The sequence below is a fragment of the Miscanthus floridulus genome, chromosome 4, assembly GCF_019320115.1.
Source record: "Miscanthus floridulus cultivar M001 chromosome 4, ASM1932011v1, whole genome shotgun sequence".
NCBI lineage: Eukaryota > Viridiplantae > Streptophyta > Magnoliopsida > Poales > Poaceae > Miscanthus > Miscanthus floridulus.
This window is the reverse complement of record NC_089583.1, coordinates 10,880,769-10,952,857: the sequence shown is the minus strand read 5'-3', so window position 1 is coordinate 10,952,857 and position 72,089 is coordinate 10,880,769. Positions and strand designations below refer to the sequence as shown.

General features: G+C 44.7%; 2 protein-coding genes and 2 pseudogenes across 2 annotated transcripts; 3 read left to right on the top strand and 1 right to left on the bottom strand.

Moving 5' to 3' along the window:
• Positions 1-27,959: 27,959 nt before the first annotated feature.
• Positions 27,960-29,326, top strand: LOC136550928 (carboxylesterase 15-like). The gene has a single exon (XM_066542514.1). It carries the CDS (start codon positions 28,005-28,007, stop codon positions 29,037-29,039), a length of 1,035 nt encoding a protein of 344 aa, XP_066398611.1. The 5' UTR covers positions 27,960-28,004; the 3' UTR covers positions 29,040-29,326.
• A 3,256-nt stretch (positions 29,327-32,582) lies between these two features.
• On the top strand, positions 32,583-33,937 carry LOC136550927 (carboxylesterase 15-like; annotated as a pseudogene).
• A 9,735-nt stretch (positions 33,938-43,672) lies between these two features.
• Positions 43,673-44,619, bottom strand: LOC136550926 (uncharacterized; annotated as a pseudogene).
• A 3,695-nt stretch (positions 44,620-48,314) lies between these two features.
• LOC136548050 (uncharacterized) lies at positions 48,315-49,505 on the top strand. Its single transcript, XM_066539702.1, has 3 exons — positions 48,315-48,560; positions 48,658-48,870; positions 49,410-49,505. Exons 1-3 carry the CDS (start codon positions 48,315-48,317, stop codon positions 49,503-49,505), a joined length of 555 nt encoding a protein of 184 aa, XP_066395799.1.
• The last annotated feature ends 22,584 nt before the right edge of the window (positions 49,506-72,089 follow it).

Below are 72,089 nucleotides of genomic sequence, written 5' to 3'. Positions count from 1 at the left end.
TTTAAAGAAATTATAGGAATAAGAGTACCTATAAAAGTAAAATTAATGCCTAACATCTCCTATAAAATATTAGCATTAGTAGACACCGATTGTACAAAAAATATTATACATGATAAATATTTTGCAAAATGTCCAGAAATAGTTCATACAATAGATCAAGATAAAACAGAAATATCTACTGATATGTCTGGGATAAAAAAGGTTCATAATCAACTAGCTTATGATGTTGAAGTACAAATAAATAACATAAAATATATAATGGATGAAATTACAATAAGAGATCTATCTATGATACATGATGATATGATATTAGGATTAAGATTTTTACGATTCTCTTTACAAACAACAATCATACATGAGCAAGGAATAACATTTATTCCTTATCAAGACAACATTCCATATATAACAGAAGTACAAAAGACTATAAATTCTAATCTAGGAAAAAACAATTTAGAACTTCAAGGATCTAATGAAAATGTCCCTGATAATTATATAGATGAAGAGCTAGGTGAAAATATAGAAGAATTTCATATAGCAAACTCATGTACTGCAATCATTAGCATCAAATTGATGTAGAGATATAAAATCTAAAAAAGATATGGATAAAATTGTAGAAAGATTGAAAGATATTCAGATAATCGGAGAAATACCAATGAAGCATTGGGATAAAAATGGTATAGTATGTAAGATTAACATAATAAATCTTGACTATATAATCAAGACAAGCCCTATATAAGCAACACCTAAAGATATAGAATAATTTAAAATACATATCGAAGAATTACTAAAATTAGGAGCTATAAGAGAAAGTTAAAGTCCTCATAGATTAGCTTTATTTATAGTTAGAAGTCATGCTGAAATAGCTAGAGGAAAGTCAAGAATGGTTATAATTATAAAAGACTAAATGATAATACTATAGATGATGCTTATAATATCCCAAATAAGCAACAATGGATAAATAGAATACAAAGAAGTAAATATTTCGCAAAATTTGATTTAAAAGCTAGATTTTGGCAAGTAAAAATGACAGAAGAATAAACAGAATGGACTGCTTTCACATGTCCTCAAGGCCATTTTGAATGGCTAGTATTGCCCTTAGGATTAAAAAATACCCCTGCTTTATTTCAAAGAAAAATGCAAAATATTTTTAATGAAAATCAAGAATTCATATTAGTTTATATTGATGACTTATTAGTTTTCTCAAAATTCTATAAAGAGCATATAGCTCATTTGGAAATTTTCTTTAAAAAGGTAGAACAACACGGATTAATATTGTCTAAAAAGAAAATGGAGATATGTAAAGAAAAGATATTTTTTAGGTCATGAAATAGGAGAGGGAAAAAATTATTTACTAGATCATATTGCAAAGAAAATCTTATAATTTTCAGATGTTATGAACGATAAGAAAAACCTATAGCAATTCTTAGCAATAGTAAATTATGCTAGAAATTATATTAAAAATTTAGCTAAGCTAGCCGGTCCATTGTATGCAAAATTAAGAAAAAATGGACAAAAATATTTTAATTCTAAAGATATAAAGTTAGTAAGAACTATTAAAGAAAAAGTCAAGGATTTAAAACCCCTAGAGTTACCTTTATATGATAATTATTTTATTATAGAGACAGATGCATCCGAGTTAGGATGGGGTGTGATATTAAAGCAAAAACCACACAAGTACTCTCCAAAGTTAGAAGAAAAAATATTTAGGTATGTTTCAGGAAAATACAAGTTAAAAGCAATAAACAATACAAATAGGGAAATTTTAGTTGTTATTAATGCAATAAATGCTTTTAGATTATATCTTGGATTTAAAGAGTTCACGGTTAGGACAGACTGTGAAGCTATATGCAGACACTAAAATAAAGTCAATAGTAAGAAAAGTTCAACTAGGCGTTGGGTTCTATTTGAAGATATTATTACTAAAAATGTTTATAATATAATATTTGAGCATATAAAAGGTAAAGATAATACATTGCCTGATATATTTTTACGATCTTCTATTTTGCAGGAATGAAGAAAGGAACAAGCCCTATTGGGGGTGAATGTTTCAGTTTTGAAATTGATAATAAGTTAAGAATTTTTCCACCAAATACTTATAAATTCAAGCCTCGAGACCATATTATTCTAGATGACATACAAGAATGCATTTTAGACAATTTCTGGTTTAATATAACAATAAAAGAGAAGATAAAGGTTATATGCTAGCAATATTAAATAGTCTAGCTGAATATTTTCATATAATTAATGGGAAAATACGACCAAAAGAACCATCTGACAATATAGAGAAAAAACCCATATATGTTATATATAGGGGAAAAATACCAGGAATTTATATATCATTTGAAGAAGTTATAGCTCAGCAGATAGAAAAAGAAAAAGATGGAGGAGTGTCTTGGAAAAAATATTTAAATATTGATCAAGCTCTTTCATATGCAAGAAGTATTCTGGGAGTAAACTATTTCTTAGAGCCAGCAGCCAAAGACTATATCCAGAAATACAGGAAGGCCAATGAAATGAAACCAATATGGACAGCGCCAAATATAAGAGAAGACGGACCGTCTAGACCGCATACATATAAAGAAGCGGTAAAAAAAGAGAGATACATTGAATGAAGAATATGTTAATACTAAGATGAAAGAAAAATTAGAGTCAATAACTATTCAATGAAAGAAAGACATAAAGGAAGAAATCTTACAAGAAATAAGAGGTAAAATAGATAAAAAATTTGAAAATATAATGAAAGATTATGAAGAAAATATTAAGAAAGATTATGAGTCAAAAATGAATATACAAGATATCTGACGATGATGAAAATGATGATGAGATGTTGGATATCTGTGGTCATGGCCTAACGACCAGAATATTAGATTTTAATATTATGAAAATTAAAATATATATGTTCCATATAAGAAATATATTCCCTATGTTGATAAGGTGTTATCAATAATTTGGCTGGGGAAAGATAATACTACATGCGAGAATCCTTGATTTGATGTTTACAACATCAATCATTCGGGCGTGGAAGACCATACCAAAGAATATCCAGAAGGATAAGATCGAGTGCGATGGAGGACAATGCAAAAGGAATATACAGTCACTCTACTATAGCTAGAACAATTATTGAAACACGCAGCTCTGTCCAGCTGTCCAAGCAACAGTAAAGGAGAATAATTGAAGACACCAGAAGACTTAAGCACAAAGTAACTTCAGAAGCTAAGGATGAAGGACAATCCAGAAGGCTCCCTTCACGCTATAAAGCGAGACATCGGGCGCATTCATGCAGCATCAGACTGAAGACCACCAGCATCAGACACCGTAGACACCGCACTCTCATCCACTGAAGACTCCACTCCACACCACCACTCCACCATCTCTCCACTCACGCATACACCATGAAGACTACGATCTTAGGAGTTCTCTGAGTTTGTCCACATTTAGTACTAATACTCCACTTAGTAGTCACTCCACCGTTGTAAATTAGAGAATAAAGGAAGTCCCCATGATCTTCCTATACTTTTAAGGTAATCCCTAAAGTTTGTGCTAAGTGTTTGGAGTTTCTCGAAAGGAAAAGCCATATGTAAGCTTGCTCTATGGAAATGAACTAAGCATTCCTATTTTAATTCCTGCCTTCCTTTAAGCTCGTTCATATGGAGTGATGTCTCTATGCTAGGGACCCTAGAGGAGAAATCTCTGCGTGTGTTGTTCTCGTGTTAGTCCCTAGTAGCGGCATTTATAGAGAACCCTGTGGGACGTAGAGAAGTGTTCTCTTCGGGTAGAATTGCCTGGGGATACGATAGAGCCTGAGTCCTGTGTGTACGTGGCTGGGATAGCGAGGGAGATGACCAGGTTAGCCTGGTTCTGAAGCGAGTTAGTGATGCATACGGTGAGTACCGAGTAGGACTGACACAAGCATAGTCGCATGACTGGTTAAAACGTTGGTCTCGCCAGCCTGCAAAAGATCCTAAGAAATATTAATCCGTATACTCACTAATCACGCACATACTAATCACACACGCATCCTGCATCCACCATCCTCTATAAGTGCTTCGAATAGCGCCTAAATAGTAGCAAGAAAAGGCAAGTGCTCCAAATAGTTGTAAAAGAGTTTGGGTGCCTGAGCCACTCCCGGGTGAGTGCTCTTGCATCGTTTATATTTTGAATTTGAATAGTAGCGAGTATTTTGAATAGAGCCACGAATTCAAATAGTGAACGCTGATTTTGAATAGTGTTGTGAATAGTAACTCATGAATTTTAAATTTGAATTCTGAATCCGAGTTAGTTTCCCAGTGTTTGCTGTAATATATATCTCCCTTGCATAATAGTGGTATATATATATACCCTGTAGTTGGCTACAAAATAACTTATTCTGTAGCCACTTTGAGTTACGATAATTACTATGTTAATTTACGAGATTATAGTAACTCCTTGATAAGTGGTTTACTATAACATTATGGTAAATATCCTCATGTGTTATAGTAACCCAACTATCGTAAATATATATTAACATTATCATAAATTAGTATATAAAATTATCGTAAATGGAGGTGGCTACAGAATAACTTATATATATATATATATATATATATATATATATATATATATATATATATATATATATATATATATATATATATATATATGAACCAAAGCTCATGTGCTAAAAACTAGGGAGCAAGTAATATTGACAGTTGGATTGATCTTTGGATTTGTTTGATTGGATGATTGGCACTCGGACAAGTGGCGAAGCCAGATTGTCCACAGAGTGAACACCAATAAGCCCCCTCAGGTGCTAGCTCAACAAAGGTATAGGAAGTTGCATTCAACACCTCAATCAAGCATCACATGGGAAATTGGACAGGCACTAAAAAAGGATTTAGGTTAGCACACACCATCTCCTCATTTTTCCTTTTTTCCCCTTCCATTTTCGTTTCTTCCTTCTTCCCCTACCAACTCATGCTATAGTCGTGTACCCCATGGTCCACCTGCTTCCAGGCTGAATGGTGTCTTCACTGGCGTAGGCACCCGCCCACTACTATTGGCCATTTTCATTATCCATGGTCTATAGTGATCTTGCCGTCTCTTAACATGCCATCTTCACTGCCATTATATGTCCTCCACTGACCACTTGGATGCTTGACTCCTTTATTTACCAATCCATCCAACGACATCCTCGTTCGCCGCCCTTAACTTTTCCACCATCGTCAGGCAAACCGTCACCAACGACCATCCCCTAAGCCCACTGTCTCTTCTACGACTCCAGCACCAGCCCCACCCAAACCCCTAACCCCAATGGAGATTTTGGGAAGTAGGCGATGTTAACCACTGGTTTTTTGTGGTAACCAGTGTTTTCATCAGCACAACCATATGGGCAAGCATCCATCCTCTTTTACTTCCATTTTCGGAGTTAAAAAGTTAATGGGCGTGCAACATGCTAGTAGCTTGTTGTGTGCATGGTGGCCTTTGAGTCGGCATTGGCCAAATCCTGCCCATCTGAGAATCATGCGCTATATGTGTGCCACATCAGCTTAGCAAATAGCATGCCGTGCTTTAGTGTGATAGCGACCTTCAGTCGCAAAGAAGGAATAAGGGACTTTGAGAGAGGGAGGGAGAGTCGGTCGACGGCACAAATTGGTGTGCCACCATTGGCTACATTTGTGAGTGCGGCTCAGCATCGTACTTATATATATCATATTCAGGTGGCAGCCTTCTTTTCTAGACAACAGAATAAAAATTAACATCCCCACCACCTCTATATTAGTAATGCACACACAGGTTCGGTGCTCTTTTCTGGATGACAATAATAATGAAAGTACTCTCTACGTCTCAAAAAAATATAAATCTCATTTTTTGAGGAGTCAAAAAATCTAAAGATTTATATATAAAAAAGATATCAATATTTATATTTTAAATATATTATATATTTATTGTAAAAATATATTCCATCACTGCGCCACGAACTGCATTCACTGCCAGTTCTAAACCGGCCGGCTTGACTGCTAGATTAAAGTATGAAATCAGCAGTAATGTCCATTTTACAAATCAATTAAAACAAAAAAAAACACCAACACGCTCGCTGAAGACCTTCACCCGCCCCTGCACCGAGGAGCTCCATCCGCACTCCCGCTCCGGATCCATCCATGCATATAGGCAGTGGATTCATACAAGTAAGCAACGAATCGAGAAGCAGTAGATCCATACAAAAGCAACAAATGAATCAATACATATATACAAACACTTATCTATACAAGAAAGCATGAGTCCATCCTTACAAGCAAGCAACGAGTCCATCGGAAGCTGAGCGGTTGCCACCAGGGGCCGTCGCCGCCGCCAGGGCGCTGTCACCAGGAGTTGCACGAGCGAACAGGGGCAGAGACGGGGGCGAGAGAATCAGATAACAGAGCGATGCATGGGGAGGGAGAGAGAGAACATCAGAATTGAGAGTAGCCGGATTCAACCAGTTTGGAGGGCTAGATTTGAGGTTCGAGTTAACTCGATTGCATTTTATTTTCAGAAAGACAACATTGTTGTTAGTTTGGGTTAAACCTGCAAGTGGTACCTATTCTGTTGGTTTTTAATACCAGCCGATCGTAATAACTATCTATCACTGTCGGGTGATTTTATAATCAATCAGCGATACGGGCTGTTGTTACAAACCGGTAGTGATACCCTTGTCACGAATTACCTGACAGTAACAGATCGACAATAATTACTGTTTTGGTGTAGTGCCTGCTTAGTCTAATGGTACTTTATGCATAATTATATTATATATATTTGATCATACTTATTAATATTGTTTAACTCTTCAGAGACGAGAGTTATATGAGAGAGAGAGAGAGTAATCATTCCAAGGGTTTTAAAAAGTTTCGGGGCCTTTGCTGATGGATGAATACTAGCCTGCGATTAACTTGATTCCCTTTTCAATCTGTTACATCAGTCATCCGAGTTTATCTATGGAAGATAGAAGATCTGAATTCTCTAGAAGTCTGGGTTATCTTCTAGTGGTTGGTTGTTGGTTTGCTTTCACCGTCCTTCCTAATAAGATGAGGTGCATTATTCTCGCTTTCAGTCAGAGCGAGCGAGCACCCGTCGTTTTCGGTGGAAAGGTGGTGGTGGGCGTGGTGGCCTTTTCCCACTGGACTGCTGGAGATAAGTCATCAGTCATCAGTCATCAGTCAGCCGACATGTTTCACACCGGAGATAAAGTGGCACACGTGATTCAGCTTGCATTCGCCCATCTAGTGACTAGTATCTATCTGCACAGAATCGAACGAACGACTAACATCCTCTCTGGCAGGGCTCTCTTGGGCTTCGGCTTCATGCTAGGAGCCATAAAACGTGGCTTCTTTAGGCTCCTAGTTCATTTCGCGAGAAGAGAAAAAAACGACTCATTGCTTACAGTAGCTGGTTCAGAGGAGCCGGAGCCCCCAGAAGCCTTGCCAAACATACTCTAAAATGCAGATCAAAACGCATGCATAATGGTCGTCGAGGCCTATCCAGATATCCTTCGTCCGTCCAATGAAAGATCAGAGGCCAGAGTATTCTCGGATAGGCGGCACCTCTCTCGTCTTTCCCGCAACAGCAACAGGGTCTGAATTCTCTGAAATCCTGCAAGCATATCTCATATCTGGATGGATAGATGACGGCTGAATGCGACCAGTAAACGAGGGTCATTTTTAGCTTTGGCTTTTTGTACGAAATGGACACTTTCATCTCCATAATTTACCTCGATCGAGGTAGACCGCAATAAAAAGAAAGGTCTCGACAAATTAATCTGACTGAATGAAGAGGAGGGAAAGAAGAAGATGCCAAATTGCCAACCTTAACAGAGAAGGAAGAAAAGGCTTATCCAAACTTCCAATGGAGTTATGCAGTTGTGGAGGCCTAGGTTGAAGAGGGCGATGGATGGCGGGTTGATCGCACGATCAGATTGAAGAGAAAGTGGGGGAAAGCAGATGGATTGGATTGTTTGGATGGATGGGTTCAGTCAGAGCTTGGACGTTGGAGTGACAAGAAATAAAGACAAACTGTTAGTAGCTTGGTACCACCAGTGTCTGCAGTGTGCACATCCAAACATGGCCCACTTGGTATCAGTGACGAGTCAGCAATCTCCAATTTGGACAGACCATCCTCTTGAAAGCAAACGATTGAAAAGACCAATGCTCTATCTTATTTGGAATCATATGAAAATATAAAAGATGTATTTTAAAAGAAGTTTCATCAGGCAGTTTTGAAAAAGAAACTACTTCGTAGTTTTTGTGGCATACCATATCATATAGACATCACTAATAAACTATAACTCGCAGTGCGCAATGTCTAGTTGTGGCTACAAAATAAATTTCTTCAATCGTTTTTATTTGTCATCTCTCTCCCTATCATCTTCCTCACCACTCTCTTATATTAAATGATATGGGAATTATCCTAACCATATATAGCATTGGGAGTGTCCTTAAGCACACTCATAATCTATTACTCCCTCTATTCCAAATTATATGACGATTTAGCTTTTCTAGATATATTGCTTTTATTATGTATCTATACATAGTGTATATCTAAAGGGTACCCATATCTAAATACGTAGTAAAAGTAATGAATCTAGAAAAAACCAAAACGTCTTATAATTTGGAACGGATTGAGTAGCTACTTATTTTAGAAAAATAATAAGCTAGAACGGAGTTTTCACGGCTGGTGTTTAATGCTCACTCGATCCCAAAATGGATCCAAGTCTAGTAATTCTATGAAAGATATAAGTGCTGAGGTAAAATGACACGCGTGACCCTAATCAATTTGTTCTTATCATAACGGTTTATTATTAGTCAAGGTAGTAAATATCGCACGCGGCATCTAAAGGAAAAAACTCCACTGTATCATGACCTTGATTGCATTCTTTTCGAAGAAAATTTGGAAGCTAGAATTGCATTTCACTTGGGAAAGAGTGCTTGAGAGCATTATTGATGTTATAATAACAATAATGACACGCTACGAGCGTCTGTTCCATAACTCCTGTCCGGACGCGCTCTAAAAAACTCCCTGCGGCGCAGCACCTCCATGTCTATGGCACCTCCATCCCGCGCCATCCCTCGCGGCGCCTCCACCGGCTAGCGCCCGCCTCCGGCCCCTTCTTCCCGCCCCCCGCCGGCCGGATCTCCCTATCGGCGCCTTCTTCCCTGCCCCCGCACGGCCAGAGCTCGTCAGCAGTCAGCCTGCACCTGCGGTCGGCAGCTTACACCCGTTGTTGGCCTATCCCCGCCTCCCTCACCAACTGCCTGCGACGGTGGCAGCCCACAGCGCGGCCAAGCTCACAGTCCACCTGTCCCTGGCGCCCCCTCTGCTCGCCTCCAGAAGGGGACGCGACGACTGCTACCCTCCGCCTGCCCATCCCCGCTTTGTGTTGCGTCGTATGGAAGAAGAAGGGTGAAGAACTGTATGTTGCAAGTGTTCAAGTGCTTCAGAGGTATGTTGCAAGTGTTTCATGTAGATGTAGCAAAAGTAGATCATGATGTTGCAATGGTTGTACATGTATGTTGCAAGCGTCTGTTCTCAATGTTTTATCTGTTTTTCTAACGTATGTTATATTTATTTGGATGTTGCATATGTTTCACACATATATTATAAGTATTTTATCTAGATGTTGCGTATGTTTTATAATAGTTTTCAAGTAGTTTTAGGTGTTTTTGTAACTGTTCGAGATGCATGTTTTATCTAGGATGTTTCAAAAGTAAATCGGGTGCTGCATCTCTCTCCTCGCTTTTTTGCTGCCTCACCTCAAGTGTCTCCTCCTCCTTCTAGGGCCGGCTGGGCATCCACCGCCCTCTCCACCACTTCTTGATGTTAGTGACGTCCGGACACTAGCAAGCCGTTATAATATTTTTTAGGAGAATAACTTTACTGTAGCCTCTCTGATTTTTAGAGTCGCCACGTGGGCTTCGATAGGATCTAGGGATTTTTGGGTCAGAAAGGCTAAGCGCTCGTCACCAAATGTTGGCCCGGTCCAGTATGCATGGAAATTGAGCCCAATGATCTGTAGCCCACGATTTCATATAGAGAGGCAATATATGAAGCGCGATCCAAGTCGTACCTTATCCGTCGCGCGTTGATGAAGCCTCACCGGATGTCCTTGCTGCCGGTGGAACGACCGACAGTGATTTGGCTTGATTTGTAGGACGAGAACGACGGATGAGTCAATATAATGGCGATCGAGGTGCCGAGATTTTTTGTACCACGAAACCCTTACGTGTGGTGTGGAGGCTTTTCATGTCGTGTCCACATCGGGGCTAGCTGTAGTTGAGAGGAACATTTTGACCAAACAGTGACCACTGCACGGTATGCCATAATATATAAAACTACTCCGTACGCATGCATGCGTTATTATTAATTATTAACTGGGCCTCTCCCTCTCTCCCGACGTGGTGGCGTGCCAGCCAGCCCCAGCGACGCCGGATGGCCGCACGGTGCGCTGCCGGGACGACGGCTCCCCGGCCTGCGACGCAGCACCGCGCATGGGCCCCGATGGTGGCCGTCGCCACGGAGTGCCGCGACCCCGCCACGCCGGTGGCCATCCGCGAGGCTTCCCCCAACGCTGCCTTCTCCCACCGGTAAGAAACCCTAGCTGCCTCTTCGGTGGCGGCGGTGAAGCTCGCCACAGCGAACGGCAGTAGCCACGCGGTAAGAAACCCTAGCTGACGGGGGCTCCACTGGTCACCGATTCTCAAACCCTAATTTTTAGGACACTGCTGTTATTGTTTTGTTTCCCTTTATCAAGATTTTCCGTATATATTCATGTCCAGCAAAATTTTGGTCGTGCAGTATGGAAGGATAAGAGATGTTTAGTGTTGTAGTTGGGATTTCGAAAAGCAAACCTATTTTTCAGTGAGCTTGATACTTGATTCAGTCCATTTTTCAATTTGTCCTGCCTAGGAAGGTACAACTTTTAGGTTCAATTTGACAGTTCTCTAATGACAAAGAAAGGCGAGCACAACAACATATATGAACATGGATGATAAGAGATGATTAGTGTTGTAGTTGGGATTTCGAAAAGCAAACCTATTTTTCAGTGAGCTTGATAGTTGATAGCTTGGTACTGAGGTTTTACCATTTCAAAGTTACTTCTGTATTGAGTAGAGTTACTAATGTCAGACCAGTTTCCTGTAAAAATTTGAAGCAGGTAGTACCTTCCATAGCAGGGAACATGAAGTGCCAGTTATTTTATGGGTTTCCAACTCATATGTTACTGAATCAGGATATCTATCTATAGTATGAATCCAAATGCACGGGTGTTTAACTCTACAATAGCACGACCATGATTTGATTTAGACTACCAAACATTGGTACTGCATGTTAGCCAATTTGTGAAATTTGATGCTTTGGAATTGCTTTTGAGAAATACACCTATATGTTAAATTGAAACGAGATGAATTTCATGTTCATAAGTTCTATTATACTGCAGGCTCTAACTGTCTAAAGGAAACCTGAGTACTAAACAACAATTATTTTTTTTGGCATGCTAATTCATAGCTGTGATTTTTACCTGATCAAGAGTTATGTACTATATTATGTTTTTACAGTTCAGGAAAAAAATTGTATGGGTTTCTAAATCTTTTCTTTTAATCCAAGAAACCTATGTTGGTTAATCCAATACCCATTTGTTTTACTCTACCTCCATTATGTTTGCTTCTGACTTACAGTATGTAGCTCCATCCATAATGTTTCATAGTGCTTGATGTATTGGTTTCCTTGCTTGGTTCTTCCAAGATTTACATAACCATGGAAAGTTCCTTTCCCCCATGTATTCAGCGACCTCGGCACCGTCTCTTAGGTACTCCCTGTTTCTATGTTGGTCCTATATAAGTTACTTTTCCCATCCTTACTTACCAGTTCCTAACGAAATTTAGTCACTGAATATCCATGTTGAGGATTGGTGGTACATATGCTGGTGTCTGCTGAGTTTTTGTGTCTGTATATTTTTCTCTCAAAAATTTAAACTAGATATATATGTGATGCACTACAACTCAATGTGTGGATCCTTATATTCTAGGATTGGTTTACTTGATAGTTCTGTTTTGGTGTCCATGGAAATGTTTTTTTTGTGCTAGGATTTTTTTGAAGGGGATTGTGTAGGATTTATCTAATTTCGTTTTTCTCATGGTCAGTGATTTTTATGGTACAAAGCCCAATTTGATTAAATTTGATTTCATGTGTTGCAGGTCTCCAGGTGGGACACTGATGCCAATGTGTTTGTTGTCACCATGTTATAATTTAAATATTACTGCATTCGTAATTCTTTTAGTCTACCTATTGCTACTTGTGCTGAATATACTTTCTTTTAAAGAAAATTGTGAACTACATTATCCCATTTCTTAATTTCTGATATCCAGGTTCTACTTTAATGTCATTACCATGCTTTACAAAATCTACTACTGTCCACTTGCTGCCTCTATGATTTATGTATCTCAGTGTCCTGCTTGTTAGTTTCACACCTGCTACAAACATAGATGCACAGATAATTATCTAGCCCATTAGTACCATTATTTCAGTTTCAGCAAATTAAGACATGAGATGGCCACACATATTTATCTGGCCTATTAGAGCCATCTTCATATTTATCTGGCCTCTAACATGGGGTTGCCTCATGACAATTTCGGCACTATAGTTTCTGCTTGCTCCCTTCGTCAATCTAGCGGTTGCTTAGTGTGATAGCTGTATTTTCCCCATTTACATGCGTGCACTTTTGCAGCAGAAAATGGGCTGTCGGTTCCATGTTTCCCTTGCACGATTTCATTGCTCTTCAAACTTGGGACAGCAAGAAGCTCATTGGAAAATCCAGAGGTCTTTCTTCAGATCAAGGTTGTCGGCTTTGGCATTGAACATTTAGCATATACTCCACATTGGCCTAAAACTTCGTCAAATGTTTTCACCTTTTTTTGCCATTTAAGTTACTAAAGATGGCATTCCTGCCTTTGTTTAGGACCTGAGTCCCTTTGCATTTGTGAAATGGCGAGTGTAGGTACTATGCTAATCCATGTCAATGGTTTATATAGCATGCTATAAATTGAACTGCAGTTACTGCATTTTACATTTTTATTGGAATGAGGATACCTGGTTTCAGGTGGCAAAGTTGTTATTTTTTAATCTTAGGTTCATTATTTTCCTGGGGCCCTTCTACCTTGGCACCTTCTTATCTAAGAACGTTTTCCATGTAAACATTCTATGGAAAGTACAGTGCCGGGACACTCATTTTAAGGAACCTGAGCTTGACCTAGACTGCTGGGGTTTCAATTGAGATGTCCTAAAATGGAGATGATCTTTTAGTAATCCAACTGAACCTTACATAGTTAAGTGCTCCACTGGCCTTACCATGTTTCTAATTTAGACCTCCAAGCAATTGTGCTGAATGTTTATCTGTTTGTGAAAAATTGAGGAATTGCAGACAATCACCTTTGAGAAATGCATCGCAGTGTTGTTAAACAAAAAATTGTCGGCGATTCTGCGGTAGGCTCTAATTTGCCATCTCGTGTCTTATCTAATATGCCATCGATCAAACATTCTATATCGACAAAAGCATGGAGCGCAACTTCAAGCTTAGATAACAATGACAATGTGGAGGTCATTCTGGAGGTATGTTTATCACATTCAATACTTATTACTACATTGCTATTGTCCCCATGTGAATAAGTTCATTGGTTATGTTAGAGTTTCCTCATTGCTTTTTCTACAATTTAGAAATATAACCAAAGCCAATCGGTTATCTACATTATGTATCTCTACACCTATGATGTTCAGCATGCTTTCGCTGCCAACCTTTATATAATCCTTTATGATCTTTACAATGTTATCAAGTCGGCCGACTAAGCGCGAGCGCGATTGGTCACGACTAATCCAGCTGCTCGGTGCCACAGCTATCAGCTATGCAATACTGATTAGTCACGATTAATCATGGCCAATCATGGTTAGTTGGGATGATCGGTACCATGATAACTAGGATCGATCCATGTTTTTGTGGCCAATTTGAAACCTTAAAGTTTAGCTGTCCTTGTATGCCAGGCTTGTAGTCAAATAATGTATAAGCTTGACAATATTGCCTTAGTCGATGACATTAATCTGAATATATCTTCCCGTTTGCTCCTGTCTGAGTTTTTGGCGCTTTCTTGCATATAGAATTAGTTCTGTTACACTGCACTTTTTTCCCCTCACACACACCCCCTTCTAATTAAATGGCACCGAACTAAAACATTGTCTGCTCAATAGTCAATACATATGCAAATTGGCCCTTTTTTTGTGTACATATCAACAACAAATTGCTGATTGAAGTTGCCTTCCTTTGGTATGCTGTCTCTCTGGTCCTTCTCGCCCTCTTGATTGGCTCATGTGCTGTTAACAAATTCATGTATTTGTAATGTTAGTCATAGAAAAATGCATGTGCAGTAGTTTGACACTGTGAGGATGTTAGTTGCTATTGTTAGAACTGCTTTTCATATTAAGTTACTTCACTCCATAAGTGCTTCAATCTGAAACTGAAATTGACATTGGTGTCTTTCCCTGGACCTACACCATTATTGCCTTCAGTTTAACACTTTAGTCTACAAAAATAAAAAACAACAAATACGTAATTATATGGTTGATGATATAATCTGAAATTCTCTTATTTATTTAATTTGATTGGACAGCTCAAATTTCTGAAATTGGAGATACCATGAAGTTTTTGCTGGTCAAAGTATGCTTATTTAACTATTGTGCAGTACAAGCTCCTTCCTGCTGCTCCACCACTATGCGGTATTGTCATTGATGAAGAGAGGGAAAATAGGTTCGTGGTTAAACTGATTCTTCCACCACTTATCTCAACATGTACGTTGTATAAATAATTGGATATCGATACCACTGTTATTGTCCATTACTTTGCAGCAAGTTTGCGTCAATGTAAACTATCCGGAATGGGGGCATGCTGTTGCCAAGGGAACTGCTATGCATCATTGTCTTATTTGTCCCTTGTGGTCCAACAAGTGTAAGGCCTTTTCCTTTTACCATTCGTTACCTCACAAGCATTCCAGTATATTATATTACATGGTAGCCGTTTGATGCAGGACAAAACCAATATCTATTTTGTTGGAGCAAGGATAGACCTGTCACGGTGGAGAATAGTCATGTTGAAGCACTCAGGACTGGAGGAGAGTTAGAAAAATATACAGACGCAACAAGCATTTAAAAGAAGTTGCTGGTTCTATGCTAAAATGTATGTTTCCGGATGCCGTATGGGTTAGTGCCATTTATCTGCACCGTCACAACCTTAGGTATGCACTTTTTCTTCATTGTATAAGTCTTCCAATGCCCTCTGGTCGGGATTCTTCTTTTTAATTAGCTTACTCATTTATGGAATTCTCGCTGCCTATTTCTCATGTAATCCCATTTTTTCTTTGTTACCTCATATTTTTGCCTTAATTTACACATGCTTGATATATATTGCACACATATGCTCGTATTTGCCGGCCCTAGTCAGGGTTCCGCCTTTCCTAAGTAATCCAAGGATTACTCAGGAACGTTGTAACCTTTGACATTCCACTTCTGCTTAATGAAACACGTGTCACAATGACATGCTCGCGAAAAAAAAAGATCGAAGATGGACAGAGGTCACTGCTGATATACAAATCGATACTCTTCTGAAGGCAGTTACATATGGCTTGAAGAGTGAAGTTCGTCAGGCTAAAGATGTTCCAAGACACACTATGGTCTTTGCAAAAACCATTGATGCTGCCAGTCCTGTCCCTGCTATATCGTGGCGAGTTGGTGTTCCATGTACCTTGTACCATCGTGCGAGTTCCTTGGAGGAGAGGCCTATCAATTTGCGATCTTTTCGTGAAAATGCTGCTCTGCTTGTATGCACTGCTGCTGCTGCTTGTGGGCTTCATGTCCCAAATGTCTCGTGTCATTCAGGTTTCATCTACCTTTGGTATCCGTGTAAATACTTAAACAGTACCACTGAAAATTTCAAATTGCTCTGCTCTCACGCGCGCGTGAGGGCACGCTTTCTACTAGAATATATAAAACTATGCATAAGCTCTGCATATATATAAAACTACACATGCATGTGCCGTCTTAGGTCGTGCCCTCTAGGCACGAGTCATGTCGGGCCGTGCCGTTTTATTCGAACCAAGCACGGCCTATGACACGCCGGCACGCCTTCAAAATATCTTTGCTAGTTTTCTTTTTTCGCTTGTGATATGAAAAATATATATCTTGTGTGTACTATTTTTATAAAAATTTTAATGATTTTCATAATCTATCCAAGAATTATATGAGATACAGTATAATAAATGCTAGGAAATTGTATTGTAGAGTTGTAGATGTGTATACGTGTCATATATTTTTGCGTCGTGTCAGGCCCAAGCACGGAACAAAAAGTGGGTCGGGCCATGTAGCCCGCCATGTCAAGATCCTGAGCACGTCACGACCCTCGTGTTCCTGCCAGTGCTGACACAGCCTAAAATATTTGGTGCCGTGCCGTCAGGTCGTGCTAAAAGACCGTGTAAAGACCTGCCGACATGGCTAAGTCCCAGCTCTAGTTACCGGCTACAAACACCAAGAACTTTTAAAATATTTAGTTTGAAGGATTTTCTAGAAACACCGAGAACTTTGAACCCTTATATACAACCAGGTGTTCTAGGCAGGTGAATCTCTACGTCTCCACGTCAGCGATCCCCACACGCAAACAAAACAAATGGAACTAACATGGCAATCAAGAAAGAATAGAACAGAAGAACCAGCCCAACTCAACTATCAAGCACATGCATACAAATTTTGGTTATGTCCACCTAGATAGTTTTTTTGTTGTGCAATTGTTTTTGACGACATGAACTCATGTGCCTATTCTTAGTAAAAAAAAAGACTTTGGTATTTCGGCACACATTAATAGTTAAAAAAAAGTTAGACCACTTATTGGTAGGCTAATAAGCCTCATCTCTACCCCTCTATGATATATACACTAAAATTTTCTTTACTAAATCCACCCTGCTCAACCACCCCCACAGTCATGCCTAATCTAAGCCCACCCAAATTTATGTACCAAAGTAATCCAGCTTTGTACAAATGAATGGCCCGGATCTCTCCTCAAGCCTTCTCTTGCTCATTGAAGATCCTAGGGTCAAAATACCGCATCATGCACAGCATTCAAGCTAGAAGAACCCCACCCCGCACCCCGAACGCTATAGTTGGCCAAACGGGCCGCCCAACACGACACTAGCACGAGCACGGCCAGGCACGACACTACGCAGCACGGTAGACTAGCCGTGCCGTGTCTGTTAGCGCCACCGTGCCGAGGTGCCGGCCCAGGCACTGGCGCTATCAGGTCTTAGTCGTGCCGTGCCGTGCCACTGGGCACAGAGGCCTACCAGTGCCCGTGCCGACACTGGCACTATAAGTGCTCAACACCTCAAACTGATGAGAATATCATGGACAATAACTTTATCATCTCAATCTTAAGTTACAAGTTCAGAGAACTTATCAAAGACTCAAAGTTACATGTTCACAGAGAATTGATATTAACTTGATCACAGAAACTCATAGATCACAGAATCACACAAACACACATGAAGAGATAACAAAATAATATTTTATTAGGAGCTTTAGTGCAATGGCTGTCTCATTATTAAAAACCTATTTAGATAAAAACTCACCCTCGTGAGAAACCCTAGACAGGGAAAAAGAGTATACCCCAGCTCCATAGAAGTTCATTGTCCTTACATCAAAGTTTACAAGTCCAGAATATTACAATCACATCACACAAATAATCACTAAGACACTAATCAAGATAAAGTTCTTCAAATGTTTCTTCAAGCTCCTTGTCCTCCACATTATGTTGTAGCCTTGCCTCTGCAGCCTCCCAATCTTTGATGCAGGTCAACATCTTCACCATCTCAGGCTTCAGCCTGCTCCACCGCTCCTCGATGATCCTGCAAGTGGTACTAAAAGTAGATTCTGAAGATATGGTAGACACAAGAATAGTTAAAATGTCTTTAGCCATGATACACAACACTGGATAAGTGAGTTTGTGCTGATGCCACTAGTTCAAGAGGTTAAAATCATCATCTAACTGGCTAACAGTGTCATGGTCCAAGTAGGAAACCAGTTCAGAAGCAGAAGAACTTGCAGCCTACAGCAGGACAGTTGTAGAGGTATCTCTAGACATATTAAGAGTAGCATCTAGAGGATGGATACCACTAGCAGAACCACCACCACCACCATCATCATAAATTTCATCCCAAGCAGACCTTTTCTTACCAGACAGGTTAGGAGGGACATACCTCCTCGACCTAACAGCTCTATATTTCTTCTCATACTTATTGTAAACATCAATAAGTCTAGCTCTAGTGCCAACCTGGTATGCAGTATAATCTGTATTGGTAAGATGACCCAACCTCCTCAGCACTCTAGTGAAACTTTTCATTTTAGCTCGAGGGTCCAAGATGAATGCAAAAGAATAAAGCAAAGGAATATCCCTCTAGTATTTATTATATTTGTCTATCATAGGTTGAACCATAGGTCTGAGGTGAGTGTCATTACCATAATTGTTTAGGTGTATAGCAATCTTAACTAGATAATGAATCATAAGTGGAGATGTAGGATAGTACACACTAGACAATGCAATTGTACGATCATAAAATAGTTCAAGAAATGTTAATACTTTTTCTGCCATAGCCCAATGTTCATCAGTTAAAAGCAATTGACCACCTTCAAGCCTAGGATAGTGAGCATGCACGAAAGTAGTGAAAGGGGTCTTATGAGGAAACAAATGCTTAAGCATTAGATATGACAGAGTACTGCTTATGGCAATGGATGCACTTAGTGGCATACCTGATCTTCTTACCTTTGGGCCCTTTTTTGAAGAGCTTCTTGAAATCGAGCCACACTGTCGAGGTAGAGGGATGTGAGCGTTTGGCGTTGTTCTCGTCCTCTTCTTCATCGCCCCTCCCCCGTCTTCTGGATCATCGCCACCGACATCGATGGGAGCCTCAACGCTACGACCGAACAGCTCCGCAGTGTCCTCACGCAGGTCGTCCTCATCGTCATCTCTGGCTAGCCCGCACATCCGCCTCTCATCGTTGGCACTGACCTCAACCGTCTCGTCAGAGGAGTAGGCCATCATCACTTGTCGGCGCCGGGTTCCTCAACGGCTATAGAAAACACAGTATTAGTACAGATCTAGGGGTTAGGGTTGGGTTAGGGTTAGGGTTCACTCTTACCTTCACAGTTGGAGCACCGGAATTGTCGGTGTTGTCGACGAAGGACGGATCCGGCCCTCTGGTTCCTCAATGGATCCGGCGTCGAAGTAGATCTAGAACAAAACAGAGGCTGAGTTAGGCAGGGAGACAGAGAGAAAGAGAGAGATCGAGCGAGAGGGCAACTGATTCTTACCTTAAATCCGGAGCACCAAAGCTGCCGGCGTCCGACTAGGTCGACGACGGTGACGGAGATGATGAGGTGGACGACAAGGAGAGGACATGCCTACATCGACGGTGCGAGATCAAGAGGAGGGGTATACTTGGCCGTGCCGTGTGCCAGTGTCGGCCAGCGATGGCTCACTGGAGGGGGAAAAGAAGAGAGGAGGCCGATGGCGAGAGAGGAGAGGGAGGCGTAGAGTCACAGAGAGAAGAGCGAGACAGGAGAGAGAGAGAGAGAGAGAGAGAGCGGTGGTGAGGAATGAATTAGGGCTAGGGGAGATGGCGGCGGCTCGCTATATATACTACAGGCGTCCAATGGGTAAATCGAACGGTCGGGAGGAGCGGGGAGGAGGCATCAATGGCTAGGAGTGTGGGGAGCCGTGCCGAGGCCGTGGCGGCCTATTTAGCCGTGCCGTGCCTGGGCTGGCACTATGGGCTAACATTGCGGCCCAGGCACGGCACTACGGCCGGGCCATGCCTGGCACGAGCACGAAGGAGGCCGTGCCCGTGCTTGGGCCGTGCTTTTCAATGCCGTGCCCGGGTCGGCCCAATGTGCTCGGCCCAGCTAGAAAACTATACCGAACGCTGCCTCCACCGCGCTATACCCGTTTGCATTTTCCTATTTTTGTCATAAATTGCTATTATGTGGTTTCCTATTTTGCCATAAATTGCGAGGGGACGTGCGTGAACGTGATTTCCGGTTTCCTCTCTTTTAATTTGTGGTGCAGGAGGATCGTACCTGCTAGCTAGCTACATATAATGGTCATGTTCGCTTCTCTTATAATTTGTCTTTTTCAGCTTGTTTTTTCAGCCGGAACAATGTTTTTCTCTCACCAACAATCAGCTGGAACATTGTTTCAGCTTGGTTTTTCAGCGAAGCGAACGGCACCATTCATCGTCATGGCTTCAGCAACCGGTTCCGCGGCTTCAAAGGTGGCCGCTGCCGCCTTGTGCGTCCTGCTCATCCTCAGCATTGGCCGCCCAGCCGTAGCGGCGTTGGAAAAGGAATGCAAAGAAAACTGCCAACTCGCAGTTGATGGCATTTGCGAGTCCGATTGTAAAAAAAATCTCCGAATCAATGTAAACAATGCAAGGACCTGGCAAACTGGAGTTCGTGCTACAGAACCTGCCTAAAGGGGCCAAAGGGCAAACCTCGCTAATGATGCATGGATCGTGTGACGTGACCAGTAAAGCACACATCGTTCTGCCCGGCCGGTGTGTTTTCTTTCTTTCTTTTACTATTTATTTACCTCTGATGATGATGACCAACAAATCGTAAACTTATATATATGCAGGGTTGCTTGTGCTGCTATATATTCTACCAACCAGACTTCATGTGTTGTTCTAACTATATATGCCACGTGTATTATGTACATGACAGTGGTGCATATTTCTTACTGTGTTTCATATTTTTTATGTGACAAAAATGTTTGTTTTCTTTGTATCCTCTAGTTTAAAATAATGTGGGGGTGGAGAAAGTCGTCGGTGGGTAAGTTCAATGATGTTATCGCCTCCTCAAAGGATCAGTCTTTATGTTACATCATTCACCAGGGCTTCAAGTATGAAGCTAGGGGGTTCATCGACTCAAATACAAGTATGCTTTGACTGAATAGCTAAAGTTGTTAAATTATGCGCTACTCTATTAATATCTCTATTACAATGCTCAATGAAAATTGAAGAAAAATCCCGCCAAAGCATCTTACATTCTTCATAAATTGGCGCTCTTGCTGTTGCTGAGAAACCGCCCTGCTTCATAGTCTCTACCACCTCCAAGCAGACCGATTGAACCATGATTCGACTGCATCCAACATGCTGAGCTAGTAGGAGCCCCTCTCTAAGAGCGTGCCAGGTGGCTTCACTCAAAAAAATATTTGATATATAATATATGAGTAGTGAATCTTAATGAATCTGATTGTTCGTTTTACTTTTTACAAACTTTATCTTGTTTTGTATTTTACGTCGTGTTAGCACATGCACACTATTAGTATATCAAATGTTCCATTCGATCCATCCATGACCCCAAAAAAAACACCAATAAGAATCTGATCAGACATTCTGCCTTTTTGGTAAAAGTGTCGGTGCCAAAGAGAAACAGAAAGACTCTGAAAACATACAAGATACAAGATCAAAACGACTAAACTAGCAAACAAAATTCCATCATGCATATTGTGCTTTTGTCACATATTAAGCAAGAGCGTAAAAACCTTCGTTGCATGCATTTTTATGAAAAAAAAATATTAGGGGAACTCCATCATGCTCTCTTCCCCACTTTGACATTAGAGCACACACGTTGCCTCTTGCTGAAACAGCAATTTTGAACCTCTTTGTTAATTGGATGAATGGGTTCTATACGGTACAAAATGTTTTGGGAACTAAGGCCATGTTTGGATCGTGACCTCCTTGTAGGCAGCTTCCCAGTCAGGCAGTGATCCTAGCCACAAGGCGCTCAAAATCAATTAATGGTTTAGAAAGCTGCCTGTGCGCTAAACCAAACAGGCCTCAAAACAGAAATGGACATTTCTAGCAAGCAAAGAGAAGAAATTTAGGGTCTATTTGGTGTGGCTCCTTCTTCGCCGGCTTTCCCACTAGCATCGGCGCCAAAGCAGGCGGAGCCACACCAAACCCCCTCCACACCGAGTAGCACTTTAGGCCGCAAAATTACGGAAGTTGGAGCCCTTTTCTCGTAAGGATGTGGAGCCACGAAAAGTGGCTTTGCCCAAAGGGCTCCGGCTCCGGCAACGGAGCTATCAATCAAAATAATCTCCAGTTCTACTGTGTGCATGAATAGATTGTGGAAAAAAAAAAGACTACCAGATGCTAGAGTCAAAACATGACATGTACGTCTCGGGCCAAAACTACAATATGTTGAGTTCTGGAAGTCAGATTACTAGATATCAACTGATTATTAGATACTTAATTAATAATAAATTCAGGTATATAAAAAGGTTATCAGAACCAAACCATATTAAATTATTTAGAAATGAAATAATACCCGAAGAAAACTTGGCTGTGAAATTGATCTATTAACGTTGGAGCTTTAGGAGGCACGCACAACCACTGGAATCCGGTGCTGATCCACCACAACTTGCTTCTGCACTCAGGTTAACTGCTCTATCTACCCTACTATTATTTTCATAGGAATTTTATTTTTCCAAAGATGGACCATTCTCCGGTTGACAATCCCCCTAAATGACGGTGATGTTTTATTGTCATGCATGACGCAACGTACCATCCAGAATATTAGTAGGACGAATAGGCGAGCAGACGAAGTTGACAGGAACAAGGCAGGGAGGCAAATTTTCAGCATCCAAGCAAAGCAACCACTGACCCGGTGACCCCTTTATCTACCTCGCATAGTGGCATGGCCTTCCGCAAGCTCGTCCTACATTGGAGGCCGCCATGGCCGTGACGCCGGAGCAGCAGCAGCCACCTGCAGGGGCAGAGGCCTCCTCGACTGGCTCGACATCTCCTCGCCTCCGCATACACGTACATGAATTTTTCGCTAGCCAAAAATAGAAAACGAGAATGACTCTTTGACTGTGCACGGGATATAGAAAAGCTATTAGAGAGTAAAAAAATATAGAAAACGATTTTTATACAAATGATAATCTAGAAAGTGAAAATTAAAGAGGCTCTTGGATATGCTCTTATCCTCTGTAGCACAGACTACTCCTTGCGTTCAAGATTTTTTTTTAATTTTAACACTTTTTGTAAATTAATTTTAAATCTAACACTGGTTGTTTTTTTTAACTAACACTTTTGGCCACGTCTATTTTTATGGCGCGGCGAAATGCCTGTGCCACGCCATGCATGGTGGCCCGGCAGGAGGGTGACGTGGCGAAGACCGAGGCCGCTGATCGGTGACGTGGCACGGTCTGCCGCGCCACCGATCTTGGCGCGGTAGGATCAGATAAATATTGCCCGCGAGCCGCCCCTGCCCCCGAGCCGCCCGCCCTGCATCTGCCTGCCGCCGCCGTGCCTACACGTCGACCACCGCGCCTGCCCGGCCGCCCGCACGCCGCGCAGAGCCCCGCCGGCCAGCCGCCCGCGCCCGCCACGCCCACCCACTCCGGCAACGCCACGAACGCCGGCGCGTCACAGCCGCCCGCCCGCCCGCCCGCTCATATCAAGGTAGGCTCTCTCGATTTCATGTTATTATGATTGTTATTTTAGTTAGGGTTAGTGATTTAGGATAGTTAGGTTAGTGAATTTGTTAGTATTTGTTAGTGATTTAGGATAGTGATTTAGAATTTTTTTAGTGATTTAGGATAATTAAGGTTTGGTTAGGTAGTTAGGGTTTAGGGATTGATTTTGGGTTTAGGTTAGGTAGATTTGGTTAGGTAGTTAGGGTTTAGGTTACTGTTAGTTAGGATTTTGGGTTTAGGGATTGATTGTCGGTACTTAGTAATGCGTGATACAGCAATTTGGATGACTTAATGAAGTTTCGTCAAATGCTTATTTTTCTAGTGAAGTTGTTTAATATGTCTGTTAATGTTACTTTGAATATATTAATGTGCTTTCATATTGTGTTCGTATTGCATAACAAGTAGTTCAAATTTTGCAATGCTACATAATGTTAATTTGAATATTATTAATTTGAATACTCTAACCCTTTGTCTATCAATTTGTAACAGGATGGTCCCTCCCACGCAGCACCTGTTGTATCCCATTCTTGAGGTGGAGTACGACGACCAGCACCGAACACACATCTTGAGTGGCACCGACGCACAGGTGGCCTTGCCTACTTTGAGGCCCCGCACGTACACCAGGGCGCACCAGTGGGACGAGCGTTACGCGTCGTATATACGGTGTGCCGGCTTTCTCGAGCTTGTCCATGTTGTCAACTACGGTCTTCCACCCCTTGACCCAACACTACTTACTGTAGTTGTAGACATGTGTGAGTGCCTTCTTTGTACGTAAACATTCTTATAACAAATTTAAGGCAACTAACAGTCGTTCTATTCTTATAAATTATAACAGGTGGAGACCTAAGACCCACACGTTCCACCTACCTTGCGGCGAGATGACTTTGACCATGCAGGACGTGAAGGCTATCTTTGGCCTTCGGTTAGTGGGACTTCTAATGACAGGGATAGTTGACAACGATCACTAGAGGGAGCTGGTGGCTCAGTTCACTGGCTTTCTTCCACCGGACGACGAGGCTTCCAAAAAAAATAAGTGAGCAATTTAAGCCTATTTAATACTTGCATTGCTTTCCTGCAGTCATCGGGTCTCATTTTCTTTGGTCAATTTCAGGAAAAGTTCTGGTGTTTCATCATCCTGGATCACAGAGCACTTTGATTACTTGGACTCACAGGCTGAGGAGGCTCAGATCGACAGGTTCGCTAGAGTGTGGCTCTGGCACTTCCTTGGTGCTTTCCTCTTCCCAGACGCCTCGGGAAACACCATCAGTTGGATCTTCCTTCACATACTATGCCAGCCGTGGGAGAACATAGCGGCGTACAACTGGGGCAGCACAGTCCTGGCATGGACGTATCGACAGCGGTGCATTGCCTGCCGTCGCACCTCAGGGTATGCGAACCTTGGGGGTTGCTCCTACCTACTTCAGATTTGGTGTTGGGAACGATGGCACGTTGGGAGGCCCCTTAATACTGGTTTACCGGTAAGTACTTCGGTTCACTATATTCTTCGAGGTAGTTACATATGATTAAATTATTAATGATTATTTCATTATCGTGTTCAATGCAGCAATGGAACGGGCATGATATACTCTCTACAGCTCTGTATATCTGGACGGAAGCAGAGTTAGTTAGAGGAAATGCGAGGCGTAAGTACAGGGAGTACACGGACGGTCTCGACGTCCTGACACAGCACTAGGTTACGCTCTCTTTACTATCATGCATGTGTCTTGTTCGATATACACTATATCACAACCTAACTCAATTATAAAATGTTCAGGTGCATTGGTGTCCTTGGGATGCTCCAGAGCTCGAGTACTATCTGAGTCCTGTCACTAGGGACGAGTCAGACGAGTATCGCTGCAACGTCTCTCTTATTTTCTTCTACGTGGTCGAGATTCACTTGCCCATCAGGTCTGTAGACAGTTTGGAACAATGACAGGCTGTCCACCACCGCTTTACTCCACCAACCAAAGATTGCACCGGTGCGTTATCGATTAATAACAAAGCTACAATTCAGGGGTGTGTGTGGTATAACTAACATCATTTTGTTGCAGATATGACTGCGGGAAGAGGTACAAGACCAAGGATTGGCGTGTGACACACAAAGCGCACATCCTTTTGTGGGAGACCAGGGAATGGCAGCCGGTCCATGCGGGTTCTCCACACGACCAGCACACCTTCGACGAGTACCTATGGTGGCTTCATGGGTCTACGAGGACACATATCAAGCCCCCATACACGGAGGAGGTGATTAACGAGGACTCAGAGGAAGATGTGATCGAAGATGTGTACGACATTGCCACTAGGGAGGACACACAGCTACAGAGAGCCCTGCTTCAAAGATACGTGGTAAGATACTTGAATTGTACAATTTGTTATCCTTTTGGTATTATGTATGTGTACTAAAACTGTCCAACCGTGTTTCTATACCCAGGCGACACAATTGTCAAGGATGTCCAACAAAGCAGCGTTTCGGCTTTATGAGTCTAGAGGGCAGGGGCCAGGCGTTCTTGGGGCTTTTGTGGAGGTAAACATAAACTTGTTCGTTTCGAAAATGTTTTTTAGTGTTTATGCATTTGGGAAATGCACTAACTTTAACGTCTATTTATGCAGAAGGTGAAGAAGAGCTGAAGGAAGCCAGCTCAGAAGCTGAGCTGCATGGACACTCCTTATATGGAACCGCCACTCCTGGCGCGGTCGGGTAGCACGTCTTCAGCCTCTTTAAGGACACCAGCCGGCTCTTCTCAGCCGGTGATAGGTGCCACTTCCGCAGTACGTACACCACCACATCATAGTGCTGGGAAGGACCCTGCAACCGAGGACAACGAGGACGATGATGACGACCTCCCGGGCTTTCGCAGACAGCACGGCCAGTGGGACGATTGGCCACAGGACGAGATCGGCATGTCTCAGCTAGGTGATGTCCCGCTTGGTACCTAAGGAGCCTCACAGGTACTAACAAGGTAGTTTCTTTAAATACGTAGGCTCCATGAATTAACGATCGTAAAGATTATAAGTAATCGTGCATATCATATACTTGCAGGGTACGAGCCGTACGCAACGGCGACGCGACCACACTGACGTTGGCTACACTCCTAGTGTGTTGCCAACAAATTCGAAGAGACAGAGACGTCCGAGAGATCCTTACACTCCTGGGTCTTAGTTTGTTAGGTCAAACGAATATTGGCGTCCGAAACTTGTAGGCTTAGTTGGTTATGTTATGTTGAACTTATATCAAACCAATGGAAATTTTATGTGGTAGCTTGCCAACTTGCGCACGGACTGCATTTATTTGATTCATATTCGTTTCAATGCGTCGCGGCAGCACTGCCGGCGAGATTAAGTAGCAACTAGTTCGGGAACCGACAGTCCCGGCGTATCTCGACGTCGGTGGCCGGCGTCTTGACCTCGATCCTCCCGATCTTGGTCATCGTCGCCACGAAATCGCCGAAGAAGACACCCTGGTTAGACGCATAGTAGTCGACCGTGCTACGCGACCCCATGTCAGACTAGAGCACCTGGTCGGAGCCCACCAGGAAGGGGTCGAGGAAGCCAGGATCCATGGTCCATGATCGCGTCGCTGTCGATCCTCAACCAAAAGCAGCCGATCTTCTATCTGCGCCCAGGTCCTGCCGCGCCATGCGCCGTGACGCGTCAGTGCCGCGCTAAGATTGGTGGCGCGGCAGACCCTGCCACGTCATCGGTCAGCGACCCCGGTCTTCGCCACGTCACCCTCCTACCGCGCCACCATGCATGACGCGACACAGGCATTTCGCCGCGCCATGACAATAGGCGCGGTCAAAAGTGTTAGTAAAAAAACAAACAGTGTTAGATTTAAAATTATTTTATAAAAAGTGTTAAAATTAAAAAAAATCGCGTTCAGCTAGTAAGCTATAAGTTGTCATAAATCAAATCTTTCTAATTTTATTTTATTTATTTAAATTTTATTTTAAGAGATCATATCAGAATTTATAAGTTCATTAAGAATACATGCACCATGAAAACACATTTCATAGTGAATTTAATAATTGAATTATTTTTTAATAATTATTAGTTTATTTTTTCATAAATTTGATTTATGACTAAGGAAAACTAAAGTGAAATGGAAATTGGAATGGAAGGGAAGTCCACAAACGGTTTGTCGCACGGCTCTCTACCTAGCGCCCTGTTCATTTGGGCTAGTTTGACTTATAAGTCATGGCTGAAAGTACTGTTGGCTGGTTTGGTGTAAGAGAAAAATAATGTTCGTTGGCTGATAAGCGTGGCTTATAAGCCAAATACAACCAATCGAACAGGTTGTAGCCTGGTGTGGCTGACCCGTGGGTCCAGCAGTCCAGTCCAGTCCTATATAGTAAGCGAAACAAATGCCAGTGCATCCAGCAGCCTTCACACTTTACACTCTTGCCTCCACTGTTCACTGTTCAGGAGCCAACCGGCTATGTCGTCGCCCACGCCGGCGCCGGGCACGGCAGCGGCGCCACACGTCGTCGAGGACTGCCTCGGCTTCGTGCAGCTGCTCAGCGACGGCACGGTGAGGCGCTCCACGGACTACTCCATGCTCCGTCCCACTGGCCGCGTTCCGTCGGACTCGGACCTGCCCGTGCAGTGGAAGGACGTGGTCTACGACGACACGCACGGCCTCCGGCTCCGCATGTACCGGCCCACCAACGCCGGAGTCGGGAAGAAGAAGAAGCTGCCGGTGCTCGTCTACTTCCACGGCGGCGGCTTCTGCCTCCTAAGCTTCGAGATGACCAGCTTCCACGCGGGTGCGCTCCGGCTCGCCACCGAGCTCCCGGCGCTCGTGCTCTCCGCGGACTACCGCCTCGCGCCGGAGCACCGCCTCCCCGCGGCGCTGGACGACGCCGAGTCCGTCTTCTCCTGGCTCCGCGCGCAGGCCACGTCGTCGTCCGCTGCCGCGGCGGGCGCGGACCCGTGGCTCGCCGAGTCGGCCGACTTCGCCCGGGTGTTCGTCAGCGGCGACTCGGCCGGCGGCAACATCTCGCACCACGTCGCCGTGGGCCACGGCTCCGAAGGGGGGCTCGCCCTCGCCCCGCTCCGCCTCGCCGGGTGCGTGATGCTCTGGCCCTACTTCGGCGGCGAGGAGCCGACGCCGTCCGAGGCGGCGTGCCCGGCCGACCAGGTCATGGGCCCGGCGCTGTTCGACCAGATGTGGCGCCTGGCGCTGCCGTCGGGCGCGAACAAGGACCACCCGTTCGCGAACCCGTTCGCGCCGGGGAGCGTCCCGCTGAGTGACCTCGGCGCGGCCTTCCCGCCGGTGCTCGTCGTGGATCCCGACCAGGACCCGCTGCACGACCGCGTGGTGGACTACGTCGCCAGGCTCAAGGCGGCCGGGAAGGCCGTCGAGCTCGTCGTGTTCGCGGGGCAGGGACATGGGTTCTTCGTCACGGAGCCCTGCGGTGAGGCCTCCGACGAGCTGATCCGGGTCATTAGGCGATTCGTGCACGGTGCTTAGTTTGTCTGGCTTATAGACTGTCAGAGTCGTGTTGACGGAAATAATTAAGATGTGTCATGTGAAACAGTACGATTTCTCAGAAGAAACAAATCAAACGCAAACAATAATCTCAGTTCGTTGCACAGTTGGTTTAGATGACATGATGATGGAGGTTGCTGTTGCAATGGCTGCAAATGCTGATTTTTCAGCTCAGGTTCGGAAAATGACTGAACGATGCCCGCGTGCTGGTGCTAGAGGCTGGAGTCTTGCTACTTGTCTCCCGGACTTTAGGCCTATTTGTAGCAGTGCCAGCCCTCGGGGCAGTACCCTTAGACCATAAGAATTTAGGATAATTTAGGATCAATGAGAAGGTGTAACAGCCAGGCCAGCAACCCATCAGCGTCGGCCTCTTTCTTTTCAGGAGGCGAGGAGCCGAGCCGCCAACACCGCAGCCCCACACAGGCGCACAGTGGTTGCGACTTCCGCAGCCCTTCACAGCGATCGCGACCATACTTCCGCAAACGGCGAGACGGTGAGACGCAGCGACAGTACTTGGTTTATAAGTCATGGCTTATCAGCCAACGACCAATATTTTTCTCTCACACCAGACCAGTCAATAGTACTTTCAACCATGGCTTATAAGCTAAACCAGCCCAAACGAACAGGGCGTAGTGCCCCGACGTACGGACCTGTCCGCCTGCCGGCACGCTACTACCGCGCCTGCCGGCCTAGCCCTGCCTGCTGTTGGGGTACGTGTGCGCCTGTGCATGTTTGTGGGGGCCGCCACGCCTGCTTCGTTTCCCGCGCGCACACGGGGAATGCTACGCTCGAGGGACCACCTCCGTCTGCGCCCACTTCCCACGCCTGGTCATGCGCAACATAAAGCATTTGTTGCAACGTACGTCCGAAAAGATAAAACATTTACAAACATACGCTTGCAACATATATATATGGCCACTGCTAGCAACATCTAGATAAACACGTGCAACATACGTGTATAGCCAGTGCAACATATGCAACATCTAGATAAACACTTGCAACATACGTTTGAAACAGCTGAAACATTTGAAACATATACTTGCAACATATGTGTATAGTCATTACAACATATTCAACATTCAGATAAACACACTTACAACATTCGTTTGAAACAGCTGAAACATCTAAATAACACACTTGCAACATACGTGCATAACAAGTGCAACATATGCAACATCTAAATAACACACTTGCAACATACGTTTGAAACAACTAAAACATTTGAGAGTTGTTGGTTCTTTTGCCTTCTCAAATAAAACAAAGAACTTTTTTTTTAGTGGTGGCAGGTTTGATTCATTGTTAGTTTTATGGTTCATTTTAGTTTTTTTGATTTTTTTTCTAGACACCACCGTAGCGTTAGCACGGGCAATATACTAGTACCTAGCAATGCCTCCACCAGCGGCTATTTTTATTGGATTGATTTTCTCAATTGCCAAAAGATTGGGAGTTGTTGGATATCATTTTTTCATTCTTGCTAAAAAATTTAGATTGAGTGTGTGTTTTAGAAACTCTTGGAGATGCTCTTATTTAGAGGTAGAGAAAACACAATGGAGCTGGGCTGGCGCAAGCCCTACCGTGACAATCCCTTTCACTACAGGTGAGTCATTGATTTGTTATGCCATCCATTTGGCGCAGCATGCAAGAGAGCACCGTGTCAATAAGGCAAGGCCATATACCGATACATGAGATGCGACAACATTGTTTTGTTATACTATCAGTAGCCCTGGGCAAATTTAATCGAGAACCGAAAACCGAACCAAAATAACCAACACCAAAACCGAAAGAACTAGAACCGAAAAATTGGGCTCCTTATTCGGTTCCTGATATTGAGGAACCGAAATAACCGAAGAAAATTCGGTTCCTACTCTAGGGTAACCGAATTAACCGAAAGAACTGAATTACATGAATTATACTTCAATTACATGTATTTTGTAAGATTATGTTTGGTTTATGTGTGGTGTTTTATATTTGACATGCTATATATTTGTGGTACTATATTGCTATTGTTTTCTTATAAATTATTATTATTAAAAATTAATATAGTGTTGCATAAATTTACCTTACAATATATATATTTATTGTTGTCTTGAGGTCTTCTGAAAAAGTTCGGTTAAAACCGAAACCGAACCGAAATAACCGAAAACCGAAATGGTTGGTTCCGAGAAAATTTTAGGACTGATCGGTTCTTATTCTCTAAGAACCGAATTTTTTCAAAAATCGAGGAACCGAACCGAAACCGAACCGAGAACGGAATGCCCAGACTTAACTATAAGGGTCAGGTGAACACACATGTTAGATTTGAAAAATCCTTTTCTAATAGGTCATATTTTTTAGAATGTTGTTAAAATAATTTTAGTCGTCCTCACTCACTCAGTCACTCTGGAAAAATCAAACAGTAGTGAGACTTGGATGAGGGGACTCATTGACCAACAGTGGCCACTACTCGCTTTGAGCTTATCTTCGCAGCTGCCTAGCTAGCAATGTTTGCTTGATGTAACGTCTGCGTAATCACTTTACTACTTCCTCAATCCTAATAAATTAAATTAACTTATAAAATTATTACTCTAAATCAAACTAATTTAATTATAGCTAAACCTATGAAAAAGAACATCAATATCTATGATATTAAATTAGTATCACTATATATCTTAGAAAATATATTTTCGTAACGTACTTATTTGCGGCAACGCTACTGCTACTATTTTCTATAAAAGATAGTCTAACTTAGAGTGGTTTTAAATTAATTTGTTTTGGGACGAAACGAATTTCAACACGCGGGATGGGAGACATCCCTATGCATCGCTAGTCATAGTGACCTACGATCTTTTGCCACTTGGAGGAGACAGTAACGTGTTAAGCATATGCGAGAGACTCTCTATTTTCTTTTTAAATGCCAATAATAGAGATTTTTGGTGAAAACTATCCTCCAATACATTCTCTAAATGGTTATCTAAATATAGGCATCTTCTATTCTAAATTTTTCGCTAGCCAAAAATAGAAGACGAGAATGACTCTTTGAACTATACACGAAATATAGAAAAGCTGTTGGAGAGTAAAAAGATATAGAAAGCTATTTTTATACAAATGACTCTATAAATGATGATTTAGAAAGTGAAATTTAAAGAGGCTCTAGGAGATGCTACTCCTTGCGTTCAGCTGGTAGGCTATAAGTTTGTTCTAAATCAAATCTTTCTAATTTTGTTTTATTTATTTAAATTTTATTTTAAGAGATCATATCAGAATTTATAAGTTCATTTCGAATACATGCACCATGAAAACACATTTCATAGTGAATTTAATAATTGAATTATTTTTTAATAATTATTAGTTTATTTTTTTCATAAATTTGATTTATGACTAAGGAAAACTAAAGTGAAATGGAAATTGGAATGGAAGGGAAGTCCACAAACGGTTTGCCGCACGGCTCTCTAACTAGCCTGGTGTGGCTGACCCGTGGGTCCAGCAGTCCAGTCCAGTCCTATATAATAAGCGAAACAAATGCGAGTGCATCCAGCAGCCTTCACACTTTACACTCTTGCCTCCACTGCTCACTGTTCAGGAGCCAACCGGCTATGTCGTCGCCCACGCCGGCGCCGGGCACGGCAGCGGCGCCACACGTCGTCGAGGACTGCCTCGGCTTCGTGCAGCTGCTCAGCGACGGCACGGTGAGGCGCTCCACGGACTACTCCATGCTCCGTCCCACTGGCCGCGTTCCGTCGGACTCGGACCTGCCCGTGCAGTGGAAGGACGTGGTCTACGACGACACGCACGGCCTCCGGCTCCGCATGTACCGGCCCACCAACGCCGGAGTCGGGAAGAAGAAGAAGCTGCCGGTGCTCGTCTACTTCCACGGCGGCGGCTTCTGCCTCCTCAGCTTCGAGATGACCAGCTTCCACGCGGGTGCGCTCCGGCTCGCATGTACCGGCCCACCAACGCCGGAGTCGGGAAGAAGAAGAAGCTGCCGGTGCTCGTCTACTTCCACGGCGGCGGCTTCTGCCTCCTCAGCTTCGAGATGACCAGCTTCCACGCGGGTGCGCTCCGGCTCGCCACCGAGCTCCCGGCGCTCGTGCTCTCCGCGGACTACCGCCTCGCGCCGGAGCACCGCCTCCCCGCGGCGCTGGACGACGCCGAGTCCGTCTTCTCCTGGCTCCGCGCGCAGGCCACGTCGTCGTCCGCCGCCGCGGCGGGCGCGGACCCGTGGCTCGCTGAGTCGGCCGACTTCGCCCGGGTGTTCGTCAGCGGCGACTCGGCCGGCGGCAACATCTCGCACCACGTCGCCGTGCGCCACGGCTCCGAAGGGGGGGCTCGCCCTTGCCCCGCTCCGCCTCGCCGGGTGCGTGATGCTCTGGCCCTACTTCGGCGGCGAGGAGCCGACGCCGTCCGAGGCGGCGTGCCTGGCCGACCAGGTCATGGGCCTGGCGCTGTTCGACCAGATGTGGCGCCTGGCGCTGCCGGCGGGCGCAAACAAGGACCACCCGTTCGCGAACCCGTTCGCGCCGGGGAGCGTCCCGCTGAGTGACCTCGGCGCGGCCTTCCCGCCGGTGCTCGTCGTGGATCCCGACCAGGACCCGCTGCACGCCCGCGTGGTGGACTACGTCGCCAGGCTCAAGGCGGCCGGGAAGGCCGTCGAGCTCGTCGTGTTCGCGGGGCAGGGACATGGGTTCTTCGTCACGGAGCCCTGCGGTGAGGCCTCCGACGAGCTGATCCGGGTCATTAGGCGATTCGTGCACGTTGCTTAGTTTGTCTGGCTTATAGACTGTCAGAGTCGTGTTGACGGAAATAATTAAGATGTGTCATGCGAAACAGTACGATTTCTCAGAATAAACAGATCAAACGCAAACAATAATCTCAGTTCGTTGCACAGTTGGTTTAGATGACATGATGATGGAGGTTGCTGTTGCAATGGCTGCGAATGCTGATTTTTCAGCTCAGGTTCGGAAAATGACTGAACGATGCACTACCGGAAACCGGCGATTTGCCGAGTGCCGAGGCTTTGCCGAGTGTATTTTATCGGGCACTCGGCAAATACCGTGTTTGCCGAGTGCCAAATAAAATACACTCGGCAAACAAAAACACACGGCAAAATACGTCTTTGCCGAGTGTTTTTTTCTGGCACTCGGCAAAGAAGCTTTTTGCCGTGTGCATTTTTTTTTTTGCCCTCGGCAAATCATTTTTTCAAAGCAATTTTTGAGGCCCTAAATGAATTCAAATGAAAAACTTTTCAACTACAAAGTTGTATAACTTTTCAAGATCTACAAAGTTTATTTTTGTCATTTCTTCATTTGACAAAGCGACAATAACGTTGTTCATAAAATCTACATATCTCATATCTCTCATATTAATTTCATGAAAGTAGAAGATACATATATAAGATTTGTGAACAATGTTACTACCACTATGTCGGATGAATAAATGACCAAAATAAACTTTATAGATCTTGATAAGTTATGAAATTTTGTAGTTGGCAACATTTTGATTTGAAATCATCTGATCATGCAAAAACGACGTTTGAATTTGAAAATTTTAAAATTTGAATTTTTCAAACGACCTCGGATGAAAAAACTTCCTAAATGAAAATTGTAGATCTCCAAAAGTTATGAAACTATGTAGTTGACAACTTTTTGATTTGAAATCATCTTATCATGCAAAACTATGTTTGAATCTCTCAAATTTAAAATTCAAAATTTTCAAACGACCTCGGATGGAAAAACTTACTAAATGAAAATTGTAGATCTCAAAAAGTTATGAAACTTTGTAGTTGACCACTTTTTGATTTGAATTCATTTAGGGCCTCAAACAAGCAATTTACTCTCAGTTTGCCGAGTGCCTTTTTTCTAGCACTCGGCAAAGCCGTATTTTGTCGAGTGCCTATATTTTGGCACTCGGCAAAGAGGTATTTTGCCGTGTGCATTTTTTTGGCCCTCGGCAAATCAGTTTTTCGAATCAATTTTTGAGGCCCTAAATGAATTCAAATGAAAAACTTTTCAACTACAAAGTTGTATAACTTCTCAAGATCTACAAAGTTTATTTTGGTCATTTCTTCATTTGACAAAGCGACAATAACGTTGTTCATAAAATATACATCTCTCATATTAATTTCATGAAAATAGAAGAGAGATATATATGATTTGTGAACAATGTTACTACCACTATGTCGGATGAACAAATGACCAAAATAAACTTTGTAGATCTTGAGAAGTTATGAAATTTTGTAGTTGGCAACATTTTGATTTGAAATCATTTTTCATGCAAAAACGACATTTGAATTTGAAAATTTTAAAATTTGAATTTTTCAAACGACCTCGGATGAAAAAACTTCCTAAATGAAAATTGTAGATCTCCAAAAGTTATGAAACTATGTAGTTGACAACTTTTTGATTTGAAATCATCTTATCATGCAAAACTACGTTTGAATCTCTCAAATTTAAAATTCAAATTTTTCAAACGACCTCGGATGGAAAAACTTACTAAATGAAAATTGTAGATCTCAAAAAGTTATGAAACTTTGTAGTTGACCACTTTTTGATTTGAATTCATTTAGGGTCTCAAATAAGCAATTTACACTCGGTTTAGTATAATATATTGGGAACTAAAACGGAATCTAGACACAAGTGACAGTGTGGTGTAGTGGTAGAGGAGGTTTGTGCGCAGCGGGAGGTCTTGGGTTCGAATCCCGTCGGCCGCGTAGCCGTGAAATTTACGCGAAAAAAGCCGGAGATGGATGGGCGCTGACCGGTGGGGGGCCTCCACCAATTAAAAAAAATCATTTTTTTGGGTAAAAATTCCCATTTTTTCGGCTTTTTTTTCGGTTCCAACTTTGCCGAGTGTCGGCACTCGGCAAAGGCTTTGCCGAGTGCCCGACAAAAGACACTCGGCAAAGACGTCTTTGCCGACTCTTTTTTTGCCGAGTGCTCTTTGCCGAGTGCAGCACTCGGCAAAGCCTTTGCCGAGTGCAAATTGGGCTTTGCCGAGTGCCCCTGGCACTCGGCAAATTCACTGAGTCCAGTAGTGATGCCTGCGTGCTGGTGCCAGAGGCTGGAGTCTTGCTACTTGTCTCCCGGACTTTAGGCCTCACCATACCATTTATGGTGTGTTTAAGGAGAGGTGAAAATTTTTGAGTGTCACATCGGATGTGTCGGGAGGGGTTTTTGGATACTAATAAAAAAACAAATTACAGAACTCATCAGGAAACTGCGAGACGAATCTAATGATACTAATTAATCGGTCATTAGCACATGTGGGGTTACTGTAGCATTTAAGGCTTTCTATGGACTAATTAGGCTTAAAAGATTCGTCTCGCGATTTTGCCGAGAACTGTGCAATTAGTTTTTTTTCGTCTACATTTAGTACTCCATGCATATGTCCAAACATGCTCTTTTACTGTAGGAGACAAAAAATTTTGAAAACTAAACACGCCCTTAGGTATAGTCCATTAGAATTTAGGATTAATGAGAAGATGCAATAGCCAGCATGCCAGCAATCCATCAGGGTCAGCCTCTTTCTTTTTCAGGAGGCGAGGAGCCGAGCCACCAACGCCGCAGCCCCGCACGGGCGCACAGCGATTGCGACTTCCGCAGCCCTGCACAGCGATCGCGACCAGACTTCTGCAAATGGCGAGACGCAGCGCCGATCGGGCGATCGCCATGCGACAAGGCAGCCGAGGCAGGGCTTGACAAGGACGACGAGTCGACGACACCTGGATATCTGATCTTGGTTATTGCCTTCTGTCCTTTTTGTGATTTTGTGAATCTCGGTTCTGAATCAGTTCATGTACAAATTGTCTGGGCCCTAGATTTTTTTCCTTGTTCAATTTTTGTCTAGTACTTTGTACTCATATAGTCATATTTTTCTTGTAATTTAGGTCAAATGTGAGAATTTTAGAATGTTACCTAAGAAATTTGTCAGGGGTTGCAAAAAGAAAACAAAAAAAGACAGGAATAACAGTTTGTTCAGTCACAACAAGGTGCTCTAGATAAGTTTTTTTTCCAGCTTCAAGCAGTGATGTACGTGATGAGAACCCTATAGATGCATCTGATAATCAAAAAAAGAGAAACAACAAGTTAATGATAATTTAAGTCTTCGTTGTTTCTCGCTATCGATAAATATCAGACATGTTAAATTAAAAATATATTATTGGATTTCATTTCCCTTTACAAGTAAAATTAGCCTATATATTATAAGATTTTATAGTCTAGAGGGCCGTCGCGACGAGTTCGCTTTAGGGCTTTCAAACTCATAGGACCGGCGCTGATTTGTAGGGCCCGCCGCCCAACAAAATTTGTAAACTTTGCTCCTCTGTCCCTGAAAGAATCAATTCCTACAATTCATGTCAGTCAAACTTTTTTAAATTTATTTAACTTTATAGAAAAGAGAAACAAAATATATTTTATGGTAAATACAATGACACTAATTTGATTTCATAAATCTTAATGTTTTTTTTAGAAATTTGGTTAAAATTTAAAAAGTTTGACTTAAGATAACTCTAGGAATCTATTTATTTGGGGCTCTTTCCGTGCCTGGATAATCAATTTCCAGTGTTGTTCTCATCACCGTGGTGAAAAAAAATATTGTTCTAAATCATTTTTCTAAGTTTGACCGGTTTACAGGCAAAAAATTTCTTATAACAAACTATATTTATGATCGAACAAATTGTTAGTTCTAATCATCTACTATAAAATATATTTTATAATATGCTCATTTGATGGACTCATCTCCTGTAACCATTAGTCAACAGTTTGACTCACAATTACTCTACAAGTATACTATCATTTATGTGTTACAAACTCTTACATAGCTAAGTATTTTTTTTATATAATCTATTCTAATCTAATCACATAAATTACACATTGAAAATCTTCTATATAAAGAATTTTTTTTATCGAAAGGATTGTCCTAATGAAACATAATACAGCTTGAAAAATCAAAAGGACGGACTAGTAATTTCTTGGATCATAAATATAAAAAAAGAAATTTGAAAAAGAAGATGACACAATCGTTGGTTAAAATCTTCTATATAAAGAAATTTGAATTATGGTGCCATTGACGAGGTTAGACAGATGATGGCTACAACAGGGGTGCCAATAAAATAATCTTGTGATCCTAGTCCAGTTCATTGTCATTGTTGTTCTGATATGCATGCTGAAGTAGCATGTAATTTGATATGGGCTAGAACTATTTGTGTGTCAATTAACTAGTAGAAATATTGTTGTTTTCATTAACTAGGTGTTGGATTGTTTCAACTGTTGATTTTATTATGTCTAAGATTATGTGTTTATATTATGACACTCGTAAAAAAATGCTATGATTGTCCCAAACTTAGTCGATTTTTAGAACTCGCAGGTGAGGGTAACTTCAGCTGTTCAGCACAACCAAGAAAACGATCGTGGCAGCTCCACCGAAACGAACAACCAAACAAACCCACATGCACCTCTGGATGCAACAAAAGATGGCCTGCAGCGAACCAAACACGGAATGAGCCCCGGTCGAGCGCAGCTTGGGCCAGCCAACCAAACCTGAGCCTACATCCACGCATCCAGGCTACCAAACAGTGGAACGAAAGGCATCAACCTCAGCTCCGATGCCCAAAAACCACCGCTAAGCACACAGGGAAAACGTCCAGCAACAAGGATGAGCGCCAAAGTCATGGATATAATAGGAATTTAGCCGTTGGACTTACAGTAATCCATCACCTACAATCTAAGGATCCAAAATAACCTAGATTATTGTAATATATAATCTAGATTATTATGCATAATCTAGATTCTAATAATCCAGATGGTGATACAAAAGGGCCTAAATATTCATAGTTCATTTGCACCTCATAACAATTACTCAACCACCTGTCCACCTCTACTGGCGGTGCTCAGCGGTGGATCCGAACAACCACCACCTCAGCTAATAATTAGCTAGCTAATATTTAGTAGTATTTGCTAGCTAAATGTATACTACGACTAGTGAATCCAAATGTTGCCTTATTATTTGCCATAATATGGTATGTTGTTACTGCTAATTTGCCAGACATATACATACTGTCAGGAGTGAGGACTAGTAAATGGGTGTTTGGTTCCTCTCTTAAATTTTAGTCGTTGTCCTATCAGATGTTTGATACATGCATGGAGTATTAAATATAGACTAATTACGAAATTAATTGCATAGTTTGCGACTAATTTACGAGACGAATCTTTTAAGCCTAATTAGTCCATGATTTGACAATGTGGCGCTACATTAACACATATGCTAATAATGGATTAATTAGGCTTAATAAATTCGACTTGTAGATTAGTGACAGATTCTGTAATTTATTTTTTATTAGTATCCGAACATCCCATACGACACCCTTATATGACCCGACGTGACACCCCAAAACTTTATATCATGGTTTTAAACAAGGCCTAAGCAATAAATCTGCTGTGATCTGGCTAAAACAATAAGACATACAGCATAGTGTGTTGTCATCCTTTTCCTTGTTACTTTTTGGGAGGACTAATTTTCAGCACATCACTCGGGGCCTGTTTAGCCGAGCTCTTATGGCATGTTTAACCCACAGACACTACCGCGCCCTTAAGCTCCGTGGTCGCTGCCGCCGCCTCCTCACTTCGACATTTTGGATTTGCACGAGGGGAAGAAGGAAAATGAAATGGAAGGAGAGAGGGAATTTGGCGCCAACCTTCACGCGTGATGCATTGGATCCACGTCTCGACGAGGAGCAATACGACGCCAGAGCCATCATCGCTTCCAGCATGGGAGCACGAGCCGTCCTCGTTGCTTCGCGAGACGACGAGCTCGGCGTATTCCCAGTTCGCGAGGGGGCTTCTCGCAAAATCATCCCACGCAGACGACCCTTGCAGACACACGTGTACATGCACTTAGGGCATGTACAACCCATAGACAGGTGTTCGTCTCTAAGCGTCTCGAATATATCATACAGACAGGTATAAAAACAGGTCATACAACCCACAGACAGAGGGTTGGTCTCTAAACTGTTTAATGCTTTGCATGTAGTTAGGATCAACTATAAATAATTTTTTGTATACCATTATGTGACTATTTGATAGAAAATGTATTAAGGATAAATAAGAGCAACATGATTATAATATTTTTAAAAACCATCAATATAATAATTATATTTCAACGACAAGTTGCAACACCTTTTGTCTAATTTTCTTTGTTTTCATAGTGTTGCCATATGTGCTCGATTAGATCCTTCTTGAGTTTCCTTTGTGTTGGCCGAGCTTTGATATATTTTATGGGCAAGATAGTAACTCATGTCATATTGTGTTCCGTTTACGTTACAGTGTACCGAAGGAGCTTCCCCTTTTATTGATTGAATGAACAGCAATGACTTGTTTTTAGACTGATATGAAACAGTAATATTCAGTACGTAGCAAAATTTCCCAAACTTCAGTTTTCAGATAGCATATTTGGCTTCAGTTTTCAGACCACATCCAAGCTTCTAGGATGATGCAACAGTGATTTAATTTGATATAAGAAAAGCGGCTATATTGTAAATTAGCATGCACTATATGCTGTGCACTCGGTCCATGAACCGTGGACCGGGGAGGAGATGTGAGAGCGGTGCACCATGAACCGTGTCCATGACAAAGGTGTATTTCGAGTGTATTTCTAGATTTGTTTTTGTAAAGAAAAACGGCCATAATGCAAGCATGACATCGGAGATGATGTCAACTAGCTAATAAGAGAAAGTTCGGCACGGACGGCTGCTTGTTCCATGCGGAGGAGCTCACGGTGCCATGGCTTGCTCGCCGGCGCTGCTCAGAACTTGAGCTACAAGGCGCGGGGCTGGTGAGAAGGGGTGGAAAATACGGAGGAGCTCACCGCGATTCCGATGCGGGGTGTCTCGGCGTCGATTACTGCACGGAGAGGTAGGGAGCCAAGGCGAGGCGGGCAGCAGCTCCAGCGAGGTTGCGGGAAAAGGCGTTGCGGGTGCGGACGGATGCGAAGGAGCGGTGTCGCGGCATCTTCGTGTCTCTGCGGACTTGACGAAGGAGCAAACGAGACCACGAGCGCCCGCGTGGGATCCGAGCACGCCGTCGACTCGAGGGGGCGAGGTCGTACAGCGCAGCTGACCCTGTCGATTGGGCGTCGGAGCACGGGCCTTCATTGTCGCTTCAGGAGACGACGGGGAGACCGTCTCCAAGCAGAACGGAGGGGATTTTTGTAAACTTGTCAAGATACAGACGGAGAAAAAACGACTGCTGTACGTGCCCTTAGCGACCGACTCCGCGCTGCAGTATCAGATGAGCCGTAAATTGTGGCTTCTTTCTGCTTCATGTTCATTCTACAAGCATTATAGAGAGAGAAACGACTTTAAAAACGTTGCTGCTACAGTTACTAGTGTAGGAGGGATCAGAGCCACAAGAAACTGCGTTAAAGATGCTGCAGCTCGCGTGCGTATTGCATTGCAAAATAAAATGTCGTTCAAATTTCAAAGGATATACGGAGCTTGACCACATTAAAGCACACCAGCAAAAGTATTTGCTTCCGGCCAATTTTGACAGCTCGCTATTATCTGCGTTTTTAGCTATTTATTATGAATTGTTATTTTTTATAGGTGGATGATTGGTAATGGACTAGCTGGTTTATTGGCTGAATCCAAACAGAATCCGTCAGCTAGCTGACTATTATCTGTCGCTGAAGAAGCCACTGCAAATAGAACAGAGCAGCAGCCTCGAAGAAAAAACGCACACTTTGTGTGGTTGCTTCGTGGCGTACAGTCATTCAACTCGGTGTACCCCAAGCTTGATTATTGCATGCAGTGCATGCAGGAGAGATTAGGAGCAGGCAGCAGTATGTCAGCGTCAGACCAAGGTCGCCAAATCATGGCCCGGTTTACTCGTCGGTTTCATGCAGGACTTATCATGGTATAATATTTTTCTCCCACAATAAACTAGCATCAGCCGAGTTTATCAGCTTAAAAACCAACCAGCGAACATGTTGTATGCTACTAGCATGTGGCAGTGTAGCCTAGCAATGGATGGAAGAAGAGTATTGCAGGGGAAAGACCAGTGCCCAGACGTATGGACCCGCCCACTTGCTGGCATGCTACTGTCGTCGTGCCTGTGCGCGCTGCTATTGCTACCGCGCCTGCCAGCCTAGCCCTGCCTGCTATTGGGGTACGCGTGCCTGTGCATGCTTGTGGGGGCCGCCACGCCCGCCTCACTTCCTGTGCGCACACGGGTAATGCTACGTCCGAGGGGACCACCTCTGTCTGCGTCCACTTCCCGTGCCTGATCATGCACAACATAAAGCATTTGCTGCAACATACGTCCGAAAAGATAAAACATTTACAAACATACGCTTGCAACATATATGTATGGCCCCTGCTAGCAACATCTAGATAATACTTGCAACATACGTTTAAAACAGCTAAAATATTTGAAACATACACTTGCAACATACGTGTATAGCCAGTGCAACATATGCAACATCTAGATAAACACTTACAACATACGTTTGAAACAGCTGAAACATTTAAAACATATACTTGCAACATATGTGTATAGCCATTGCAACATATTCAACATCCAAATAAAACACTTGCAACATACGTTTAAAACAGTTGAAATATTTGAAACACACACTTGCAACATACATGTATAACAAGTACAACATATGCAGCATCTAGATAACACACTTGCAACATATGTTTGAAGCAGCTGAAACATTTGAAACATATACTTGCAACATACGTATATAGCCATTGCAACATATTCAACATCCAGATAAAACACTTGTAATAAATGTCTGAAACAGCTAAAACATTTAAAATATACACTTACAACATACGTGTATAGCCATCGTAACATATGCAATATTACATCTACTTTTGAAATATCCAGATAAAACATATGCAACATATATCTAAAACGCATAAAACATATGGCTACAACATGTGCTCATCTACATGCTACACTTTCATAGAGGCTCGTTCAAGCGGAGCTCGAGGTTGGCCACAGTCGACACACAGATGGATCGTGGCCACGGCGGGAGAGGCAGAGGCGCACGGTGCTGAGATGCGGGACAGGCGGGTCGGTCCTGTCCAGAAAAGGACGGACGCCCCTGAGAGTATCATTATCCATATTGCGGAGAGTTCTGATCCGGGGCCAGCCAGATCAAAGAATATAGGTCTTGGCACGATATAATATAGAGCTAATATAATATATAATTTCACGTGTGAACCGGAAATAGCAAGCGGTAATGGTGTCGTTATAATGCATTATGTTTAATTTCTCATACCGTACATGGAGTCTCTGGAAAGTGACTAACGGAGAACGAACGAACAGCCTTGCTGGGAGATTATTCTAGTTTGGACAGTACAGAGACTAGCTCCATCAATTCGTTAGCCTGAAAACCTCAAACTCAGCAAAATGCAGTAACTGGACTCGTGGAGTTAGGTTGGTGTGATCTACACTATATAGTTAATAAGTTTTTATGTTATTTTTCTTTGAAAAAAGTAGTATTAATGATAGACACACTATATCCAAATCAGTCTCATAGCACCTTGATGAGAAGGTCGCCATCTCTTATTATTACACACAAAGAATACATACAGGCAAAAGTCTGGTTGCAAGTTGCAACTCGCTACGAGTTACACACTACCAGACATAGGGCACAAGCGCTTTGATCCTGGACGGGAACTCGTCGAACTTGGAATCGTACCACCTCCTAGTGGCGTAGCTCCGGCCAGCGAGGTACGCCGCCGTGCCCACGGCCACGGTGAGTGCGTAGAGCGTCTGCGCGATCATGGCGAACCCGAAGAAGGCGAGGATCTCGAAGAGGTAGTGCGGCGGGCAGGTGACGAGCCCGAAGAGGCCGCCTGCAGGGATCTTGTACCCCTTCTTGTCGTCGCCGTCGCCGCCGCTGTGGGCTCTCAGGCGCGAGAGGAGGTGGTGGTGGTGGTGGTGGTAGAAGTTGCCGGCGAGGCCGACGGCGAAGGCGAGCACGCCGGGGTAAAGCAGGTCCATGGAGGCTCTGGGAGGCACCGGCTGAGGTGCTGCACGTAGATCATGGCGCCCCCGTTGAACAGGTAGCAGCCGGCGATTAGCAGGAACGTCGCCAGCGGCATGCTCCCGCTGTACCTGTGGACGAAAAGCACCTGATCGAGATTCGAGATAGAACGTGTCGGGACTATTTCCACGAGAATTAAACCGTTCATAGAGCAGTATAAAGTACACGTGCAATTTGGTTTTTTACGTACCTCGAGGACGCGTTTGAGGAAGTGGACGGCGATGGCGGCGCTGAGGAGGTGCGCACAAACGCCGTGGACGGCGCCCGGCACGGCGAAGGACGCGAGCGCGGCGACGAGCAGCAGCATCCCGAGTCGGCTCGACACCAGGAGGGCGCCGGCGGCCCGCTGCTGCTGCTGCTGCGTCTCCTGTCCCTGGCCGCCACCGCTGCGGCCGCGCCAAAACTTGGAGTAGGTCAGGTTGTCGCCGCGGAACTCGGAGATGGCCAGGAAGGCCATCACGATGGCGCCCGCCGCCGCCGCCCCCACCACGAACGGCGACGGCGCGTACAGGAACGGTGGCGTAGGCCACGTCATCTCTTAGCTCGCGCGCGTGAGATTCTCGAGAAGGAGGAGAGGCAGCGAGGGAGGCCGGCCGGCGCCGGCGGGGATTCTCAGTCAGAGCTGCGTAGGACGGCGGCGTTTTGGATGATCCGATGGAACGCTGGCATAACCGAGGCGCCGGGACGTATTATATAGTTTCCCACGCCCGGCGCGACGCGGGAAAAGAGCAGAGCAGCTCAGCCGTGTCGCATCCGGTAGCGTGTGAACGCGAGTGCAAGTAGAGAAATGGGATTCGCAGTCGCAGCAGACGAGAGGAAGAAGATCGAGGAGCGACACGGTGTGAAGGCTAGCGTCGATAAAAGATGCTCGGCAGTCCTTTGAGGAGTATTTCATGAAGGTAGATTGATCGGTGGAGGTGCGTGTGATAGGAACCGGATGGTGACATAAGGCGTAGAGGCAGCGATTTAGACAGATTTCAGCTGTCCGATCGACGTAATACCATACGTCCTTTGTCTTTATTGTATTGTATGATATTGTGTGTTTTGAGGGGGTCCCTACCCACCTTATATAGTCTGGGGGCAGGGTTATAGGTCGGTTACATCTAGAAGATAACCAAAAAGTAATAACAGATTACAAGAATCATGTGATCAGACATATCCTAACGGATCTCGTAGTATCTTTAGGACATTTTTCCGGTGTCTTGCGGGGCGTGTCGAGCAGCGCCGTGCTGCGCAAGGCTTCATCTTGTGGGCAGGACCACCCCTAAGGGCACAGCCCATGTAGTCTGTCGTGGGTATCCGGGATCGTACTCCCACAGCTAGTCCCTGAGCACCTTGTATCCGCTGTGCAATGCCGTTTTGAGCTTGTCTGAGCAGGTGTGAACAAAGCCGAGCAGTCAGACTCATAATCCGACCACCATACTGAGTCGCCAAGTAGTTGTGAATTTTCGCCGAGCAGTGTATCCTAAGTAAGGCTTGCCATAAGGATGTAAGGAGCTCAAGTTCAAAATCAGAAATTTCCTCACAGTGGACCAAGTGTGCCGACTTAGAGTCCGATCACGAGAAAGGGAGATAGTCTTCTTCAACATCAGGAGGCGCGAAGTCTTCCAGATAAGACAAACACACTCATCGCAAGGTGAAGTGTGCCCACTTAGACCCTGAGCCTAACAGTAGGTGATGCAGTCACGTGGTGCTAGGGTCCAAAGTAGAAAAAGAGCAGAAAACAAGCCGAGCAGGCAGCCAGTCCTCAAGCGGAGCCCTGGAATGAGAAACGCACATTCACCGTAAGGTGAAGTGTACCCACTTAGTCTTCGAGCCTGACAGTAGGTGACATGATCACGTGGTGCTAGGGTCAGAAACAACAATAACCAGAAGAAAGTCCCCCGTGTGATGAGGAACCACGTCGTAGTGATGACGTAGTCCCCGAGCCGCAAGTAGAAATATCGAAGGAATCAAATCGTGGAGAAAAAAACAGGAGTAATGGTTGTACAGTAGTAATCACTAAGCCTTGATGGTATGGCAGAGAAGTCGGCGAATATTCGGTGTGCAGTTCCAAGTTGCGGCAGATAAATTGGCGATATGGGCTGCAGTTGCATGGAAGCCCAGATAACGGACCAGCACTTTGCTTCAGGGAATTCAGAAAGGCGTAAATTGTGGTGTGGTTTCCCAAAAACCCTGGAATGTGAAAAGTGGGTACGGTTTCTTTATAACCGCGCCACCGCGCTCCATGCTCCCACCTTTACCACTTCGTCTTCCTCCTTAGCCTTTGTGCTCTCCAACTGCATTCACACGCGCTTCCGCCACCAATCCCAATCTAGATCTGAGAGATGGCACCGAAGAGGGGAGGTGGTAACCCGAAGAATACGGCCGTCGTGACAAGCCGTGACAAGGAGTGGGTGTCGTCCTTGATGGGGGAGACGGAGCTCAACGAAATGGTGGCGACGGGCGTTCTCCCTGAGCAAGTCACCACCAGATGGCGTACGGCCGATGGTGAGCCCTATCCAATGCCGCACACCGATGAAGTCGTAGTATTTGAAGATTATTTCTGGCACAGACTAGGAATTCCTATTCATCCTTTCTTGTGCGATCTTCTAGAGTATTGAGGAGTGAGCCTGTGCAATCTGCATCCGAATACAATCTTGCATATTGCCATCTTCATCCACTTCTATGAGTCGTATCTCGGCATTCTTTCCCACTTCAACCTCTTCCAACACATGTTCTGGTTGAAGAAGAAGGGCGGGGGTGGTTCCAAAGTGGTCGGCAGCATGTATCTACAACTTCGCGATGGGATGGCAAGCGAGTACATCACTGTACCGCTGAATACCTCGCTGAAGGGGTGGAATGCCAAGTGGTTCTATATGGAGCAGAGTCACCCAGCCATCAGATGCGACATCGACCAGGTTCCGGAGAACCAAAGGAGCTGGTTGGAGAAACCAACCAGCGGTGATATGGATCAAGTGAAGGAGCTCCTCGATCTGATGAGAGGCATAAAGATGAACAGAGTAGCGGTGGTGGTGAGCTTTATAGTGCGCCACACCCAGCCCTACAAGGAGAGGGCCCACGCGGGCTTTAACTTCAAGTGGGACATCGATGGCACCTGGGAGAGAACGAAAAGACTAACGAAGGAGGCCGCGCTTCACCGGGCCACTAAGCTATTCGCTCCCAACGCGCTGTACAACATGCCAGGGCAGCCAAAACCCTTCAACTGCACGAACCCACCTCCTCTGGTAAAAAATCTCGACTGTTGGCCCTGGTGTTTTTTATCCCATATCGGCGCCGAGCAGTGAGCTGATTCTCTTGTTGAAAGATACATTTGCAGGAACAGGCGACATACTTTTCGCGCGTACTGAGGAGCGACTGGCCGAAGGCAGTGGACGCCTGGCTAACCACTCAGTCAGAGGAAGGTGCTGTTAGCGTCTCGTTGGAGTCCTAGGACAAAGGTACTAGTCGAAAGGAGAGTCTCCCCCGGGTGTCGGAGAAGGTTCAGGGGAAAAGGGGGGTGACAGATGAGCCGACCCGAAAGAAGAGAAAAATGGCAGGTGTAGCTCCGCACAAGCCGGGCGGCATCTCGCTTGGTGGTGATCCAACCACTCGAACGCAGAGTGCGGCGGTGTTTGAGTGGTCGGATGATGATGGGGCACCAGTAGCTCCTCCTCCAAGCACAGTGGCGCCATCGCATGGCATGAGCATGGAGGTGCAATCGAAGGGAGGGGAAGGAGTCCCTGAGCAGCAGGCGGAGGAGAGGCCAACGGTGGGGGCCACAAGACCTCCAGCCCAGGGCACATGGGTTGACCCTAGGGCCATGCCTGGGTGCTCAGGGAGGCAGTGCCGGTTCAGAACCATCTATCAGGAAGCCAATGTGTAAGTATCCTTGCCTTGGAATCATTTGTTGTTCGATCTTTATAGTTGTGGTGATTAATGATCTGATCTGATGTAGAATGAGGCGTGCGGAGGATCTCAATCCCTAAAGCCAAACTAGCAAGCAGCCAGGGGCTAGACCCGACACGAAGGCAACGCCAGCAGACCCCATCCCAGAGTCCCCAGGCACTCGATGGCCTACGAAGGAGTCAACCACCACCGCTGATGGAGTTGGTGGTGGAGAACGGTTGGCGATGATGGCGGCTAATGCGATAGAGATGTCAGGAGCGACTAGGGGAGCCGCCAAGAGTTGTAGCTACCGATGTCACGCTGGAGTCTGGGGCAGGGAGGCCAGTAGCGTCAGAGGAGCAAATGACGTGCCCTGAGGCATCACTAGGCGTGATTGGATGCTCTTTGCGGCCACTGGGCCCTAAGAGAGCGCCATCGGCTACAGAGGATGAGGAAGAGGTCGAGGAGATTGAGTGTGAAGAGTCACGACCTCAAGTCATTTGCATCCTCCACAAGTGGGGGGATGAAGTGGTGGTCGTGGAGGAGGACACCACCAGGGAAGTGAAGAGGATGCGGTCCGTCGTCTCTAGAGTTATGAAGCGAATTGAGGTTAGCATTGTGTTGTTGATGTTCATCTCTGGTGTTAGAGAGTGTAGTTCCTCATAATTTTGGTGCTTTGCTGGGTATAGCATGAACTGCCGCATAGCGGCAGCAGCTGATCAAGCAGATGGAGCCCCTTGCCGAGGAGAACGCGAAGCTAAAGGAGGCAATACAATTGATGGAGAAGAACATCCAGAGGGCCCAGCATGAGCAAGATCTTGCTGAATCTAATGCTAGGGACCTAGAGTACCAGAAGGGGGCCTTATCCAGAAAGCTGACATGCACATTCAAGCAGCTGCAAAGTGTCTCCGAGCAAAAGGTAGGTATTGTGGATCGGTGAGTTTTGTTCTACATTGCCAAATAGTCTTGACGTTGTTGTCGATTGTTACTTTTGTAGAGCAAGATGCGGTGCTTGGCCAGCTGCGCCAAAACATTGGCCAAATCTAGGAGGAGAAGGAGAAGGCATCTAAGCGAGTGGAGAAACTAGCCAAGGAGCTAAAAGGTGAGTAGCTTATGGTCGGAGTTATTGCTGAAGTGATTTCTTCGCTTGATGAATCCCTTTGATGTCTGTAGAGTACTGTTGAAGGGCCAAGGCATAGTTCGACGTGCTAGAGCAGGAGGCACAAACCTAGAGGAGAAAACTTGATGCCATGGTGGCCGGAGTCAAGCATGTGCTCGACTGCATCGACATGGAGATGGTCCCACAGCCCGACGATAGGTCGCAACGTCCGGACGCCATCATTGATAGGTGCAAGGCAGCGTGGGGGAACTTCGAGAGCTTCAACCAAGACGCCACTATCACCGCTGTGACCCATGCCCTGACAGTGGTCCGGTCTCATTACCCTGCCATCGATGCAGCAGCAACTGAAAGATGAGGTGGAGGATGCGGCGAAGGGGCTGGCCGACGATGTTGATCAGTTCAGCAAGGTGGACGGCGAGGGCCAGGCGCAATGACCTAAATAGAGGGAAACCTGTATGTAGCAGTTGGGGAGGATAGTTAAACATGCGAGGGCATAAACAAGCATTTATGTATGTGTATAAATGTTGTAAAGTGTCATATGCATGTTTAAGCAGTTTGATAAAACTTTCGGTGAAAAAGACACTTGTTGTTAACCCTAACGCAATTATACTTGGTATAAGTAGCGTCCAAGTAGCTAGCTTGTTACCGAGCCCTTGGCCCTAGCTAGCCCGTATTCCATAACGTCGAGCGCGGAGCCCGTGCACGTGTAGGGGGAATAGACATGACCAAGGAACCACAGCCGACCACCCATAACGCAGAGCGTGGAGCCCGTAGCACGTGTAGGGAGAGATCGAAGACTAGGTTTTCTCCAAAGAACACAGAGCGGAGCATGTGCTGCTCGGCGGTTGATGAAATATCTTAGAGATATTTTAGTATGGAGAAACATGGCGGAGCATATACGGAGATAATGTGTAATTGTTAGAGTTTGTTAAGGAGTAGCATAGAGCTAGTGACCATAAATGGAGATTAGACCGGAGTGAAGAAATAATGGAGATGAATTACGGCGACAAAAACTTCATTCATTGTGGAGTGGAGAGTACATATCTAGAGCGTTTCAAGGATAGAAACGTATGAGGTCCTCGATGTGCCATGAATTGGGGATATCGACTCCTTCCATGTCATGTAGCCGATAAGACCCTTGTCAGGTAACCTCTTTGACCACATAAGGCCCTTCTCTGGGGAAGGAGAGCTTGTGCATCCCTTCGGTTTTCTGCTTTCTACGGAGAACGAGGTCGCTGACAGCAAATGAATGACCTTTGATGTTGCGATTGTAGTATCTTCGCAAGCCTTCTTGGTATTTGACTGTGTGGATGCAAGTGATCAGGCGTTCTTCTTCAGCCCTAGCGATGTCCTTTGTCCGAACAGCTATGGCTTGCTCTTCATTATAATGTTCCACTCTAGGTGCTCAGAAAGCAATGTCTGTGGGAAGTATGGCTTCTAAGCCGTATACCAAAAAATATGGAGATACACCGATGTTGTGACTAGCTTGAGTGCGCAGACCCTAGACCACGGCTAGAAGCTCTTTGAGCCATCTGCCCGGATGTTTTTCCTCTTTCTAGTATAGCCTCTTTTTGAGGGCATCGAGGATCATGCCGTTCGCCCGTTTGACCTGGCCGTTGGCTCTAGGATAGGAAATAGAGATGTATTTGATGGAGATGCATCGTTCTTCACAAAAGTCCCAAAAATGATGGCCAGTGAATGTAGTTCCGAGGTCGGTTATAATGCTGTTCGGAAGACTGGATCTGTGGATGATATCTTCGAAGAGCTCGACTGCCTTCTTTGCAGTGGCTGAGACAAGCGGCTTGTATTCGATCCACTTGGAGAATTTGTCAATGGCGACGTATACGTACCAAAAACCACCTGGCACAGGCTTGAAATGCCCAATCATGTCTAGTCCCCAGCATGCAAAAGGCTAAGAAGCTAGGATGGTTTGCAATTCCTGCGCCGACATGTGTATCTGTTTGGCAAAAAATTGACATCCTTCACAATGTCGGATGAGGTGTTCTGCGTCGGTGATGGCCGTGGGCCAATAAAAACTAGCTCAGAAAGCCTTACCAACTAGGTTTCTCGAGGCCACATGATTGCCATAGGAACTAGAGTGAATTTCAAGAAGTAGTTTCACTCCTTCTTGGGTGATGCATTTCTACAGTATCCCTTTCTTGACACTTTTACTCATCAAGTTCCCGTCCATCAGTACGTAATGCTTGCTGTGGCAAATTAGTCGTTCAGTTTTGGTCTTGTCGTCGGGTATGTCGGTGTTGGTGAGGTACTTGATGAACTATCCCCTCCAATCAGTGGCCGGTGAAGGTACTGTAAGTACCAGTTGCTCGGTGGGGGGGGGGGACTTCTTGAACTTCTTTCTCTTCCTTAATGGATGGCGTAAAGAGGTCATGAACGAATACCCTAGGTGGAATCATGGCATGAGAGGATCCTATCTTAGATAGGTGGTCGACGAGCTGATTTTGATCTCATACCACGTGGTGGTACTCGATACCGTTGAACTTCCCCTTGGGTTTCCTGATTTCGGCGCAGTACGCGTCCATCTTCTCACTGGAATAGGACCAATCTTGTTGACCTGGTTGATGACCAGCGCAAAATCTCTGTATACCATGAGGCATTTGATGCCGAGCTCAATGACTATACGGAGTCTGTGGAGACATGCTTCATACTCCACGTCATTGTTGGAGGCTAGAAAATGAATTCGGAGAATGTATCAGAGCTTGTCCTTGGTTGGTGTAATGAACAGAATGCCAGCCCTGGCACCGCTGATGTTGAGAGCGCCGTTGAAGTACATCACCCAGTGCTTGGGGCAAGTAGCGGGGATGGGCTCTTGGATCTCAGTCCACTCAGCGATGAAGTCAGCGAGCGCATGTGATTTGATGGTAGGCCTGCTTCTAAATTCAATGGAGTAAGTGCCGAGCTCAACAGACCACTTGATGGTGCGGCCATTGGCCTCTTTGTTGCGAAGGATGTCCCCTAGAATGGCATATAGTAGTTTCTAAACTGAGGATAACGAGTTTTAGACTCATTAAGAACCTCGCTGATGAAGTAGACCGGACATTGCACCTTATAGGCGTGTCTAGCTTCCTCGCGCTCGATGACGATAGCTAAGCTAACGACGTGAGAAGTGGTGGTGATGTAGATCAGTAGGGTTTTGTCTGGTTGGGGCGCCATCATGATCGAAGGTTTTGTTAGAAACAACTTAAGCTACTCGAAAGCTGTATCTGCCTCCTCTGACTAGGAGAAGCGCTCAGAGGCCTTGAGGAGTTTGAAGAACAGTAGACCCTTTTCGCCGAGGCGTGATATAAAGCGGCTGAGAGCAGCCATGCACCCTATGAGTTTTTGTATGTCCTTTACGCAGGTTGGCTGTTTCATGTTGGTGATGGCGAAGACCTTATCGGGGTTAGGTTCAATGCCGCGGGCACTAACGATGTAGCCCAGGAGTATGCCGGATGGAACTCCAAAGATGCAACTTGAAGGGTTCAACTTCCATCTATATCTTTTTAGGTTGGCGAACGTTTCTTTGAGGTCGGCGATAAGATTGTCGACAGTCTTAGACTTGACGACCACATCATCGATGTAAGCTTCAATGTTGTGGCCTATCTGTTGGTCGAGGCACATCTGGATGGCCCTTTGGTAGGTCACCCCGGTGCTCTTGAGTCCGAAGGACATGGTGGTATAGTAATACGCACCAAAAGGCGTGATGAATGGCGTCTTGATCTGGTCATCCTCTTTAAGGGATATCTGGTGGTAGCCGGAGTAACAATTGAGTAAGGAGAGCAATTCATAGCCGGCAGTAGAATCTACAACCTCGTCTATCTGAGGCACACCAAAGGGGTCTTTAGGGCAGTGTTTGTTGAGATCGGTGTAATCAACGCACATTCTTTATTCTTTATTTTTTTTGAATAAGAACAGGGTTTGCTAACTATCGGCACGAAAACGTGTTAGTCGTGCTGGACACCTGAGCAAGCTAGAAGGGTCCGCTCAATGGAACTAGAGATCTGCTTGGCTTCAACGTAGGGATGGTCAATCCTGCGTACTCCTCCCAACACGTGCCAGTTAATTTGACCCGACAATTGATAAGGAGAGAAAGTTTATCAAAAATTTAAGGGGAAACATGTCGGTCTGTGTCCAAACAGTTCCAAGTGTGCCGCTTTGGGAGCAGCCATACGGTAAGAGCAACTGAATAGTCGATCCGCACAGAAATCGGCTGTTACGGACTATAAAACTTATGAGTAGCGATTAATTTCATATTGACAGGTACAGTACACATATATGTAAATAAGATCATCAGCTAGACAGATATTGCTAGTGTAAACCATTAAGCCGATGAATCTAATCAGGAAAAGATATATCACATGAACAAATCAACTATCTGATATGAACGGATCTACAAACGCTCTGAATCTAATCTGTTACCACCAATAGTGAGGTTCGACTGGATCGATTGCAGCTATGATGATAGTAACAAACTAAAACCAAAGAATCCACAAACACATCCGTACTTCGATAGGCTTTTCGAAAAACATGCTATATGTGAAGGCTCGGATGAATCGGCTAAAATAGCCGATTTAGGTGAGAAGGACTACGGCGTGTGAACAATCAACTATTTCACACAAATAAACCTTTGGAATCCTCAGACTCAACCCGCCATCCCTAATAGTGGGGTTCGACCGGATCGATGCAACCATGAAAAAGACAACGAATCAAACCCTTAAAGCACATAGATCTACTCATGCTTAACGGAATCATTTAAACATGCCGTAGGCGTTAACGCATAGGCGATCGGCTATTTAGCCGATGCAGGTATAGCAAACAGTTAAGGTCACACCTAACTAGGAATAGATCTACTAACTAGCATCCTCCAATCTATAGTGCCATCAGTGGGGATCGACCAGATCATTACAGCCATAATGGTGAACCATAAACTAGATTCAACTAGCCAGCAGACCTCTTCAAGATTATGCATGCCTTAACCGCATACTATGCACGATCAAGATCAAAGTAAAACAACCAATGAAACATAAACCATCATTCAAGGTAGATAATATCGTGTTGTAACAAACAAACGACGGATCTAAAGGATATGATGCCGATCTAATTTGAGCTTGACCAGGTGAATTGATGTTGCTGTAAACTAATAACAATGAGAGACATTAGCAAGATCGGTAACTTAATGAATCTACCCGAAGGACGACACCCTTAAATAGAGCCGATAACTTGACCTTAATCTAGTTCGAGCAGTGAAGGTCGACCGGATCGATGCAACCGTACTTGAACTAGACAAGAGTCGATAACTAGCTTATACCAGAGTCACAGTGGAGGTGACCAGATCGATGCAGTCATACGAACAGAAGTATAAACCATGATGGTACTTACAAATAAGCCAGAGGTCGGCTGGACCGATGCAACCCTGCTCGCAGAAGAAATCACCGAGATCTACTCTACTCCTACTCCTAAGGGGTGGCCGGAGCCGAAAAAGTAAGTAACTTGTATTTGATTGATTGTCTGTCTTTATAATAGCTGGGGTCCAATATTTATACCCAGGACCTGAACACAAATCCTACTTAAGCACGACTCATTATAATTTTTGGCCTAAGAGAAAACATTCTTAATTTAAGATAACTTGGACCCTAATCTTTTCCTTTTTCTAGAGTCCAACATGTTTTTCTGGACGTCGATTGTAGCTATCATAGTTATCTGCTGGCGCTATCTGAAGAGAACCGATTCCAGTGCTGCATTCGAATCAGCTGATACCGACCTTTATGTAATCAATTCCTTGATGACATGATCTTGGGAGCTTTTGAGTTCCTGTAATCCTTCTTCCAAATTCTGGTGTAAACATATGCCCCCAATTTTGGTATAAAAGTAATTTTATTCCAAAATTATCATGTCTATACCCTCGATAGGTCCTACAGTCACGGGTAGAGAATCTTGATCTGGGGTCTACTATATGTCACCGTCTATGTCAGCTTATGAGCCCATGCTTCAAAACTTTTACGAGAGCATCATTGCTTCACGGGCACTTAGATCCATCTTTCCAAGCTGACTATAAAACGTCTATCGGACTCTTGTGAGAGTAATTCAACAATTCAGCTATGTTTCTCTTCTATCTGCTTCCTCGAGTGCCTCTAACTCCGCTAGACCCTCCATGGTCTAATTCCTTGCTATGAGGATCTTGAGTGGTTAGAAGAATTCTTCTGCATAGGGTGATTGTGTCGCTCATCTTAGTGCCTCGTCGAGCAAGAGGATTAGCTACAGCAGTTAGAAGAATTCTTGTGATATCACCAGAGACTTCTCTCCATGCTCATAGAGCTGTTCTAGTTTTTGTAAGGGATAAAATGTGTGGACACCTTCCCCTTGTTTGCTCCATCAAATGCCTATCGGGAAAGCCACAGACTTCTTTCCCACAGTTTCCTAGTCACCGAGAAATCAGCTGGGCATCTGTTAAGCAGGCGACCTTTTCCCTTCTCTTGGCATAATTTTTTCAATGGGTCAATGTGACTCGGTTTATGATGACCTTTGGCCTTGCGGGGATCTGGACTCCCTTCAATCTAAAGAAGCCTTGGTGGGTTGATCGCTGGTCAATGTAAACCTTTCGTATCCATCCCATGATATTTTGTGATTACGGGAAGCAATAAGTCTGAATCTGTTATCTCTTCGTTATCCGTCCCCTGAATTTCTAGAGTGTTGATTTGTTTCCATATCTAACTTTAATTCCACAACCCCGGTGAAATCTATCTTCTCACCTTATCGGGCTATATATACGGGCCACAACTATAGATCAAAAAACAACCCGCTTCGTCTCAAACCTTTCGTGTCTTTAGTGCGATTTCTGCTTTCCCATAGGTGTGAGATTATGGAGAACAGCAAGTGGTCTGCTGAGGAGGCCCTCAACGAAGGTGCGTCATCACGCCAGTGCCTTCATCATCAGGAGGGTGCAACTCATGATCCCCTCACTGCCTCGGGGCATAGGGCCGACTCCGTTCAGCCTTTGGGGTTCTCTTCGTCAACAGCTCGCTGCCAGCTCCCCTGCTATCCGAGGAGGCACATCAACAATGATGACCTGCTTGCCTCCATCGATAGGCATGGCCAGAATCTCGCTGACTGTCTCTCCCTCGTAGAATCAGCTCTAGCCATGGTCCGATGTCGATCGCCTCCCGAGGCTGATTCGGTGGAGGATAGGTTGGCCATGGCTGAGGCTAGAATCATGGGTGAGATGTCTTTCATAACTTTTGTCTCCTCTCAATTTTATCTTCAAGATCCTAACCATCTTCCCTTTGAATCTTTTTGGACTTGTCAGCTTAGCTGGAAAGCCTCTGATTGGCTACGGAGTACGCGGCGAGGTTCATCAACGCTAGAGGCACCATCCCGGTGGTTCATCTTCATGACATCCTGAACCGTGTCAAGGACGTCGCTATGCATGGCGTTCGTCATGGTGCTGCCATGGCATTGGCTGCTGCGCAAGCCCATTCTGGCCACGAGCTTCGACTTCTTCCCCATGGTTTCCCAGCCGCGGCACACCCTGGTCGAGGATTTCTTTGGCGTCTAGTCGAGGATTTATTTGGCACCTGGTCAAGGATTTATTTGGCACCACCAATTCTATAGCCCTTACTTCCTAGGCCGATGACATAATAAACAAAGTGTTTTCTGGCCTATAGCTTGTAATAGACGATATCAGCAAACAATTCCTTTGTTTTAATTGATTTTTCTTTTGTTTCATACTTCATATTCCATGCATCAATCTATCCATGTTTGCTTTGTTCTTATAGGCGATACATATTGTACTGGCTTCTACCCTTTTAGGTTTATTTTTTGTACTAGAGGCGATACCCTTCTGGTATCGGCTATTAGATCCGACGACCGAACAAATCAGTTGTCAAGTATTGATCCAAACGCTAGGATAATATTTCTTTAGATATTTCCTATTGATTGCTCTGCCAAATTCTTCCTCCCCTCTTAGTGTTTCCAAAATATAAGGATTGCCAGGCGCACAACGCTTAATCTGATAAGGTCCTTCCCAATTAGGTAACCATTTGCCGTACTTGCTGTCTTTTGACCTGATCAGCAATTTCACTTTTTAGACCAAGTCTCCTTTAGAAAATTACTTGCTCTTAACCTTTTTATTGTAATATTTTGTAACCCTCAGTTTATTGGCTTTGATATTCTCAAGAGCACGCAATCGATGGCAACTCAAGTCCTCTAAGTCATCTATCATATGATTTTTGTAGACTTCGGCTGACAAATCATTTTGCAACCTAACACGCCTCAATCCAACCTAAACTTCCCAAGGAAGGACTGCATTATGGCCATACACAAGTTCATAGGGTGACATTTTAATCAATCCATGATAGGCCATTCTATATGCCCATAGTGCCTCATTCAGCATTGAATGCCACTTCCTTGGCTGCTCCTCAATCTTTTTCTTGATCTGCTTAATCATAATCTGATTGGACGCCTCTATCTAGCCATTAGCCTAAGCATAGTAAGGAGAAGAATTTAGTAGCTTGATTCCCATACTAGCAGCAAAATCTCTAAACTCTTCAGATGTGAACATTGTCCCTTGATCGGTAGTGATAGTTTGAGGAATCCTAAAATGATACACAATGTGCTCCTTGACAAGATGAACCATGTTCTTTGAGGCTACCGTCTTCAAAGGAATTGCCTCAACCCACTTAGTGAAGTAATCTGTCACCACCAATATGAACTTATGTCCTTTGCTTGAGGGTGGAAAAATCTGACCAATTAAATCAATTCCCCAACCTTGAAACGGCAATGGTTTGATTATTGGATTCATGGCTGATGTAGGTAATTTCTGGACATCACCAAAACGTTGACAGTCCTGGCACCCCTTGTAATATTCAAAATAGTCTTCCAATATTGTTGGGCAGAAATATCCAGTTCTGCGAATAATCCATTTCATCTTATAAGCCGATTGATGAGCTCCACATATCCCTTCATGCACCTCGCCCATCAACACCTTAGCTTCCTCTTGATTTAAGCATTTGAGCAACACCCCATCGATTGTTTTGTAATACAACTGATCATCCAGTAAAACATACTTAGTCGATTTATATCTTAGCTTTCTGGCAACTTTCTGAGACAGATTCCTAAGGTAATCGGCTATTTCAATTAGCTAATCATCATTCGAGGTTTCACTACTCAAGACTTCTTGAAATAGTCAATAACCTGACGCACTTTGAGCTAAACGATTATCCTCTTGATTATGTACCCTCGGAATATGTTGAAAAGAGACATCAAGAAATTTCTTGAGCAACTTTTGGCACTCATCATAGTATCCTCTCAAAGTATCTTCTTTGCACTCATATAGGCCGATCAACTAATTAATAATTAACTATGAATCTCTAAATATTTCAATTGTTTTGGCTTTTACTTCATGAAGAAGCTGAAGTCCTTTAAGAATAGCCTCATATTACACTTGGTTGTTGGTAATCATTGGTTCAGTTGGAAGAGCAAACTCAAAACTTGTCCCCCAAGGCGAAATAATACCAATACCAATGCCACCACCTTGCTTGCATGATGATCCATCAAAGAATAACGTACAAGGTACCGGCTTTACATAATCAATGCTTGGCTTATGATGCTGGGTGACAAAATCAGCCATTACTTGACCTTTGACTGCTTTAGCCGACTCGTACTTCAAGTCAAATTCTGATATCACAAGAATCCACTTTATCACTCTCCCATTCAGTATTGGCATTGATTACATATGCTTAATCACATCAGCCTTGGAAACAACCATACATTCAGCCGATAACAAGTAGTGTCGCAACTTAGTGCAAGAGAAATATAAGCACAAGCATAACTTTTCGGTGGAAGAATATCTTGTCTCTGGATCCTGGAGTCTTCTACTCAGATAGAAAACAACTCGCTCTTTTTCTTCAAAATCTTGCATCAAGGCCGATCCAATTGTTTTGTCATCAGCCGATATGTATACCTTAAAAGGCATACCTTGCTGAGGAGGGACCAACACAGGTGGACATTTCATATATTCTTTTATCTCCTCAAACGCCTTTTGTTGTATGTCACCCCACTTAAATTCTTGATCATTTTTCAACTTCAACAAGGGAGAAAACGACATAACTCTTTTAGACAAATTTTAAATGAATCTTCTGATCAAATTAATCTTACCAAGCAAAGATTGTAACTCTGTTTTAGTAGCCGGGGAACTACCTCATCAATTGCTTTTATGCTTTTTTGACCAACTTCGATTCCTCTCTCATAGACCATGAAACCCAAGAATTGTCCAGCTGACACTCCAAAAGCACACTTATTAGGATTCATCTTTATGCCATATTTTCTTGTGCATTCCAGAGTCTCCCGCAAATTAGCTAGATGCTCCTTATACACTTTGGATTTTATCATCACATCATCAATGTAGATTTCAACAATCCTGCCGATCAACTTATGAAAAATATAATTCATTGCTCTCTAATAAGTTGCATCGACATTCTTCAGACCAAAGGTCTTCACAACCTACTCAAATAAACCGATTGCGCCAAGGCACCTAAAAGTGGTCTTTGCTATGTCTTCCTCAGCCATGAAAATTTGATTATATCCCGCATTACCATCGATGAAGCTAATAACTTTGTGCTCGGCTGCTACGTCTACTAACATATCAGCTATTGGCATCGGGTAACCATCCATGGGTGTAGCCTTGTTTAGATCTTTGAAATCAATGCAAACTCTTAATTTTCCATTCTTCTTATACACAGGGACAACATTCGATATCCACTCTGTATATCGGCACGGTTGGATAAACTTTGCTTCCAGTAACCTTTCAGGCTTCTTTTTGATATCATCAAGCATGTTTGGGTTGAATCTCCTCAGAGCTTGTTTAAACGGTCGATATCCAGATTTGATTGGCAATTGATGTTCAATAATCGATCGGTCTAGACTAGGCATCTCATAGTATTCCCAAGCAAAATAGTCTTTAAATTCCTTTAATAAATCGACTAACTCTTACTTATACTCAGGATCCAACTTGGCACTTACATACGTTGGCCTGGGCCTATCTCTAGAACCAATATCTACTTCTTCTAACTCATCGACCGATATGAAGCCATGTCCTAGTTTGCCATCTATACCATATATTGAATTATCCATTAAAACAAATTTTCAAAGCCGACTGCTTGGATCGGCTGTTGGCTTTCATCACTGATTTTAATGAAGCCTCCTTCTCATAACTTGCTAGAAAAACATTTAAAGTCTTCTAGCTCCCAAAAGACTAGATCAGTTGTTGAGATACTCATAGACTCATCAGCGTGAACCAGCTCGACATCATCTCCACGCCATTGAATCAAACACTGATGCATGGTCGATGGCACACAACAGTTTGCATGAATCCAATTACGACCAATGAGTAAACTGTACGACCCTTTTCCATCGATGACGAAGAACGTGGTGAGCAGAGTCTTACTCCCGATTGTCAGTTCGACATTCATTGCCCCCAGGTCTTAAACATATTACCCCCAAAGTCCTTAAGCATCATGTTGGTTTCAATCAAATCTCTTGGTCCCTTGCCAAGTTTACAAAAAGTGGTGTAAGGCATGAGATTGACAGAAGCACCTCCGTCCACCAACATCTTGTTCATTAGTTTCCCATCAACAAAACCTTTTACATATAAAGCCTTTAAGTGTCGATGCTTGACTAGTTTATCAAATATTGCCTGTTGTATAATTGTTAACTTGGCAACTATCTCCTCATACTCTGATTCATCGAAATCTGAGTAAACTTCTTGATCTGCTGGAGCTTTGAACTCTAATGGCAACATAAAAGCCATTTGAATATTAGCCGATGGTTGCCTTCTATCGGCTGTTTGCTTAGCATGCCATACTCGAGCTTTACTGGATGCCTAAGCCTGTTCGAACTCTCTATTCCTTAGGCGTTGCACCCTTCTCTTCTGGCTTCTTGTCAAACCTTCTGGACACCATTGGCCTTCCTGCCAAACACATCCTTCTTCAATACTTTCTTCTTCATAATCAGCCCAGTTTTGATCAACAACTTGTTTTCCAAACCGATCATGAACACTTCTATTTTTTAAGTGCCGATCCATGTTATTATGATGATATGCATCTTGAGCATGGATAGACCGGCGGTTGGCTTGAGATTGCCTAAACTCCCAATATTGTTCGCTGCACTCTGGACAATTATTTCTGGTAGGCAATTTCAAACCTTCATTCTAGCAATGTCTGAAGAAAGGACAATTCCAATGTGATTCAGCTTGCTTTCTTTCATACCTCTCTTTGTCCTATTGACGCTGGTATTCTTACTCTTCTAACCAACGCTGATAATCCTTTTCCTTCTACTGCTGCCATTGATTCAACAAAATTTGAGATGTAACCCGCGGCTTTGTCGCCCCATCTTTTGATGTTTTTCCCTGCCCATATTGGCTCTTTTGCTTGTCGCGACGTCTTTTAATTTCTCTGTATTCATCAGCCAATATTTGCATCTTGGGATCGACTGTTCTAGTTTCTCTTGATTTGGTTGATGTCGGGACCTTAGTCTTTCCTTTGAGCAGCCTAGCATCGACCATGTTCTAACCTCCTAGAAAAGGATTATCATAAATTTTCATCTTCCGAGGCATATCGAATTTAAGCCTTCCTTGCTGCATAGCCTTATGTATATGTTGCTGGAAAACTATGCATTCATTAGTAGAATGAGATGTAGCATTATTAAACTTGCAGAACTTCTTATTCTTCAACTGATTAGGGGGCAGCATAATATGATTATCGGGTAACTTGATCTATCCCTTCTCAAGCAAGAAATTGAAGAGCTTATCTGATTTCATGACGTCAAAGTCATAGCTCTTCTCGACTCCTCTTCCCCAAGGATTTGGCACCATTACTACCTTTTTGCCTCAATTCCATTCAGCCGCAGCAACCTTTTCCTCTTCATCATCCTCATAGCTATCATCAACTGAATATGGATTATAAGCTTCAGTCATTGTGGTACATTTCTAGAATCGGGTATCTCTGCGCATATTCTGGAACTGGCTATTGAGTACTGCCACTCATTGAACCAATTGACCCAAGTTATCAAACTCTTGTCCCTGCAACTTTTCTCTCCATGTTGGCAGCATTCCTTGAATGGCCAAAGTGGCTAGCTGATCATCAACTAAGTTTAATGAGAAGCACAAATTTCTAGTCTCTCGGAACTTCTAAAGAAACTCAGTGCCCGATTCATTAGTTTTCTGTCTTATAGTTGTCAAATCGATAATCTTATTTTCTCTAGTACCAGTATAAAAATATGTATGAAACTTCTTCTCTAGGTCAGCCCAATTGGCAATGGAATTAACTGGCAGTGATGAAAACTAAATGAAGGCTGGCCCTGATAGTGATAGGGAGAAGAAACGAATTCGGTGGGCCTCTTCAAAGGATGCTTTACCCAACTATGTAAGATACCAACTAACATATTCTATTATGCTTGTGCTGTCTTGGCTAGTGAATTTAGCAAACTCTGGGAGCCTGTAATTTGTAGGAAGAGCAACCAAATCATACCATTCTGGATATGGGCATTTGTACAAGAAGGTTAGCCCTTTTGGCTTCAAACCGAATTGATTCTTCATCATCTCGGTCACTCTCAACAATAACTAATCAGCATTTGAATTTGGATTTCTCTGTACCTACTGACCCATTTGTGGATTAAAATTTTGGGTACCTTGGTACCCTGGATTCGGAATCATGTGAAGGGTATTTGTAATATGTGCCATAATAATATCCTTGTGGAATCTCTATCTGCTGGTTTGCTGCTTGAAGTCTGTAGTTATAGACATTAGGATCTATATCTCTATGGATCTTTTGAATTGATGGTGCTATTTTTTGAGTCGATAACGGTATGTGGCTTGATGTGCCAAAATTAATCATCTGGTTTTGACCTTGCCCCGCCGGCTATTGCATGTGCTGCACTAACAATATAGGATTATACTGTATCTAATTTGTAGTAGCACCTTGAGCTTTCTTAGATGAACTCTGAACTGCCTAGACATCATCATTACCAGCTGGTGCTGCTTCTTGATAGATGGTACCAGCTTGATTGGTTCCCTAAGTCAATGGATGTGGAATGTTGTAATCAGCTGGCCCAACCTGATCAACTAGAAACCCATGAAAGACCTCCTTCATGGTGTTGTGGAATGTATTCAAGAAAATTTCATTATGGTTCGATATGGCATCATGAACAGATTTGTTTATAGCTTTTGTGAAGAAACGCCTATCTTGAGTCTCATCTACATCTGTCTGCCCATGCAACAAAACTCTTTATAGTGGATATTTCTGAACAATTATATTGTCACGTGTTTTGGTGTAGGACAACAAACACTTGTTCTGAAATTCTTCTATAGTTTTGCTGATGACATCTTTATCTCCATCAGGTAGGTCTTCATAAGGTACCATAAGGATGTCGTTGTTATTATGAGCCACCATGACGATTGTAGGGTCCCACTAGGTGTGCCAGAATGTGTGTTGACACGAAAACATGTCAATCGTGCTGGGCACATGAGCAAGCTAGAAGGGTCCGCTCGATGGAGCTGGAGATCCGCCTAGCTTTAACACAGAGATGGTCGATCCTGCGTACTCCTCCCAAGACGTGCCAGTCAATTTGACCCTGCAATTGACAAGGAGAGAAAGTTTTTTAGTAATTTAAGGGGGAACATGCTAGTCTATGCCCACATAGTTCCAAGTGTGCCGCTTCGAGAGCAGCCATACGGTAAGAGCTACTAAATAGCCGATCCACACAGAAATTGGCTGTTACGGACTATAAAGCTTATGAGTAGCCATTAATTTCATATTGATAGGTACAGTACACGTATATGTAAATAAGATCATCTACTAGACAAATATTGCTAGTGTAAACCATTAAGCCGATGAATCTAATCAGGAAAAGATATAGCACACGAACGAATTGACTATCTGATATGAATGGATCTACAAATGCTCTGAATCTAATCTGTTACCACCAACAATGAGGTTCGACTGGGTTGTTGGCAGCTATGATGATAGTAACAAACTAAAACCGAAGAATCTGCAAACACATCCGTATTTCGACAGGCTTTCCGAAAGACATGCTATACGTGAAGGCTTGGATGAATCGGCTAAAATAGCCGATTCAGGTGAAAAGGACTACGGCGTGTGAACAATCGACTATTTCACACGAACAAACCTATGGACTCCTCAGACTCAACCCGCTATCCCTAATAGTGAGGTTTGACCGGATCGATGCAGCCATGAAAAAGACAATGAATCAAACCCTTAAAGCACACAGATCTACTCATGCTTAAAGGAATCATGTAAACATGCCGTAGGCGTTAACGCATAGGCAATCGGCTATTTAGCCGATGCAGGCATAGCAAACAGCTAAGGTCACGCCTAACCAAGAATAGATGTACTAACTAGCATCCTCCAATCTATAGTGCCATCAGTGGGGATCGACCGGATCGTTACAATCATAATGGTGAACCATAAACTAGATTCAACTAGCCAGCAGACCTCTTCAAGATTATGCATGCCTTAACTGCGTACTATGCACGATCAAGATCGAAGTTAAACAGCCTGTCGGGTTCATAAAACCTAGGGTCCCTCATGGACCAGCTTCTCAACAAAGGCTTGGCCCAGCAAACAATGTTGCAAACAACGCGCAACTCCTAGGCTGGCCCAAAAACCTAAACGACAGACCAGAATGGCGATCCAAGTCTCCGACCAAAAGGCCTGGCCAAGAAGGAACAGTGTCCGCTTCCGACTCTGGCCCGCCTCTCTGACCGTAAGGCCTCGCTTTCAACTCTGGCCCTCCTCTAGACGGCATCTCTACCTGGAAGGTCTAGCCAAACACCACTTCTGATTCTGACCCATGTCTCCGATAGGGGATGCGCCAAGCCCCTGCTCACTACTCTTCTCTAACTGGCACAATCAGAGCCGATTGGGACCAACCGACCGGGGACACCTGCTCCATCTAGGAAATGGATGGAGAAAGTTAGCTAGGGCACTCACGTCAACCGCAATACCAAGGGTCGTACCCTATCCACCTGTAGGATAGTACCCTGCAACCTCCCTGGCATGACAAAACCCAATCAGTGTTGTAGGCACCGACATTTCCCCTACAGTGTTGTGGGCACCGGCATTTACCGTACCAGGCGAACTTGGTAAAACCCCATACATGCCTCTAGGCATCAACAGTATGGCAGGCATCGACGTCTGCCATACCAGAAGAAGACGATGCACCCTCCCATGTGCATTCGACATTAAATAGTATTGTGGGCGGCTACCATCATCTTGTACCCACCAGCGTGGGCCACAAGGCTTAGTAGCATACATACTCTCTCCCTCTCACTTGTAAGGCCATCCCCTTTATCTATAAAAGGGGATGTGCTCTCTTCCAACAGATAGATCGATCAGTTCACCAACACACACTAGCAAAACCACTAGGTTCAAACTTCAAGCACATGCTCAAACACATAGCACATAGCGGAGCTCCCGTCACTCTTAGCCCTCCACACTAGAGTATGACCGGACCTCTTGTACCCCACATCTTTCTCCGTTCCGTTTGTAACCCCACAACAAACTTCGAGCACCTGGGCTCAGAAATAAAGTCACAGACTGACTCAAACTGGACGTAGGGCAGGTTGCCTGAACCAGTATAAATCCTATGTCATTGAGTGCTAGGCCACCTCCAATCACAACGTACAGCAAAACTACAAATATTTATGTGTTGGTCACTTTCTGCACCGACAGTTGGCACCGTCCTCTCCTCTTCCGCCGCAGCCGGTGGAGGTGGGGCCATAAGGGACACCTCCGATGTGGCCTCCGCCATCACCACCAAGATCGCCACCAACACCGTCGCCTCCACTGCCGCCATACTAGAGACCAACCCAAGCGGCACTACCCCCGAAAGGGATGGACTCACCGCCACCACCCTGCTCTCCCCGCCACTCACCACGGCACGTTGCAAGGTGGGCCTCCAATCCACCCGCATAGGAGTTGGGGCAATGCTCAACCCCATCAACATCCAGCCACTGTTGAAAAAGTACAGGTCAGTCACACTCTAAAAAACTAACAGCAAGATCAAAAAGAAACAAAGAAAGGCATACCAAGATGTAAGTGGTATGACTTTGAAACCCTGACCCAACGTCAATGGGCCAGCAGGGCGAGGACCGCTCCCGGGCCACGACCCACGCCCCTCCTTCAACCGGGGGCGGAGTAGACCCAACCGGTTCCTGCCCAGCCCGCGAATCACCACGACCTTCGGCTCAGGGCACGTCGACCAGAGCAGCTGGCGGGGCATCCTCCAGCTGTGAGTCGTGTGTTGGCGCCGGCCCCGATGATGCACGAGTACAAGCCCACTCCTCTGACCCCTAGCCTATCTCACCGCACCCACGGCAGGCGGGGACGAGGCCGACGACAGCTCAGAAGGGTGCAGTGACCGCGTCCACTTCGCCTCCCATTCATGAATGGCGTCCACGCTCGCATCACACTTCCTGGGCGTAGGAACATCATCGCGCCTCTCTACCTCCTGCTCGCCGCCAGCATATGCGGTCGTAGGATCACAACGCTCCACCGAGGTCACAACGACCTCTCGGCTTTCCTCCTCCTCGGAGAAGATCATGTCATCGCCCACCTCTGTGGGGTCCTTTGACTCAAGCTCTGACTCGATGTCGCTCCTATTTTCCCCGGCCTACACGCGCTAGGTGATCTCCTTCTCCTTCTCCTGCTTCCGCCGAGCCTCCTTGGCTTTCTTCTTCTTCTTGGCATCTGCCACCTCCTTCTGGGCGGCCTACCGAGCCACGCCCTCTGGCCCCGTCAGAAGGTGCGGCCAGGACTTGTAAACTCCAAGTCTCTACGAAACAGGCAACTCAATCAAAAAAATAGGAAAATAAAGGGGAAAAGAACACGGAGTAAAGAGAGGGGAGCATACCAATTTTGACACCACCAAGGAGTTGAGAGGTCCAGGCTTTCCATCAAGGTTCTCTTTAGGCCTCAACTGCAGCACCCAATTGAGGCAACTCTGGACATTGTCATTTAGCAGCTCCTCTAGCAACGCACGGTCGAGGTCCGTCGGGCCACTATACTTCCACATCGGTCGTGTCCTCTCCACCAACAGAGTGACCCGACGATGGAAGAGGGTGTGGAACACCCGCGCCCCATCAAGGCCATGTCACATGAGCTTCTAGAGCTCAACCTCAATAATCTCCACCTTCTTCTTCTACCGACTGATAGGGCCCCACGACTAGCTCTCTAGCTTCTCTGGCCTCCGACCGGTGAAAGGGGGGAACGACGCCTCCGCTGGGTTCTTGATGTAGAACCATTCCCTGTACCACCCCCGGTTAGAGTCACAGGGGATATACACGGGGTATGAGCTCCCCGCGCTCGGGTTCTTCTACAGCGTGAAGCCCTCATCGGTGTGATCATGAGCGGCTTCCCCTCTGACAAAGCTCACCTAGAGAACATCTGCCGAAAAAAATCCATGTGCGGCTTCATCCCAAGGAAGGCCTCGCACACAGTGAAGAATCCAGCGATATGCAGCACCCAGTCGGATTGAGGTGCTGCAGCTCCGGGCCCCACTCATTGAGGAGCCCGTGAAGGAACCAATGCACGGGGTATCCTAACCTGCGCTCATAGAAGGTGAGGAAGGAAACAACCTCGCGGGCCCGAGGTTGTGGGAAATCCTCCCTCCTGGGAGCCCTCCAGTGCACCACCTCCTTCGGTAGTAGAAACCCCTTCTCTACGAAGGCCTCCAGCACCGACTCCCTCATGACGGATGACCTCCAGCCTAACATTTTGCTCTAGGTTCATGAATGGATCTGTGAGTTTTCTCATCTCCCACGCTCTCCCCTTTTCTCTCCTAGGAACCGCCACGACACATAGATGCTCTTGGCGAGAAGGAAGAAAGAGAAGAGACGACAGATGAGGAATAGGCGAAGGAATGGGGCAAAAGCCCTCTCCCTTCTCCTACTTAAAGAAAGGAGCACAATAGTTGGGAAAGGCAAAATGACGGGGGCGAAAAACCCTCTCCCTTCCCCCATTCAATGCGGATGGGATATGATGGGACGTGCCCTGACCGATGGGACGTGGAACAACACTTGGTCAAATAGGACGTGGCTTGGGTATGGCCCACCACTTCTGCACGATCGGGCGTGAGAAACAAAGCACCACCACGCGTGGACAGCTCTCCACCTTCCTAGGCAGGACTTGGAAAGACCCAAACAACGGGATCTCCGCCAGGAGAGACCATCAGGCTTCCTAAGTCAATCGAACAGCTCAGGAAAACGCCAAGAGACAGGTAAGGAGCTAAGGGATGCCCCATGTAGGCCATGCCGACTCTGTCATGAATGATGAGCGTGGATTCTGGTCGAACATTTCTGATTGGAGCTCCTCGAACCCTGTCACTCGAGTCATCAAGGTAATATTACCGACCCCCACTCTTTCTTTATAATCATTCATACATCCATACACACATTCATTCCATACACCCGCGCCCCCCAGACAATTCTACCCGAATCGCTCGAGGGCTCGGGGGCTAAGGCATCGCATATGCGGTTAAATGCATCACAACGCTCCGTGTTGTGTCACGAAGCGGTAGTTGCCTCATTCAACATGAGCAACGATCGACCGGGGTTTGAAGGCCAGCCCACAAAGGGCTTGAGACCGCCTTGCATCAAATAGAGCCAGGGGAGAAAACACAAATGAGCCCTGAGCGGCCCTCGCCCAGTCTACCCCAAGGCAGACAGGGTCATCTCGACCTTCTCGTTTGATCCTAAACCTCTGCTGAACCCATAGAATCTCCATCAAGGGGAGGCCAGCGGGCCACCTAGGTCAGTCTCCAGAACAACCCAGACATCTACTGAGTTGCATGTTAAGGAGCAGTGGAATATCACATGAGGGCTATCCGACCCCGTCACGAACGATGGACCTAGATTTCAATTGATCATACCCATTAGCGAGCTCACCGAGTGTGACACTCGAGCCCAAGCCATCGAGGCAAGCAATGTTAGCTCAGCCCCTTCGGTTGTGAGAAACTAAGGACGGGGTAATGCACAAAACACAAACCGACCCCTACCAAGCCTAATGGGGCTCAGGGGCTCAAGACACCCAAAAATGCCTCGACTACGCCTAGGTCCATGACTCTGACTCACCCAAATCCTTCGGCCGCTTGGATCCATGAGTCCGTTTCGATCCCTTGACTGCGCTCGACGCTAGGATCCACGAGCTTTGTCTCACCCGATCCCTAAAATAACTGCCTCGGCTGCACGCAACGGGTCCATGAGTCCGCCTCGATCGATCCCTTGGCTGCACCCGACGCTAGGATCTGCGAGCTCCGTCTCGCCCGATCCCTCAAAAACTGCCTCGGCTCCGCATGACACCTTGATTGATGACTCTGTCTCAACTAAAATGCATGCACACACGCCTGCTAACAAAACCCCCACCAGACAATCCTGCTCGAATCACCCGAGGGCTCGGGGGCTACACCCGCGGGTGCGCTCGCGCGCACCCGCTAACAAAACAAAACTTCCCCCACTGGCAACATGAAAAATCCCCAAATGATTCTACCCGAATCGCCCGGGGGCTCAGGGGCTACACCCACGGGTGCGCTCGCGCGCACCCGCCGTCAAAACAAAAATCCCCTAGACGACTCTACCTGAATCGCCCAGGGGCTCGGGGGCTCCTGTCGGGTTCATAAAACCCGAGGTCCCTCATGGACCAGCTTTCCAACAAAGGCTCGGTCCAGCAAACAATATTGCAAATGACGCACAACTCCTGGGCCTACCCAAAAATGTAAACGACAGACTGGAAGGGCGATCCAAGTCTCTAACCGGAAGGCCTAGCCAAGAAGGAACGGCGCCCACTTTTGAGTCTGGCTCGCCTCTCCGACCGGAAGGCCTCGCTTCCAACTTTGGCCCGCCTCTGGATGGCCTCTCCGATCAGAATGCCTAGCCAAACACCACTTTTGACTCTGACCCGCATCTCCGATTAGGGATGCGCCAAGCCCCTGCTCACTGCTCTTCTCCAATTAGCGCAATCAGAGTCGACTGGGACTAACCAACCGAGGATGCCCGCTCGGTAAGGACTAGGAAACGGATGGAGAAAGTAAGGCATGGCACTCAAGTCAACCGCAATACCAAGGACCGTACCCTGTGCACCTGCAGGATAGTACCATGCAACCTCCCTAGCATTACAGAACCCAAGCAGTGTTGTAGGCATCGACATTTCCCCTACAGTGTTGTGGGCGCCATCAACCTCCATACCAGATAAACACGGTATGGCTCCCCCACATGCCTCTAGGCATCAACAGTGTTGTGGGCACTGGCATTTACCATACTAGGCAAACATGGTAAAACCCCCTACATGCCTCTAGGCATCAACAGTATGGCAGACACCGACGTCTGCCATACCAGAAGAAGACGACGCAACCTCCCATATGCATCTGACATTAAATAGTATTGTGGGCGCCTACCATCATCTTGTACCCACCGGCGTGGACAACAAGGCTTAGTAGCATACGTACTCTCTCCCTCTCACTTGTAAGGCCACCTCCTTCATCTATAAAAGGGGATGCACTCTCTTCCAATAGATAGATCGATCAGTTCACTAACACACAACAACAGAACCACTAGGTTCAAACCTTGAGCACATGCTCAAACACATAGCACATAGCGGACCTCCCCGTCACTCTTGCCCCTCTAGACCAGAGTCTGACTGGACCTCTTATACCCCCCATCTTTCTCCGTTCTGTTTGTAACCCCATAGCAAACTTCAAGCACCTAGGCTTAGGAATAAAGTCACCGACTGACTCAAACTGGACGTAGGGCACATTGCCTGAACCAGTATAAACCATGTGTCATTGAGTGCTAGGCCACCTCTGATCACAACATACAGCAAAACTACAAATATTTACAAATTGGTCACTTTTTGCACCGAGACAGCCAATGAAACATAAACCACCGTTCAAGGTAGATAATATCGTGTTGTAACAAACGAATGACGGATCTAAAGGAAATGACGGATCTAAAGGATATGATGGCGATCTAATTCGATCTTGACCAGGTGAATTGATGTTGCTGTAAACTAATAACAATGAGAGACATCAGCAAGATCGGTAACTTAATGAATCTACCCGAAGGACGCCACCCTTATATAGAGCCGATAACTTGACCTTAACCTAGTTCGAGCAGTGGAGGTCCACCGGATCGATGCAGCCATACTTGAACTAGACAAGAGTCAATAACTAGCTTATACCAGAGTCGCAGTGGAGGTTGACCGGATCGATGCAGCCGTACGAATAGAAGTATAAGCCATGACGCTACTTATAGACAAGCTGGAGGTCGGCCGAACCGATGCAGCCCTGCTCGCTAAAGAACTCGCCGAGATCTACTCTACTCCTACTCCTAAGGGGTGGCCAGAGCTAAAAAGGTAAGTAACTTGTATTTGATTGATTGTCTGTCTTTATAATAGCCGGGGTCCAATATTTATACCCGGGGCCTAAATACGAATCCTACTTAAGCACGACTCATTATAATGTTTGGCCTAAGAGAAAACATTCCTAATTTAAGATAACTTGGACCCTAATATTTCTCTTTTTATACAGACCAACATGTTTTTCCTGGCGTCGATTGTAGCTATCATAGTTATCTGCTGGCGCTATCTGAAGAGAGCCGATTCTAGTGCTGCATTCAAATCAGTTGATACCGACCTTTATGCAATTGATTCCTTGATTACATGATCTTGGGAGCTTTCGAGTTCCTACAATCCTTCTTCCAAATTCTGGTGTAAACACTAACCACTTAGGATGATACACTTCTTTAATAAATCCGGCAGCTAGGAGCAGTTTTATTTCTACCCTAATAGCCTCCTTCTTTTCTGGCGCGAATCATTGGAGTTTCTTCTTGATCGGTTTGGTGGTCGGCGAAACATTCAAGGAGTGCTAGATCTTCTCCCATGGTACCCTCGGCATGCCTATAGGTTTCTAGGCAAACACATCGGTGTTGGCACATAGGAAGGAGATGAGCACGCTTT

Excerpts from the sequence above, each read along its gene's own strand:
- LOC136548050 (XM_066539702.1), top strand. The coding sequence starts at position 48,315 with ATGACGTGCCCTGAGGCATCACTAGGCGTGATTGGATGCTCTTTGCGG. Across the intron at positions 48,561-48,657 it reads GAGTTATGAAGCGAATTGAG|CGGCAGCAGCTGATCAAGCA; the intron begins GTTAGCATTGTG and ends ACTGCCGCATAG. Across the intron at positions 48,871-49,409 it reads AAAGTGTCTCCGAGCAAAAG|CAGCAACTGAAAGATGAGGT; the intron begins GTAGGTATTGTG and ends CCATCGATGCAG.
- LOC136550928 (XM_066542514.1), top strand. The coding sequence starts at position 28,005 with ATGTCGTCGCCCACGCCGGCGCCGGGCACGGCAGCGGCGCCACACGTC.